This window comes from Rana temporaria, chromosome 2, assembly GCF_905171775.1.
Source record: "Rana temporaria chromosome 2, aRanTem1.1, whole genome shotgun sequence".
Taxonomy (NCBI): Eukaryota; Metazoa; Chordata; class Amphibia; order Anura; family Ranidae; genus Rana; species Rana temporaria.
The window spans coordinates 506138073-506210161 of record NC_053490.1 but is presented as its reverse complement, the minus strand read 5'-3'; the positions used below and the strand labels follow the sequence as shown (position 1 = coordinate 506210161).

General features: G+C 45.2%; 3 protein-coding genes across 7 annotated transcripts; 2 read left to right on the top strand and 1 right to left on the bottom strand.

Annotated features, from left to right (window-relative positions):
- The first annotated feature begins 24387 nt into the window (after positions 1-24387).
- LOC120928370 (potassium voltage-gated channel subfamily E member 2-like) lies at positions 24388-24729 on the top strand. The gene has a single exon (XM_040339468.1). The coding sequence runs from the start codon at positions 24388-24390 to the stop codon at positions 24727-24729; it is 342 nt and encodes a 113-aa protein (XP_040195402.1).
- Positions 24730-37825: 13096 nt separating this feature from the next.
- On the top strand, positions 37826-45545 carry LOC120928700 (potassium voltage-gated channel subfamily E member 2-like). Of its 4 annotated transcripts, XM_040339695.1 has the most exons (4): positions 37899-37921; positions 42637-42723; positions 42859-42917; positions 45034-45545. In XM_040339695.1, exon 4 carries the CDS (start codon positions 45045-45047, stop codon positions 45396-45398), a length of 354 nt encoding a protein of 117 aa, XP_040195629.1. In that variant the 5' UTR covers positions 37899-37921; positions 42637-42723; positions 42859-42917; positions 45034-45044; the 3' UTR covers positions 45399-45545. The 4 variants fall into 4 exon arrangements, with proteins under 4 accessions (XP_040195627.1, XP_040195628.1, XP_040195629.1 ...); XM_040339694.1 differs by lacking the exon at positions 42637-42723 and having other exon boundaries at positions 37860-37921; XM_040339696.1 differs by lacking the exon at positions 42859-42917.
- A 14037-nt stretch (positions 45546-59582) lies between these two features.
- On the bottom strand, positions 59583-68194 carry LOC120928699. 2 transcript variants are annotated; one of them, XM_040339690.1, is made up of 2 exons: positions 68029-68194; positions 59583-60346 (listed from the first exon to the last, which is right to left on the bottom strand). In XM_040339690.1, the coding sequence occupies exons 1-2, from the start codon at positions 68164-68166 to the stop codon at positions 59834-59836; spliced, it is 651 nt and encodes a 216-aa protein (XP_040195624.1). In that variant the 5' UTR covers positions 68167-68194; the 3' UTR covers positions 59583-59833. The 2 variants fall into 2 exon arrangements, with proteins under 2 accessions (XP_040195624.1, XP_040195625.1); XM_040339691.1 differs by lacking the exon at positions 68029-68194 and adding an exon at positions 67866-67939.
- Positions 68195-72089: the final 3895 nt, after the last annotated feature.

Sequence of the window (72089 nt, the reverse complement as noted above, 5' to 3'; positions counted from 1 at the left end):
GAGATCTGATATGTTTTCAAAGTGTTCCTTTTTTTGAGCAGTGTATATATACATATATTAGTGGTTCATAATGATCCTATTCCTGTTTCCTTTCTGCTTAAACTATACTCTAATGGAATTTTACTACTCGGCTGCCCGTCACCCTAACATTTGTGGGCTGAGGCACTGTAGATGATTGAATTGGTGCTTTTTTTCTACTGATCCGTGGTCTCATCTCTGACAAACGATGAAAGTTCTGAGCTGAATTCTAAATGAGTGTGACATATGTTTCAAAACAAGCTCCCTTCGTCACCCTTCCCCTGAGGACTTTCAGAAATAGTCTGCCTGCGACATGGCAGTACATTTCCACTCTCCAAAAACGTAATTCTCTCTACGAAAATCTTCATTGCTTCAAAGTCATTTTTTTTATCTCCTTCTCTGTATCGAATCTGAAATAAGAACTCCTCTGAGCCTGCTCTGTACATACTTTTGGAAGCAGTGACACCGTCACTTACTGCATACCGTGTACACCAAATGAAACCACTGTGCCGTCAGTATGGGCTTAGTCACACTTAGGCTCAGGGCTCAAGTCCTGCGGGAACGCGTGGGAACGGAGTTCCTGCACTTTTTTCACAGCAGGAATGCAGTTCCCTTTGCAGGACTAGAGCAGCCGAGCCGCCCGAGGCAATCCTTCACTAAGCGGCGATGCCAGAGCTCGAGTCACTGTCAGGGGCAGGCGAACCTTAGTAATCCTTTGTTACTGGCCGCTTCCTGTATATGGATTCATCAGGTAGTGTGCGGGTATTCCGTCACTTCCTCGATGCCGCAATGTCTCCTGGGAGCTTTTGTCATTGTTCCCAGGAGACATTGCGGAGGTCTGCCGCGAGTTATCGCGGGATTTAGAAAGAACTTGCTTCTTTTTGGTGGGGGAGTGGATCTTGGGTGGGAGTTCCCACACTTTTTTCCCCAGGACTTGACCCCTGCTTAGGCCGCTTTTACACTGGGGCAAGTTTTAGCGGCGCTTTACCAATCACTTTAGCAGGGCTATTTGACCGTTAGCGGGGCACGTTTAACCCCCGCTCAGGGCTGGTGCAAGGGTATTTGACACCCTAGGGAAAATCTCATTTTGCCACCCCCCATTGGCCCCACCCCCTTTCCCCTTCCCATGTAAATCCCACCTTTTTAATGAAGCGCCCATCAAATGCAGCCTCACCAGCATCAATCAAATGCAGCCTCACCAGCATCCATCAAATGCAGCCTCACCAGCACCCATCATTGCAGCCTCACCAGTGCCCATCAAATGTAGCCCACCAGCGTCCATCAAATGCAGCCTCACCAGCGTCCATCAAATGCAGCCTACCAATGCCCATCAATGAATGTTTGCTTGCTTCCATTAATTCGGGAGTTCGGACACAGACACTGTCCTCCACCGCCGCTGTGCCTCTGACACTATGTGCGAACAGAGCGGCGGCTGCCTGCAGATGCTGAGACTTAGTTGCTTGCTGCAGAGAGAAGAGAGTAGGAACACCAGTGGCCGGGCGACCTGGGCAGCACGGCGCCCTTGGCGACTGCCTAGTTTGGCTAGGGGTAGCACCGGCCCTGACCCCGCTTTTAACCCCGCTAGTGGCCGATGAAAGGGGTTAAATGCACCTGTGTAGCTCCGCTGCTGAAGCGCTTTGCAGGCGCTTCGGCAGCGGTGCCCATTCATTTCAATGGGCAGGAGCAGTGGAGGAGCGGTGTATACATCACTCCTTCACCGCTCCAAAGATGCTGCTTGCAGGACTTTTTTTTAACGTCCTGCCAGCGCATCGCCTCAGTGTGAAAACCCTCGGGCTTTCACACTGAGACTGCAGGGGAGGCGAATTTCAGGCATTTACAGGCGCTATTTTTATCCCAAAAGCGCCTGAAAGACGCCCCAGTGTGAAAGGGGTCTTAAAGTGTTACTAAACCCACAACCATAGCTCCCAACTGTCCCTAATTTGGAGCAATGTCCCTCTGTCCCTCATTCCTCCTCATTTGTCTATCATTTTGGTTTGATCTATATAGATGTATATAAAATGCACTTTTTATTTATCAAAAAGTGTTTTCCAGGCCTAAACCTTTCATCTGATTTCTAAATTGCTGCATTCATAAATTCCAAAAGCCAATATAAAGGAATAATAGTGGTAAAAAAAGCTTTTGTGGGTTTAACCAATCTTGTTTTTTTATACAATTCTCCTTTAAGGGGGCGTAACAAGGGGTGTGCCCTATGCCTGCATACTTTTGCTGGTAGGTGTCCCTCATTACCTTCTCAAAAAGTTGGGAGGTATGCTACAACAGTAAAATCAGTCTGTATATGCAGTAAAGCATGCTTGTTATACTCACTGTGGAACCTAAGGCCCCGTACACACGAGGGGATCTCCGCTGGAAACAGTCCGCCGGACCGTTTCCAGCGGAGATTCCTCCTCCGGATTTGGATCCGATGGCGTGTACTCACCATCGGATCAAAATCCGCGCAGAATTAATCCGCGGTGACGTGTCGCGCCGTCGCCGCGATGATGACGCGGCGACTTGCGCGACGCTGGAAGGTAAGTACTTCCACGCATGCGTCGAATCATTACCACGCATGCGAGGGAGGGGAGTGGACGGATTGATCCGGTGAGTCTGTACAGACCACCGGATCAATCCGCTGGACCCGATTCAAGCGGATACATTTCTTAGCATGCTAAGAAATTTATATCCGCTTGAAATGGATCGGGCCGAGGAATCTCCGCGGATAAATATCTGCTAGGCCGTACAGACGACCGGATTTGTCCGCTGGAACTGATCCACGGATCAATTCCAGCGGATAGATCTGGTGGTGTGTACGAGGCCTAAGGGTTCCACAGTGAATCCTTACTATTGTGTGTAAAGGCTGTCTCTCTGGTCCTCCTCTTCTTCCACTGTCTCCAAAAAATAACCTGATATTTACAGAGCCAGGGGACAAGCTGCACATGCTCAGTTTAGTGTGTATTGCCAGATATTTTTTTTCCCTTGGGAGGGTGCATGTGATCACCACAGGGCCAATCAGCACTGTCCAAAGTACCAGGGGAGAATGAAAACCCCTCCTACAAGCTTTACTAGGAACTGATAGAAGTCACAAGACTGCTATATACAGCTGATGAGAAAAGGTATCAGTTTATATTTACTAAAATAATTGCATTTCCATGTTCTGTGTGCTGTGGGAAAGCAGATACAGGCTGTCCCCGGGTTACAAACATCCGACTTACAAACAGAGGGAGACAACAGAAAGTGAGAACAAAATTACCTCTAGGATGGGAAATTCACTCGTGTAAGAGTTATTATGGGAAAAAGATGTCTCCACTGATGCGTTATCACCAATTCATGTTTCCACAACAACCAAACATTTTCAAACTCCAATTGTCACAGAAAGTGAGATGAAATCTTCTGAACAGGGGTACAGACAGCAAAACAAATGTTACAGAGGCGTTGATATCCAAAAAACATATGTAGCGGCCTGCTACTTTTTAGCCGGTGCTGCTTTAAATTTAGAGGGTAGTCTGAGAGTTAGTTGACTATATGATTTTTCACAAAATTTGGGCCTCTATTCCAGCCATAGCTGTACTGTGAGTGACCACTATCGTTGTCTGGGGTGCCGTTACCACCCCACGCCAAGGGTGGCAGCAGTCAGGTCAAGGTGTTTTGGGTGTTCCCTTTGGCAGCCAATCAGTGGGAGTTGATCATCCCGCTGTGCATGCTGGGGAGGAGTACGTCATTGGTCCGGGGTCGTCGATCCTGGGTCTGTCGTCCCGCCCTCCTGGCACCCCCCCCCCTCCTGGCTGAGGGTGTGTGTTCAAGTGTTCCTGGCTCCGGGACCACGTTGGTCCGGAGTTGTGATCTACTAAGTAGGCCCGGTAGTCAGCATGGTATAAGGTAGCAGTCCCTATGTGTGTGTGGGATAGTTTATTCTTTATCTCCCTAAAAACATTTTTATTGGACTGAACAGTGCACTATTGAAACTAGGGTTGTCCCGATACCGATACTAGTATCGGTATCGGGACCGATTCCGAGTAATTGCGGGAGTACTCGTACTCCCGCAAATACCCCCGATACCGAAATAGAATACTCCCCCCTCCCTCTGCCGCCGCCGCCATTACGCCGCATCCCGCCGCCGTTACGCCGCATCCCCGCTGCTGGCTGGATATGGGGGGAGACATGGCTGGATATGGGGGACATGGCTGGATATGGGGGACATGGCTGGATATGGGGGGGAGACATGGCTGCATATGGGGGGACATGGCTGGATATGGGGGGAGACATGGCTGCATATGGGGGACATGGCTGGATATGGGGGGGAGACATGGCTGCATATGGGGGGACATGGCTGCATGGGGGGGGGACATGGCTGCATATGGGGGGGGAGACATGGCTGCATATGGGGGACATGGCTGGATATGGGGGGAGACATGGCTGCATGGGGGGGGACATGGCTGGATATGGGGGGGACATGGCTGCATATGGGGGGACATGGCTGGATATGGGGGGAGACATGGCTGGATATGGGGGGAGACATGGCTGCATTTGTGGGGGGACATGGCTGCATTTGTGGGGGGACATGGCTGCATTTGTGGGGGGACATGGCTGCATTTGGGGACACATTTAAAAAAAAGTATCGGTATTCGGTATCGGCGAGTACTTGAAAAAAAGTATCGGTACTCGTACTCAGTTCTAAAAAAGTGGTATCGGGACAACCCTAATTGAAACTATTTAAAGAAAGATTAAGCTGCCCCTGATTTACCACCATAAGAAAAAAAAAGCACGCTTGCGCAATTGGGAGGTGAAAGAAACCGGCTGCGATTCTGCGTATGCATGGTGGATTACTGTGTAGGTGCATCAATGCCTCCAGCTTCTGGTAGATGGGCAATATGGCAATCAGTGGCATTTTTGTGCATGAATGTAAATCTGTTATGTGTAGTTAGACTTTTTGGAAATCTGATAAACCCTAATAAATAAAACCATTGTAGACTACCATTGATACAGTCCAGACTTGCTTTAACAAAAAATGTGGAACTGGATCCAGAAGGGCAGGGGGTTATGCCAGCTGTATAATTGTGAATAAGTGAGAAGATAACTGAACATGGCAAAATCCACAAGGTTTAGGTCAAGTGACACTTTACAATTTTATTTTGGCCAAATGGCAAAAGTTTATTTTTTTCCCCAATGCATGACATTAGATAGCAATTGATAAAAATCAGTTTGCCACCCGAGAAGTAGAAAACTCACAAACTGCACATTGAACACATTCCATTTCCAGCACAAAGTCTTAGCAGAACTCTAATCTCCCTTTCTTTGTGCATAGCTGGGGGGATCAAAATGTAATATTGAAATCTGGGTTTAAGAATTCTTTCTTAGAGATAATAAAACATTCATTCACATCTAAAAATGGTAACACATAACATGTTGACAAAATGTAATTCAGCCTTCTACTTACAAACGGGTTTCTCAGGACCGCTGATTATTTTTTTCCCATTTTAAATATTAATTCAATTCGATCTACAGTACTTCTTAAAGTGGTATTGAACTCCAATTTTAAACTTTGCCCTATTGGTAAGTTAATTGTAGCGCCCCCTTACTTTCAGAAAGGGCACTACGCTAAAGTTAGTGGGAGAATGAGAGAGATAAGTTGCTCTCATTCTTAATTTTGTTAAATTTGGCTGTCGCCAAATCTGGATTGTTCTGTGGGTCAGCCTGCGTTCTAGGGATGCAGTTCCATCTCTGGGCGGCGGGTGGCGCCAGAGAGGTCCGGGCAGAGCCGCTTCTTCTCAGCAGCCAATTGGAGGAGTTTTCCCTCGCGGGGCATGCTGGGGAGGAGTATTTCTGTGGCGGAGGCCATTGCTCATGGTTCTTTGCGGGTTCCTGGTTCCAGGTGCGGCACCCACCTTTAGGGTGTGCGCACATGGTGGGCCCCACCACTATGGCCTACCTGGCCTGGGGTCGTTCGCTACGCGGAGTTCCTGACTCTGGGCCCTCCTGGCCTGGAGCAACTGATGCTACCAAGGGGCCCCAGTGACTTACTGGGTCCCCCTTCTATTGAAGAGATCCCAAGCTGTATGCTGTTCGGTAATGGATCGGCTTGAGGAGAACCCGGAGGCAGGTTATCCAAAAGGGCTTGAACGAACCATCTGGGATCTGGTGATCGGGACATTGACATGTACACTCACACTGTCAACCGGTGACCCTAATGTTATTTACTGGGGGGATTTGCTCAACCATTCAGCTTAACCAAGTACTAGGCCTGTGGCAGAGGCCCCAACATTTACTTAGAGCCAAGTCTGTGGCAGAGACTTGTTCCTCCCAGCAACCTTAACTGGCACTCCGGCTGCCAGGTCTGTGGCAGAGGTCTGTCCGGGGGCACTTCACCCACTCTGGCTGGAGTGGCGACTCATTGATGCAACTTACAGAATAGCAGGATTGCTTTTCTCTATCCAAAGCCTGATACTGCAAAGTTCCTTTATTTCATCAACCTTTCCTGTCTACCTCAAGTTGATGTTGGTCGTGTTGAGCCAAGAAATAAAGCATTCAGAAAACCTTATCTACGAATTGGAGATTCGCTTATTGCTCTGCTCACTACCTTCACCCCTAGACACTACATAGAGGTAACTTAATATGCCAATCCCAAATCAACCAGCGGCTCCTGAGGGGGTAGCGCTACATTATTATAAGTCCTGCCCGTGCCTCGGAAATGGTCTAAACTTGCGCAGTTTAGTAGATATTCATAGCTCCCAACTGTCCATGATTTCGAGGGACTGTCCCTGATTTGGAGCAAAGTCTCTCTATCTCTCTTTCCTCCTCATGTGTCCCTCATTTTGGTCTGATCTATATATATTTGTATATAAAATACACTACTGATCTTTCAAAAAGTGTTTCCCAGTGCTAAACCTTTCATCCAATTTCTAAATTGCTGCATTTGTACATTTCAAAAGCGAGTCAAAAGGAATAGTAGCGGTAAAAATAACACTTGTGGGTTCAACTAATAATTTTTGGGGTAAAAATATCCTTCAGGGGGGCATGGCAAGGGGTGTGTCCTATGCCTACATACTTTTGCTAATAGGTGTCCCTCGTTCCAATCTCAGAAAGTTGGGAGGTATGGATATTCACATTGGCTCCAGCCAATGAAGTCACTGGCGCATACCCAGTACGCTCTGCATTCAAGGCACAGCAACTTTTGTGATTGCAGAGGGCACCATGACAGGGACCAGCTATTCAAAAGTCTAGGGAGCACAAACCCAGAAGGAAGACTAGGCGAAGATGATATGTCCAGGTGCGGTGACAGCTCAGCACCGGAGGGATTTGAAGAGCAAATCTGTCATAATGTGTTAGTATGTTGTGCATACCAGCACATTATAGCGAAAAACCTGCTGGGGGCCGGGTCAAAAAAAAAATTCGAGCGTTTTTGATACTGCATTAAAGTAGACCTGTACTCAAAAAGTGAAGATTATGCTATGCAAGACTCCTGTTCAGGCCTCCAACTGATCAGATCCTCCCATGCCAGCCCGGATGTCCAAAGGTAATGGAGATTCCTCTCTTATGCCACGTACATGGTCTGACTTTTGACCGGGCAAAACTGTCGGAATTTCCGACGGAAAAATAGAGAACGTGCTCTCTAAGTCTGTCGGAAATTCAGACGGAAAAAAAAGGGGCATACACACGGTTGGAATATTCCGACCGTGTGTACGCAACTTTACGCTTCCTCTCCTTCCTTTCCTCAGCTCCCAGCTTGGAGCAGAGCCCCCAGTCCCAGGGTTCCTTTCCAGGCCACACAACAGAAACCTCAGCACTCCAACTTCCACCCGACTCCATAGCCAGTCAGGCTCCACCATATTTAAGGGCTGACCCAGCCACCCTGCCAGGCCCTCTGCCTGGGAATTGGCCAGATTTGCTAATTTATGCAGATGGGGACCTTCTGGCTTCTGCCCACTAACTTCCAGAAGCTTCTCCAAGCTTCTAGATCCAGGAAGAGGTACCAGAGCCCTTCCCTCTAGAGCCATCCAGCCTGACCTGCAGTAAAGCAACCAAATTACAGAGTCATACCAGATACATTTACCTACACTAGTTGTACACGAGAGGGCGCTACAGTCTATTGCGTTTAGTGATGTTGGGCATCATTCAACCTGGAAGAAATAAATCTTGTGGTGAAAAAGAGGTACTGCCAAGGACAGCTCCAGAGCCCTAATTAGAGCTTTAAGAAGACTCTTGTAGTAGCACAATTATGTTTGGCCCTTTAAGTATATATTTAATCTAAATCGTAGATTTTTCACAAAATTAAAAGTCAGAGAACTAGCCCCATAAACTCCAAAAAAATTTATGTTGTTTGAATATAAAACACACATTAGCCTACTGTTCATTAATAAAATCCCACAGCTAATAATAGCAGGCGAACATATGACCGACCTTATGGCATTGCTCATGTGAAGTCTTCAAAGAGCTGAAGATGATTCCTCTTTCATATGACTTGTAATACAGAATTGCACTGCCTGTTTATGAGATGGGAATAGATTAGAAGAGAGATGTACGTGTGTTAAAAATAACTAAATAATGACTCAGTAAAATATTAGCTATTTTGGTGCAGAAATCCAATTAATCATTGTTGTTTAACCTTAGCTGACTAAAGACTAGTGATCAACCCACCAGCGGCAGGATTGCTATGCAGGACACAGTGGGACAGTCAGACACCCACCTGCCATCCTGTGTCACTCCCTCACCAACTGGATGAGCCAGGCATTGCAACCACGGAAGACTTGCTCATTGAGGCATGTGAGTGTTTTCACTGCACATTTTCGTTATCACTGCTGTGACATGGGTCTGTTGTAAAAGACGATAACTCACAAAAATAGTAATAACTCAATACAACCTAAAGTAGAATTCCAGGTACTGCAGCGTGCATTTGTAGAACCCTCTAGTGCAGTGGTTCTCAACCTGGGGTCGGGACCCCCTTGGGGGTCAAATGAGGATTTGTTAGGGGTCCCCAAAACCTGGGCTGTTCCTGAAGCCTGCAGCCGCCCACTCAGCCTCTTCACAGCTGTCCATTCAGTTCATGGCATAGCTGGGAGGCAGGGACTAGAGGTCAGCTGACTGGTGAGGAATGTAAAGTGGGAGGGGCTGGAGGAGACCCTATCTGCTGATTTCAGCATAGGTGTCACTGCTACGAGAAATCACAAAGTCGGAGACACAGTGAGTAACACTACCTGTGATTAGAGTTGCCTTTAAAAGTCCCCACTACAGTTCTCAGATCAGCGGATGGTCTTGATCAAGAGCACCTAAGTTGGATGATCCCAACTCCCCGCCAGCACTGCCACTGATCCCAACTCCCCGCCAGCACTGCCACTGATCCCAACTCCCGCCAGCACTGCCAATGATTCCATACTCCCCACCAGGAAGTAAGAGAAGGAATAAAAATAGAGAATACATGAAAGGGAGAGAAAAAGAGGAGGAGGAACAAAGAAAAAGGGAGAGAAAGAATAAGAGAAAGAACAAGAAAGACATCTAGAGAGGGATGGGGATAACAAACAAGAAATTAGGATAGAGAGAGATAAAAGGGAAAGAAAGGAGAACAAAGAGAAAGAGTGATACATCCTAAAATGTACTATAAGGGGTTTCATTACTGTACAAGTGGAAGGGACTCAAATTAGGGACGCAAATTACTTTTCTTACCTTGGGTGCCGACAACCCACGATAGGAAAATAATTTTACCTTTAGGGGTCTCCACAACTTCGGAAATTTTATCAAGGGGTCACGGCACTAGGAAGGTTGAGAACCACTGCTCTAGTGTGCTAGAAGTGATAGTGTTGTGTTTTAGTAGAGTAGGTAAAATTCCAGGATTGGCTGGCAGCAAAGCCTGGGTATATTTTGATCTGGGTTGGGAGTAACTCAGAGCAGGGCTGGGTGACTCACAGGCAGCATCATGAAGACTTCCACGTCTTTCCAAAATGTTCTGGTGTCTTCTGGAACAGAAGGAGAGGAGGGGTGGAGCTGCCTGAGGTATTCTGAGGAGCCCTGACCAATCCCCAACTTGGATTGACTGGGGGCAGGTCTCCTTAAATACCAAGGGGGTCAGTCCAACTGGGGAGGAGTAGTTCGGGAGAGAGCTGGAGAGCTAGGCTGTCGAGGCCTTGGAAGGAGCTCCCAAGTCTGGGGGGGGGGATCTTGGGCCTGGGATTGGGTGCGGACAGGGCCCTCTAAGCAAATGTAAAGGTGTCCTGGACAGGAGGCACAGGAGGTCCAAGAGAGGACAGCAGGAGAGAGCACTGCTGGGCAAGTCTCCAAGGGGAAATGCAAATGTAAAGGTGTCCTGGACAGGAGGCACAGGAGGTCCAAGAGAGGACAGCAGGAGAGAGCACTGCTGGGCAAGTCTCCAAGGGGAAACAACAGGTTGCAGCCAAGAGAACTAGTAAGTGACACACAGTCAGGAGAGGACTGGGAGGCACACCTGAGAGGACTGGGAGAGTGCAGTCTGGGATGGGATGGGTGCAGAGCCAGTGGAGTGGACTGTGGTGACACAGGCAGTAGACAGAGGCAGCTGCAGCCAGGAGGGCTGGCAGGGCCTGAAGATGTGGTACTGGGCTCAATAGCCACGTGGACAGCTAGCACTGGGACTACCTACAATTTTGCTACACTAAAGGGGCCAGCAGTCCATGCCTGCAAAGGACATTCACCTTAGGCCTGGCTAAGTCAGTGTCAGACCTACAAATCAGTGCTAGCTGGTCCGGGAAGTGCAAGCAAGTGATGTGCTGGAGGTGTTGAGGAGAGATAGTCTGTAAGCAAGTTATGTGCTGGAGTTGAAGGCTGGAGTTGAATATACCGGCGGTGTATATAGTTGGTCCCATATATTTCCTGCAATCAGTTGGGCATCTCATGAATATCGCACCCCAAAATCGCAAAAAGTAATACAAAAAGTACTTTTTAAAATCGGTGAGGCGCAGCAAATGCAGCATCGCACCGATTAGGACCGTGCCATTGCCGGCAATTCCCGCCAATTTGATATGCGATTTGACATGTCATATCACATGTCAAAATGCACCAATGTTACCTAAACTTTTTTTTATAGATGACACTATAAAAGCCTTTACAGGTTACCAGTGTAGAGTCAAAGGGGTTGTAAAGTCTAAAACATTTTTTACTTAATACATTCCTTGCATTAAGGTAAACAATTTTTATTTGTCAGCTTGCCCCCTCAGCCCCACTTTACTCCCCTGACACATCATTCGATCCAGCGCCACCCACATCTGCAGATCTTATCTCCCCTCACTCCCGGTTCTCGCTGGCTTTGCTGGGGCACAGGGAGCCATTGGCTCCCCCGCTGCCAATCAAAGCCAATGGCGAGGGAGCGGGGGGTGGGGCTGAGTCCCACTGTCTCTGTCAATGGACGAAGCAGAGGGACTGCAGTGCAAGCACGCATGAGTGTCTCATGGGGGAACTGGGCAGAGAGGAAGGGCTAGTACCTGCCGGTGGGGGACCTGAAAAGAGGAGGTTCCCGCCCATTCTGTGCGATTGCATTGCACAGAGTAGGTAAGAATAGACATGTCTGTTATATATATATTTTTTAAATGTTTACCTTTATAACCCCTTTAATCGTGAATGATGGCCCTAGTGTTATTGCTCTCACTGTGACATGCGCACCGATACCTCACATGTGTGTTACAAGTGCTGTTTACTTACACGTGCGGGATCTAGGCCATTGCATTCTTTTGTATACGTGGGGGGAACTGGCGTGCTTTTATTTATTTTTATTATTTTTTATTTACATTTATTAAAGCTTATTTTTTTACACTTTTAATCTATTTATTTCGCTTCATTGCTATCACAAGGGCATCCTATCAACAAGCCCCCCTGTGATAGCTTTGGGGAGCCGCAGCAATAGTACTCCCCCCTCCACTGCCTTTGTAGCACACAGGGGATTGGTCGGGGGGAGGGAGCAGTAATAATGCGGGTAAGCTGCAGTTTTATTTCCCCCCCCCCCCCCAAACACAAGTTTGGACAACTTGATGCTTCCTCACTCTACTGAAAAAATGCGCTTTTGTCTGTGGATCCGCAAAGATTTTCCCTTGCATGGCCACCAGCTGATGAGATCTGGTTTTCCATTGCGTCCTTTTCCTAATCAAACTCTGCTGCACCAAGTAAAGTAAGCTTGTGAATAATCATAAGTGGTCGGTTTTTGTAAATACTACATTCACTTCTTACATAGCTTAAATTTAAGTTTTTGCGGACGCTAAGAAAACAATCTTCTGCTTTAATCAACATCAGCTGTGTTTCTCAGTTGGGCCTGTTGAAGAAATTGAACAGATGGCAGGGAATGAAGTGCCATACTGGCAGGTCGGGCTCCATCAGGCAGTCTTGTGTTTGGATGTAGTAATGAGACCCCGCAGCAGAGTGATAAAGTACGTGCCGCTCGCCAAGAGGAAAATTAAACTTAAATCTATTGTGATCTTCTAGTGACACTCTTCCAGGTGCGCCCCAAGAATAATAACATTTAAACAGAAAGCATACTATGGTTTACAAGTAAATCCTCGACAGGTGAAGAGGTTCAACCACAATATGCTCATTACTGAAATGGATAGGCTTAATCAGGAACACATGAGCTATCGCTGGGTTTTATTTCTTGGGGTTCAAAGTAAAAGACCAAGCAAAAGAGCAAGAAAGAGAGAGAGGAAGAGAGAATAAAAGGGAGCGAGCAATAGCGAGTGGGAAAAAGCAAGAGTGAGCAAGCAAGAGATGGTAAAAAAAGTGAGAATGAGAGAAAGGAAGAGCGAGTTAGATCGAGCAAGTGAGCAAGAAAAAAGCATGGGCTACAGAGAGAGAAAGAAAGAAAGAGCAAGTATGAGAGAGCGAGAGAAAGAAAACCTGAAATAGATAGAGATAAGTGAGAGAAAAAGAAAGCGAGAGAAAAGGCGGCAAGACAGCGAGAGAAAGAAAGCGTGAGTGAGAAAGAGAGCGAAAACAAGTGAGAGAAAAGGAGAATCAACATAGAGTGAGATAAAGATAGGGTGGGCAAGATAGAGTGATAAAAAGAAAGAAAAGGGAGAAAAAAGAAAACAAGAGAATAAAAGAGCAAAAAAGCAAGAGAGCGAGAAAGAGATAGAGAGAGAAAAAAGCAAGCGAAGGAAAAAGCAAGAAAGAAAGAGTTATGCCCTGTACACGTGATCAGAATATCCGATTGGATAAAATCCGATGAAATTTTCCCTCGGAACTCCGTTCAAGCTGTCTTGCATACACACTGTCAGACCAAATTCCGTCCATCCAAAACGCGGCGACGTAAAACACTACAATGAGCCGAGAAAAATAAAGTTCAATGCTTCCGAGCATGCATCGACTTGATTCTCAGCATGCGTGGGTTTTTTATCCGTCGGAGTTCCACACAGACGATCGAAAAATTCTGATAGGATTTTTCTAAACTCCGTAGGAAAAAAGTCAGATGGGGCCCACACACGGTTGGAATATCCGATGAAAAAATTCCGTCTGACTTTTTTCATCGGAAATTCCGATCACGTGTACAAGGCATAAGAGAAAGAAAGAGCTAGCAAGAAAGATGAGAGGACGAAAGAGCGAGCAAAAGAGAAAGAAAACAAGCAAGAGAGAGTGAGAGAAAGAAAGAGCGAGCAAGAGAGCACAAGAGAAAGACTGAGCAAGGGAGAGCGAGAGAAGGAAAGAGAGTGTAAGGGAGCGTGAGAGAAAGAGAGAGAAAGCAAGAGAAAAACCAAGCAAGAGAGAGCTAGGGAAAGAAAGAGCGAGCAAAAGAAGGAAAGAGCGAGCAAAAGAAGGAAAAAGGGTGAGCAAGAGAGCAACAAAAACAAGCAGGAGTGTGCAAGAGAAAGCCAGAGCAAGAGAGAGCGAGAGAATGAAAGAGTGTGCACGAGAGCGTGAGAAGGAGCGAGCAATAGTGAGCAAGAGAAAGAAAGAGCAAGCAAGAGAGCGGGAGAACGACAGAGCGAGCAAGTGAGAATGAGAGAACAAAAGAGTGAGCAGAAGGAAGTGAGAAAACGAAATAGCAAGCAAAAGAAAGGGCGAGAGAACAAAAGAGTGAGCAGGAGAGAGTAAGAGAATGGAATAGCGAGCAATGAAGTTTGAGAAAACAAATACATGATCAGAAGAGAGCGAGAGAAATAGAAATAGCAAGCAAGAGAAGGTGAGACAATGAAAGAGCGAGCTATAAGGGCTTAAAAAGAGCAAGAGAAAGAAAGAGCAGGCAAAAGAAAAGAGCAAGTAGAGGGCAAGAGCAAGCAGGAGAAAGAAAGAAAGTCTATTAACCACTTGAGACCCGCGCTATTGACAAAGACGTCAACAGCGCGGCTCTCAAGTGCCAACTGGACATCTTTGGACGTCATTTAAAAGCATTACCCGCGCGCCTCTGGGGGGCGCACAGCGGGTAAACACTGTCCCGGCGCATAGCTGGGTAGCTGATGCGTGTACCTGGCGGCCGCGATGTCCGCCGGGTACACGCGATCGTCGGGAACACAGCAGGGATGTGGAGCTCTGTGTGTAAACACAGAGCTCCACGTGCTGTCAGAGGAGAGGAGACCGATCTGTGTCTCTTGTACATAGGGACACAGCATCAGTCACCTCCCCCAGTCACCCCCCACACAGTTAGAACACACCTAGGATACACATTTAACCCCTTCCTCACCCCCTAGTGTTAACCCCTTCCCTGCCAGTCACATTTATACAGTAATTAGTGCATTTTTATAGCACTGATCGCTGTATAAATGTGAATGGCGCCAAATTTGTGTCAAAAGTGTCCGATACGTCCGTCGCAATATCGCAGTACCAATAAAAATCGCAGATCGCCGCCATTACTAGTAAAAAAAAAAAAACATAAAAAAAAAATCATAATTCTGTCCCCCCGCTATAACTTTTGCGCAAACCAGACGCTTATTGCGATTATTTTTTTTTTTTTTTACGAAAGATACGTATCGGCCTTAACTGAGAAAAAAAATTGGGATATTTATTATAGCAACAAGTAAAAAATATATATATTTTTTTAAAATTGTCGCTCTTTTTTTGTTTATAGCGCAAAAAATAAAAACCGCAGAGGTGATCAAATACCACCGAAAGAATGCTCTATTTGTGGGGAAAAAAGGACGTCAATTTTGTTTGGGAGCCACGTCACACGAATGTCAGTTAAAGCGAAGCAGTGCCGTAAGCTGAAATTTGAGTCGTATAAGTGTGAAAGGGGCCTAAAGGTGGCTGAATACAAATGCACCCAACACTTTTCAGATATTTATTTGTAAAAAAAAAAAATTTAAAAATATTTATCATTTTCCTTACACTTTACAATTATGTGCCCCTATGTGTTGGTCTATCACATAAAATCCAAATAAAGTACATTTACATTTTTGGTTTTAACATGAGAAAATATGGAGATTCACAGCTGCAGTTGCGAGGTCTAAGCACTAACCGGTATTCCCCAGAGATCCTGTTGGCAGAAATTGGTTTTGCTGTGTGTTAATACCAGTTTGCAGTCCTCAGGATCGCCCCAGCTTAAAGTGGAGTTTCCATCCCAAATTTTTTTTTTTCATTATTGTGCTCATTATTGTGCTCATTAGACCTAAAAATGAAAAAAAAAATGTTTTACTCATCTGGAAATGCCTGTTGCTATGCGGTCCCGCGAAATCTGCCTTTGGAATCACCTAGGATTCTGACATCATCTCCCTCTAATGCTCCTGGGAAATGTGTGTCATCATTTCCCAGGATGCAGTGCGCTACCCAATTATCACTCCCCATCCAAGACTTCCAGGAAGTAAGTGCTTGTAGGCTTCACAATGCCCACAAGCAAAATGACAACGGTGTGGAAATAGTTTTATAAACTATCTTTTCTTAATAACTATGCGGAGCGGCGGCAGATTGTAAAATAGTAAGTGTGACGGTATTAGAATGATATCCCCGTCAAAGTCTTCCCTTCTTCCCATAAAGATAATCACCCAATATTCCACAAGGGGGAATATTCCTGGAGTCGCCCCAATAAGCCACACATGCCAAGCTTACTGCTGGAACAAGACAGACTTTAATGGTTTTCTTCTCAGCTTTTTATACAGTCCAAGACATTCAAGCAACAATGAAATCTCCACCCCCCCTAATCACACACTAAGGCTAATTACTAAAACATTCTAGACAGGTCGGCACCGACCGACAATTATCATGTCTAATCACTGCACATTCCTTAAACAGCATAACAACAAACCACCTTCACACACTGAGTTTCCTAGGCAGACGTTTCGTCCCTGCATGCAGCTTGACACCTATTAACACCTCTGAGCATCAAAACGTTTTTAGACAGCGTTATCACACAATTAAAGGCCTTTCAAAAGCTAGCCTTATTTAACATATGAACAGTCTTTACAGAGAGAGATGAGTCACACATGAAAATACCTGTTACCTCTAACCCACAGCATTAAAATAGCAGGGAGAATTAAACTGAGACATATAGGCAATTGCATCACAGTAAGTGACCGGATTTATATTATAAAAACGCATGGTGAAAGGACATACATTTAAAAAATGCTAATTGTGGTTGGAACCCCGCTTTAAGTCTGCATCCAATCATGTCACCAGTAACTTGTTACTGCAATCCTCATACACAGATCACTCTCAGTTGCCAGGGAACTATTTATTAACTCTATACAAAGACAGTACAGAAAAGGGATAATGTTCCCTAGCACACTGCGAAAATGGTTCAAGAATGGTTTGACACAACAACAAGTTTGTGTTACTGGCGTCCAGATCTTAATCCAAATCGAGAATCTGTGGGATATGCTGGAAAAACAAGTCTGATTCATGGAGGCCCCACATCATAACTTACAGGATTGAAAGGATCTGCTACTGATGGATTGGAGCCAGATATCACAACATACCTTCAGAGGTCGAATGAAGTCCATGCCTCAATGGGTCAGGGCTGTTTTGGCGGGAGCAAAGGGTACCTACTCTAGGGTGACCAGACATCCCCGGTTTCCAGGGACAGTCCCCAGATTGAGGACACTGTCCCCAGAGCCAGTCTGTCCCCGGATTTGTCCCCGGATTGCAGTGGCATGGAGAGGGGCATCTGGTACACTCGCCCGGCCCGGGTGTAACATTTGGGGGGGCACTCTTGTATTCCAGCCTGTCCCCCATGATCCCTCTGGTGCCGGCGGCCCATGTGTGTGTGAGGGGAGGGGTGGTGCAGAGTGTATGGCAGCTATTGCAGAAGCTCTTGGCAGAGCATACTAAGGAGCGGCTGGGTGTCGGTAACAGTACCTGGTGCTCGGGAGAGTTTGTTGTCCAGGGAAGAAAGTCTGTAGAAATTGCAATGTCCACACAAGATGTAAAACCTTCAACTGTATGTTTTTTTTTTGCTGCATAAAACTTGTGAAGGAAGTAGAGAGTATAGAGAGAAGGGGAAGGTTCAGGTACGCGGTACAGAATGCACAAAAAGTATTCACAGTTCCAGTTTTCACCACTCCTGAGTGGGTATTGCTCACCCGCATAGACCCCTCTCACATGGCCCAGAAGCCGGGATGATGCACGGACAGTATAGAAACAGTCTCTGCCACAGACCATCTGAGAACACAGGATAGATAGTCAGGAATCCTCTGCTACAGGATTTCAGTCCCAAACTTCCTGTTTTACAGCAAAAGAGCCTTTAAGCCAATCCGGCGGACTGTAAGGCAACTTGCATAGTGGATCCCTTTTCTTAACGAGGTCACCAGGCCTATCCCGAGACATCAGCTTGCCTTGCTTGTCTCCTCCAGGCCAGGTCCTCCCCCGGTTTCCTTTGCTAAGAAGCTTCCCCCGCTTAGATGGACAGCTTAGGATCCTTTGTAGAACCATAGGCCCCAGCCAGCATAGCTGGGTCTACCTGATAGGAATCCAGCCTCGGACCAACGTGGTCCCGGGGCTGGAATCACGCATACTCACCTCACGAGGCGAAGGACCCCGAAAAACGGCGTCTGCCCCTTAAGTACCCCCTCCCAGAATGCACAGCGGGGCACCATTCCCACTGGGCTGCTGCCGAGAAGGGTCACTCAACACACTGTGGTTCACCCGAGTTCCAACATGGGCCTGAGGTGGTAATGCCACCTACAGGCAACAAGGGAAAACTTCTACCAAGCACAACCACAGCCAGAACAGAGGCAAATTTACATAGAATTAGCAGAGTCTGAGCCCAACTATGGCTCAGACGCCCTCTAAATTTATAGTAGCGCCCTTGTCGTTGGTAACCTGGCGCTACAATATATATTTTTTTTCCTTTAACCACTTGAGATCCGCGCTATGGTCAAAAGACGTCCACAGCGCGGTTCTCAAGTGCCGAGTGGACGTCTTTAGATGTCCTGTTGTTGTTGTTCCCTGTGCGCGCCGCTGGGGGCGCGCAGCGGGGAAACAACGTGCCCGGTGCATTGTTCGGGAGCCGATGCGCGTGCCTGGCGGCCGTGATGTCCGCCAGACACCCGCGATCGTCGGTGACACAGCAGGATGTGGAGCTCTGTGTGTAAACACAGAGCTCCACGTGCTGTCAGGGAGAGGAGACCGATCTGTGTCCCTTGTACATAGGGACACAGCATCGGTCACCTCCCCCAGTCACCCCCCTCCCCCCACACAGTAAGAACACAATGAGGGAATACATTTAACCCCTTCCTCACCCCCTAGTGTTAACCCCTTCACTGCCAGTCACATTTATACAGTAATTAGTGCATTTTTATAGCACTAATCGCTGTATAAATGTGAATGGTCCCAAAATTGTGTCAAAAGTGTCCGATACGTCCGCCGCAATATCGCAGCCCTGACAAAAAAATTGCAAATCGCCGCCATTAAAAAAAAAAAAAAAAAAATCATAAATCTATCCCCCATTTTGTAGGCGCTATAACTTTTGCGCAAACCAGTCGCTTATTGCGATTTTTTTTTTTTACAAAAATACGTCGAAAAATACGTATCGGCCTTAACTGAGAAAAAAAATAGTTTTTTTAAAAAAAAAATAGGATATTTATTATAGCAACAAGTAAAAAAAATATATATTTTTTTTAAAATTGTCGCTCTTTTTTTGTTTATAGCGCAAAAAATAAAAACCGCAGAGGTGATCAAATACCACCAAAATAAAGCTCTATTTGTGGGAAAAAAAGGACGTCAATTTTGTTTGGGAGCCACGTCGCACGACCGCGCAAATGTCAGTTAAAGCGACGCAGTGCCGGAAGCTGAAATTTCGCCTGGGCACGAAGGGAGTTTATGTGCCCAGTCAGCAAGTGGTTAAACCACATTGATATCAGTACTTACACCAAGCTGACATGTTATATTTAAAAACATATTCACAAGACCGTCAATTTCTTTTGAATTAAAAAATTCACGTCCGTTGGAAGATATGAGGACGTAAATGAAGATCAAAAGAAACGAAATGATCTCATATCAAAACCGAGTCTGAAAAGACCAGTCTAAACTTCATGGACATCCTTCAATGTAAATCTGCTTTCTATAAAGTTGTTTTTCCAGTTTTAAGAACATCATTGCATGAATTTATTGAGCAATCAATACATTTAATGCACATTTCACCCTCTTAGTATTGCTCAAATGATTTATTGCAGCCACTTTAAAGCTCTCTAGAGCTGGGAGATGTTGGATACCTGGTCGCAGTGACTTATTCAAATACCTTCAAGAGTGAGATTAGCCATATGATGTGAGGATTAAATAAAATCTGAGAAATTCCTTTATTTTCAGGCACGTAAGTGCTATTGAGACAACTACACTTCCCCAGCAAGGCAGAGGGAGATCAGACATCGCTGGGCTGTTGACTGGGTAAGTCGTTATATTACGGTAATTAAATGAATGCGGAATTCTGATCCCTTCACTTTATCAGATATTAGAAGTTGTACGCTATATTATTATGGTTAGATAGGGCTCATTCTGGAGAGATTTTACTTGGTTACATATTTTATGGTAACTCCTGCAGGTGCTCAGAAAAATGCCTGCACTCCTATGTTAGCTGGTGCCAGGGCCTTGGCAGTTGGGAATCTACCCACAGTCAAGGCTCCAGGAAATAATTGTAGATTAAACTCACGTTAGATGCCTGTGCTCAAAACAGCTGGCCTGTGCAAAACAAAAAAAAAGCCTTTGTGATTGAAAATGTTTGCTTGTACAAATTAGAAAATAATGCAAGATATTCAAAATAATTCAATGAATAGACCTTATTATTGTAGCGATACCACTGTAGGGGCTGCTAAGTAATGTGGCCCACCTGTCACCCTGCCCAGTCTGGCATTCAAGTCACTCAGAGTCATAGAACAATCCATGTACTTGTTTTTTTTTGTATTTTATTAAGGGGATTGAACTTGGATGGGGTAAAGGAAGTATGGGATGCCCAGTAGAATTTTGTAGCACCTGCTTGGGACAACTATATACACTCGGTTATATACACCTCAGTCTCCACTCCAGCGCAACTATTGCTGCAGACTTTCACTCCTCGTCTCCTCCTGCACTATACTTGCTTAAAGCGGGAGTTCAACCATTTATTAAAAAAAAAAAAATTTCCCCTTAGATTCCTGCTCGTTTTGTCTAGGGGAATCGGCTATTTGTTTTAAAATATGATCCGTACTTACCGTTTCCGAGATGCATCTTCTTCCGTCGCTTCCGGGTATGGGTCTTCGGGAGCGGGCGTTCCTTCTTGATTGACAGTCTTCCGAGAGACTTCCGACGGTCGCATCCATCGCGTCACTCGTAGCCGAAAGAAGCCGAACGTCGGTGTGGCTCTATACTGCGCCTGCGCACCGAAGTTCGGCTTCTTTCGGAAAATCGTGACGTGATGGATGCGACCGTCGGAAGCCTCTCGGAAGACTGTCAATCAAGAAGGAACGCCCATTCCCGCAGCCCATACCCGGAAGCGTCGGATAGGATGCATCTCGTAAACGGGTAAGTACTGCTCATATTTTACAACAAATAGCCGATTCCCCTAGACAAAACGAGCAGGAATCTAAGGCTAAAAAGTGCTCTCCAAGGGTGAACCTCCGCTTTAAGCTTCCAGGCACAGCTAGCACCGCGTGGTTAGGCCTGACACTGGCTCAGCCAGGCCCTAGCAATTGCCTTTTGCAGGCAGGGATCGCGGGCCCCTATAGTGTAGCAAATAGAAAGTTCCTGGTGCTATCTGTCCTAACATGTGGCTACTAAGCCCAGTAACCCATCTTCAGGCCCTGCTAGCCCTCCTGGCTGCAGCTGACCTTGTCCACTGCCCCTGACGCCACAGTCCTCTCCACTGGCTCTGCACCCATTCCAGACTGCATCCTCCAAGTCCTCTCAGGCATGCCTCCCAAGGCCTCCTGACAGTGCTGGTCACTCACCAGCCCTCCTGGCTGAGACCAGTTGTTCCTCCCTCTGGAGACTTGCACGGAAATGCTCTCCCCTGCTGTCCTCTCTTGCTTCTCCTGTGCCTCCTGTCCAGGACACCTCCACTATTTCTTGAAGGGCTCCATCTGCACCTGAGCGCAGGCCCAAGGTCAAACCTCCAAAGCTCTGAACAACTCCAACTCCTCCCTAGCTGGGCTGACCCTGGATATTTAAGGAGGCCTGCCCCCTGCCAATCCAGGTTGAGGATTGGTCAGGGATCCTCAGAATACCCCAGGCAGCTCCACCTCTCCTCCTCTCTTTCTAGAATCTTCTAGAAAGAAGAGGGAGGTCTCAGTGATCCTGTCTGTAAGTCACCAGCTGCTACCCTGAGCCTCCCAGCCCAGACCAAATTAAAACAAACTGCCAGCCAGGCCTGCCTTTATTTACCTAATCTTAAGCAAAAATCCTCAATGTAGCACCTACCTAGAGGATGCTACATTAAAATCTGTAGGCTATCCAAAACACTGAAAAAAAAAATCACTTCTATACGAAACGAACAAACGAACAAAGACTTACCATACCTATAATCAAGCGTATAGCGCAATTTCCATAACTAATGACCTTCTATCAAATTGACCATATCAATATCCCCACAACTTAAAGCGGAGGTCCACACAAAAATTGAACCTTCCGCTTTTCGGAACCCTTCCCCCCTCCGGTGTCACATTTGGCACCTTTCAGGGGGGAGAGGGGGTGCAGATACCTGTGAAATGCAGGTATTTGCAAACACTTCCGGGTATAGACTCCCGCGGGGGTCACACCCCTCCCCCCGCTGTTTTCTGGGAAACACAGGTCCCAGAAGACAGCAGGAACCAGTTAGGACGCACAGCACGACTTGCGCATGCGCAGTAGGGAACTTGGGCAGTGGAGCCGCAACACTTCACTTCCCGATTCCCTCACCGAGGATGGAGGCGGGGGCAGCTGAGAGCCGAGCGATTGCTCAGCTTCGGCTGCCGACATCGCGGGCACCCTGGACAGGTAAGCTGGCTTTTATTTTTTTTTTTTTTTTTTTTAGGCGGACCTCTGCTTTAAAACAGTGTAAACAGTATATAAACATGTAAAACAATGAACCACCAACCAAAAAGGAACTAAACGTGAAACAAGAACCCACCACTTCATAAGATGTGACAATAACCATCCGGTTCTCTAGATATATTTATGTTGAGAAAGTCAGGATGGGACAGAATGTGATGGGGGAGGTGATGTAGGGAATGCACTCAGGCAGCAGTGAGGATTAAAAAGTGAAAATGTGTTGGCTGCAATATTCATTCGCTAATGTCACATAAATGGGTGGACTCGTGGTGCAGTCCTTTAAAAATTAACAAAACACATTGGCCCGGATTCACATACATTGGCGCATATTTATGCCGGCGTAGCGTATCTAATATACGCTACGCCGTCGTAGCGCAGAGAGGCAAGCACCGGATTCACAGAGCACTTGCCTCCCAATCTACGCTGGGTTCCATCGGCGTAAGCCGTCGTAGGTGGAAGTGGGCGTGAGCCATGCTAATGAGGCATGACCCCATGCAAATGATGGGCCGAGTGCCATACAAGTACTTAAAACGAACAGCGCATGCGCCGTCCTGTGGACGTATCCCAGTGTGCATGCTCACAATCACGTCGGAACTACTCCCTAAGATACGACGGATCACTGCCTACGACGTGAACGTAACCTACCCCCAGCCCTATTCACGTACTACGTAAACGACGTAAAATACGACGGCTGTGTTCCCTGGTCCATACCTTTGCATGGGTTGCGCCTCATATATGGGGAATAACTTTACGCCAGACGTACGACTTACGCAAACCGTGTATATTATGCGCCGGGCGCAAGTACGTTCGTGAATCGGCGTATCTCCCTCATTTGCATATGTGCATAGAAAATCAATGCGCCCAGCGTAAATATGCGCCCACGATACACCGGCGTAGGCAAGTTACGTCAGTCGTAGGAAGCCTATTTTTGGGCGTATCTTAGTATGTGGGTTGGCGCATAGATATGACGGCGCACATTTGTACTTACGTCGGCATATCTTGAGATACGTTGGCGTAAGTGCTTTGTGAATCCGGGCCCTTTAAATCCATGCGTCTGGCGCCCGGCATAGAGATTAGGGGCCAGGCGCAATGGATTAGGTGGGTGGTGCCCCTGCGCCCCCAATGGGCAGGCTGCCACTGACAAAAGGTGTGTGGGGGAGGGTCAGAGTTCAGATAAAGTCAATGGGCCAGATTCACGTAGCGCAGCGGATCTATAGATCCGCTCGATCTACGTGAATTAAGATCCGCTCCCGCAAGTTTAGGAGGCAAGTGGCTAATTCACAAACAACTTACCTCCAAACTTGCGACGGCGGATCCTAACTCCCCCGGCGGAATTCAAATTCCGCGGCTAGGGGAGTGTACTTTTTAAATCAGGCGCGTTCCCGCGCCGATTTAAATGCGCAGGCGCTGTCCGGGGAATTTCCCGGCGTGCATTGCTCCCACTGACGTCACTAGTTGCGACGTGAGCGGGACTTGCGACGCGCGTGTTCGTGAATCGGCGTACGCAAACGACGTAGGAAAATTCAAATTCGACGCGGGAACGCCGGCTATACTTAACATTGGCTGCGCCTGATAAAAGAAGGGGTAAGTATACGACGGAAAACCGCTACGTAAATGACGTAAGAACACTGCGACGGGTCCGCGTACGTTCGTGAATTTGCGTATCTCGCTGATTTACATATTATTTATCGTAAATCAGCGGGAACGCCCCCGGCGCCATTTTTAAATTTAAAAAAAGATCCGACAGTGTAACAACACTGTCAGATCTTAGTCCTATCTATGCGTATCTGATTCGATACACCTTCGTATCTCTTTGTGAATCTGGCCCTATAACTGGCTAATTGTTTTTTGACTTGGTAAACTTAGGCCACGTTATCAATGCCTTGACATTTTGAGAAAGACTGGTTCTACTATGTTTTTATTTTTTTATTATTAACATTGAATGACAGAATGATGAGGATGAGATTGGCTTTAACTAACCATTTAATTTTGCAGAAGCTCTTCCTTACTATGTCGGAACTTGGGAACCTCACATTATCAATGGGCACCTTTGTCAAGTTCCTGCTGATCACAGCATTTGATGCTTCCAAGAACACCACCCAACCAGAAGAGAAGACCCAACAGACCATAAACCACGATGATCTTGTGGGAGCCGTCACCTTCATTATGGTCTTCATAGGCATATTTTCCTTCTTCATTGTTGCCGTGTTGGTGATTGCAATCAGATCCAGATCATATGACCAGCTGGGGGAACAGTATCTCAATAACTGCAATTTGGTGGAATCCGACTCAACAATTGAATATTTTCAGGGAGCTAAAAATCTTTGCCATGAAAACAAGACAGTAGAGTGACTCTTTGATCACATTTTCTTCAGCCAAAAGACGAATTTCTAAATAAAAATAATATCAGCATGTTTCTATATTTAAAAAAACTGTCAAAAAAATATTTAGATCACCTTACGGTGTCTACTTTGCAAAAAAAAGTCACTTTGGGGGCTTCGTACTATCTTGTTTTGTTTAACCACTTAAGGACCGGACCAATATGCTGCTAAATGACCCAAGGGGTTTTTACAATTCGGCACTGCGGCGCTTTAACAGACAATTGCGCGGTCGTGCGACGTGGCTTCCAAACAAAATTGGCGTCCTTTTTTCCCCACAAATAGAGCTTTATTTTGGTGGTATTTGATCACCTTTGCGGTTTTTATTTTTTGCGCTATAAACAAAAATAGAGCGACAATTTTGAAAAAAATTCAATATTTTTTACTTTTTGCTATAATAAATATCCCCCAAAAACATATATACATTTTTTTCCCTCAGTTTAGGCCGATACGTATTCTTCTACCTATTTTTGGTAAAAAAAATCGCAATAAGCGTTTATCGATTGGTTTGTGCAAAATTTATAGCGTTTACAAAATAGGGGATAGTTTTACTTTTTTAATTTTTTTTACTACTAATGGCGGCGATCAGCGATTTTTTTCGTGACTGCGACATTATGGCGGACACTTCGGACAATTTTGACATATTTTTGGGACCATTGTCATTTTCACAGCAAAAAATGCATTTAAATTGCATTGTTTATTGTGAAAATGACAGTTGCAGGGGGTTAACCACAGGGGGCGCTGTAGGAGTTAGGGTTCACCTAGTGTGTGTTTACAACTGTAAGGGGGTGTGGCTGTAGGTGTGATGTCATCGATCGAGTCTCCCTATAAAAGGTATCACTCGATCGATGCAGCCGCCACAGTGAAGCACGGGGAAGCCGTGTTTACATACGGCTCTCCCCGTTCTTCAGCTCCGGGGAGCGATCGCGAGGGGGCGGCTAGAAACGAATAGCCGCGCCCCCTCGTCCTGGATAGCTCCTGAGGCCACGGGAACCGCCGCATGTACGGGGGGTCCCGATCGGACCCCCGACCTATGTCTAGGCAGGGACGTACAGGTATGCCAATGTGCCTGTCCGTGCCATTCTGCCGACGTAAATGTACATGCGGCGGTCCGGAAGTGGTTAATCACATTTTATTAGATATAATGTGATTAAACAAAAAAGCATATAAAATAACCTAGACATGCATAGTCATTCTAAGTGAGGATTATTCCCCGAGCATGACTCAGGGTCTTATGCTGCGTATACACGACCGTTTTTCGGGTTGTAAAAAATTAAATTTTTAATGGTCTAGAAAAAAAAAAGTTCGTTAAAACGGCCTTGCCTACACACGATCGTGAAAAAATGCTCTAGCAAAGCGCGGTGACGTACAACACGTACAACGGCACTATAAAGGAGAAGTTTCATTCGGATGGCGCCACCCTTGGGGCTGCTTTTGCTAATTTCCTGAAACTTCCCTCATAAAGTTAGGGTGCGTGTTATACGCCGATAAATACAGTATTTTACAACAGAAAGTAAGGGTAATGCCTCGTACACACGACCGGTTTTCCCATCGGAAAAACTGCGATGAGAGCTTTTGGCTGGGAATTCCGACCATGTGTATGCTCCATCACAGTTTTTCAGACAGGAAAACTGCCAGAAAAAAAAGAGAGCAGGGAAAACCATTCGTCTGTATGCTTTTCCGAAAAAAAATGCACATGTTCGGAAGCATAGAACTTCATTTTGTCGGCTCGTCGTAGTCTTTTACGTCACCGCATTCTTGGCAGACAAAAAAATAAAATGAAAAAGAAAATAAAAAAAAGAAAATAAAGGTCTGGTGTGACCCCGCTAACACCTCCATCCCTATTAGTACACAAAAAGACCCCCTCTGGCGGTGGACGTCTTACTGACTCCTATGCGTCACCGCCCGTACATGACACTGGGGGCGGAGCCTTCGGGCCCTTGTGGGCATATCTTGGACGTTCAGCACGGCTGGAATTTCGTTCCACTACTTGATGGTTGGATAGAGCAGTCACATCTTTAAGAACAAACTGAGACATGATCACAAGAGGTTTAGTGGAGACTGCAGTCAGAAATACCTCCATCCAGACCATGCTGATCCTCCGGATGTTCCCTTGTTGTGGCTTTTGTTTGCTCCGTCTCCTCAGCTCCCGAGCTGGATGCACTACACGGCCGATATCCTGATATCCAGCGTTTGGCAATTCTTTTCAGCCCATGGATACAACATTCATACATCCGCCCCTGAAGAAGCGAGCAGGGTCTCACGAAACTAGTAGGGCTTTATCGATGCTTGTTTTATGCCTGTACATGCTGGTTATTATTGATGTCTGTATTATGTCTACATACTTCTGTTTACATGTATGTACATTTTCTATTTGTTTATTGTTTATGTGCATCCACCGGCCCTGCAACTTTCAAGTTTTACTGTTGCTCATTGATGTACAACAATTGTAATAAATCTTTATATATTTACTTTCACTTGTGTTGTGTACATTGGCTATTATGCCAGGTAACTCACACTCATCGTTGTTGCCACTTCGTTACATAACACTTTGAAAATAATAAATTGATTTTGTCTCATTGTTGGTTGTGAACATTGGCTGAGCCTCTCTCACCTCATTCAAAGTCCCAGGGCTACCCCCTTTTGTCCTCTTGGCAGACAAAAGTTCACCGGACTTTTGTGTGACCGTGTGGATGCAAGGCAGGCTTGAGAGGAATTCCTTCGGGAAAACCATTGGCCCAGATTCAAGAAGCAATTGCGCCTGTGTAACCATAGGTTACACAGCGCAATTGCTTACTTGCCCCGGCGTTACGAATGCTCCTGATTCAGGAACATCGTAACGCCGACTGCAGCCTAAAATCTGCGTGGCATAAGGCTCTTATGCCACGCATATTTTAGGCTGCATTTTTGTGTTGACCGCTAGGGGGCGCTCCCATTGTGCTCAGTGTATAGTATGCAAATTGCATACTAACACCGATTCACAATGTTGCGCGAGCCCTGCGTACGCAAGTTACGTCGTTTCCGTACGGCGTGTTTAGCGTAAGGCTGTCCCTTCTAATAGTAGGGGCAGCCAATGCTAAAGGATACCCGTCGTTCCCGCGTCGCGATATTTGAAATCTACGTCGCTTGCGTAAGTGATTCGTGAATGGCGCTGGACGCCATTCACGTTCACTTTGAAGCAAATGACGTCCTTGCGACGTCATTTGCTGCAATGCACGTCGGGAAAGTTTCCCGACGGAGCATGCGCTCTACGCTTGGCGCGGGAGCGCGCCTAATTTAAATGATTCCCGCCCCCACGGGATCATTTACATTAGGCGCCCTTACGCAGGGCAAGTTTACACAGCGCACACGCAATTTACGGAGCTACTGCTCTGTGAATCGCGGGTAGCGCAGTAAATTTGCGGGGGCGCAGGGCAAAAACGCTGCCCTGCGCTTCCGCAGATAAGGGGCAATTCTCTTTGAATCCAGGCCAATGTTTTTTTTTTTCGACGGGAAAACCGGTTGTGTGTACTTGGCATAACAGTTTTTTTTTTCAAACTCTTTGGTCTTTTTTCCTTTCTATAGCAAAAAATTGAATCCCAAAGGTTATTAAATACCTTTAAAAGAAAGTTCTTTCTGTCTCAAAATACTGAAAAATGGCCTGGTAATGAAGGGGTTGAAACATGTCAGTACTGAGGTCGTTAGGAAACATTGGCTTTGATCAAACGTAAGAGTCGGTTCACATTGCGGCGGCACGACTTCGGGGGTGACTTGGCAAGTCTTCCTGAAGACGACTTCAGAGGCGATTAGCAAAATGACTTCTGTATAGAAGTCAATGCAAATTGCCCCGAGCCGCGCCAAGTCGTACAAGAACCTCTTTCTAAGTCAGAGCGACTTGTGTCGCTCCTATTAGAACGGTTCTGGGGAATAGAATGGGAGGCGACTTGTCTGGCGGCTGAGCCTAGGGCTCTGATAGGCTTTTCCGAGTACAGCCCTCGGGTCCCGGAAGCTTATACAAGGAACGCACTAGGGATGCGCTCCTTGTATAAGACTGACAGGCGTCTCAGCCAATTAGGTTGGCCTATTCTGGCTACCGGTAACCTGATTGGCTGAGACGCCTGTCAGTCATCGAGGGCGGTAGAAGACATCGAGGGACGTGGATGGCTGACTCCGGTAAAGGTAAGTGCCGGGCAGGGGGGGGGGGGAGGGGCAGTTTACAGGGCACAGCGGCGACATCAATGGGCACAGTGGCGACAATAGGCACAGTGGGGACAATGGGCACAGTGGGGACAATTAAAGGGCACAGCGGCGACAATTAAAGGGCACAGCGTGACAGCGGTGACAATTAAAGGGCACAGTGGTGACAATTAAAGGGCACAGTGGTGACAATTGATGGCACAGTGGCTGTGTTTGATGGCATGGCACAGTGGCTGCGTTTGATGGCATGGCACAGTGGTGACAATTGATGGCACAGTGGCTGCGTTTGATGGCATGGCACAGTGGTGACAATTGATGGCACAGTGGCTGCGTTTGATGGCATGGCACAGTGGCTGCGTTTAATGGCATGGCACAGTGGTGCGAATTGATGGCACAGTGGCTGCGTTTGATGGCATGGCACAGTGGTGACAATTGATGGCACAATGGCTGCGTTTGATGGCATGGCACAGTGGTGACAATAGATGGCACAGTGGCTGCATTTGATGGGCACAGTGAGGCTGCAATTTTTTGTTTCGTTTGCGCCCCCTAAACAAATTGGAGCACCAGCCGCCACTGCGTTCACATGCATTTTTATGTCCGCATTTGTCCTGTGAGATCACTTCTTTTTTTGGGGTAGAGATTTTATGTGCAGTGCGTTTGCAAGTGTTTTTTTACATGTTTGCGGTGCCGAAAATTGCAGCATGCTGTACCTTTTTTCCCTGTGCTGCACTGAACTGCAATGGTGTGAACTAAGCCCCTAGAAGAACTTGGATTCTGGACTGTCTGAATGCATTGGAATGTAGTCAACTGCATCTTGTGTGAATGGGCCCTCAGGCCTGATTCACACCTAGGCATTTTTAGTGCTTTTTTAGCATTTTGCAGATTTACACACACATGTCCCTGTTCTGCTTTTCGTGCCTGCGATCACTCGTAGTCGGAGGTCATCGTGACAGCCGGTCACGAGCATCGGCACCCAAGCTGTGTTATCCCGCTTAAAGGGACCGATGTACAGCCACGACGGTCCGTGGGAACGAGCCGATCTGCTGCAGTAAAATTACATCGGCAAGCAAATTTCCCCTAAACAACTCAAAAAACACAATTCACAGTTTTTGATTTATAAATAATTTACCAACAGCAAAATCAGTAACTTTACAACAAAATCAATTACGCCAGTACCACTTTCTCATTGCTAGTTTAAAACCGACTCAATTGCCCCACCAGCTGGCTGCATTGAGTAATTTCGAAATATTCAGATGTAAATTTGCTATGTCCCAGAATAAAAACATTACCAAATAAATAAAACCTAAATGCCATTACTGTACATACATACTATACATATAATGCTAAAACATATGTACAAAACATTCTCTTGGGCTGTTATTAGCCTGAAACAAGTATGGGAGAGGTAGAAGTAGTATAAGGAGCCAGTCTTGTGTGCTGCATCGTGAAAGAAGGATATAGCAGGGTGATAAAGAAATTAGCTCCTCAGCACGCTGCTTCTTCTTTCACTGTACAGTTATAAAGTGTAAATCCTAAGACTGAATTAACAGAAATAATTTTTTTACTTTTTTTGTAGACGTTAAAACAGTTCCCTTATATGTATTTTATCTGTCTATTTAGTTATTTACCTGGAGCTTTAAAGTGGTTGTAAACCCTTACAGACCTACTTGGCCCTACAGATAAGCCTAGATTAACCACTTGCCGACCGGCCACCGCCGTTATACGTCGACAAGTTGGCTCGGCTGGGCGAGAGCACGTAGTATGACGTCCTCTCTCCCAGCCGCCACTAGGGGCGCGCGCGCGCTCGCCCCCGACTCCCGTGCGTGTGCCCGGCGGGCTCGATCGCCGCCGGGCACACGCGATCGCTCGTTACAGAGTGGGGACCGGGAGCTGTGTGTGTAAACACACAGCTCTCGGTCCTGTCAGCAGGGGAAATGCTGATCTTCGGTTCATACAATGTATGAACCGAGGATCAGTGTTTCCCCTAGTGAGGCCACCCCCCCCCCCCCACCAAGAACACACCCAGCCATACTTAACCCCTTCCCCGCCCCCTAGTGTTAACCCCTTCACTGCCAGTGGCATTTTTATAGTAATCTAATGCATTTTTATAGCACTGATCGCTATAAAAATGCCAATGGTCCCACAAATGTGTCAAAAGTGTCCGAAGTGTCCGCCATAATGTCCGAAAAAAAAATCGCTGATCGCCGCCATTACTAGTAAAAAATATATAATAAAAATGACATAAAAATACCCCCTATTTTGTAAACGCTATAACTTTTGCGCAAACCAATCAATAAAGGCTTTTTGCGATTTTTTTTACGAAAAATATGTAGAAGAAAACGTATCGGCCTAAAATGAGGAAAAAAAATGTTTTTTTATATATTTTTGGGGGATATTTATTATAGCAAAAAGTAAAAAATATTCATTTTTTTCAAAATTGTCGCTCTATTTTTGTTTATAGCGCAAAAACTAAAAACCGCAGAGGTGATCAAATACCACCAAAAGAAAGCTCTATTTGTGGGAAAAAAAGGACGCCAATTTTGTTTGGGAGCCACGTCGCACGACCGCGCAATTGTCTGTTAAAGCGACGCAGTCCCGAATCGCAAAAAGTACTCTGGTCTTGGGCAGCAATATGGTTCGGGGGGTAAGTGGTTAAGGCTTACCTGTAGGTGCAAGAAATAACTCCTTAACCTACGTGGTTAAAGGGGTTGTAAAGGTAAACGTTTTTTTACCTTAATGCATCCTATGCATTAAGGTAAAAAAACATCTGACAGCACCGCCCAACATCTGACAGTCCCATGCGCGCTCTCGTCCTCCTGTTTGGTTCCCAGCCTGGCCGTTGATTGGCTAGGCTGGGCGGATTGATAGCAGCGCAGCCATTGGCTGGCGCTGCTGTCAATCACAGCGGATGGTGCGGCGCGCCGGGGGGCGGGACCGAGTGATACAGTCGGCGGCTATGGCCGTCGCTGTATCACGGGAGCGTGCTCGCAAATGCTTTCCACCATGTGAGGGAGCTCGCATGAACGTGAAAAGCTTTTGCGAGGAGGAGCCGAGACAGCCGCCGAGGGACCCCAGAAGACACGGATCGAGGCCACTCTTTGCAAAATGAACTGCACAGCGGAGGTAAGTATAACATGTTTGCTATTTTGAAACCAAAAAAATCTTGCCTTTAGTGTCCCTTTAAGGAGATATTTGCAGAAAAGACTGCACCAATGTTTTTTTGATGTCACAATGTAGAGAACAAGATTTCCTATCATCTGTGCCCAGTCTTGCCACACAGAGTTAACCCAGCTCTGAGCAATCCTCTTTTTATTGTTCAGTGAAATAAAACGTACGCCGCAAGGACGTATTGGATTCGACGTGAACGTAAATGACGTCCAGCCCTATTCGCGAACGACTTACGCAAACGACGTATAATTTTCAAAACTCGGCACGGGAACGACGGCCATACTTAACATTAGCTACGCCTCATATAGCAAGGGTAACTATATGCCGAAAAAAGCCTAATGTAAACGACGTAAAAAATTGCGCCGGCCGAGCGTACGTTTCTGAATCGCTGCATCTACCTAATTAGCATATTCCTCGCGTAAACATACGGAAGCGCCACCTAGCGGCCAGCCTGAAAATGCAGCCTAAGATACGACGGCGTAAGACACTCACACCTGTCGGATCTTAGGGATATCTATGCGTAACTGATTCTCTGAATCAGGCGCATAGATACGACCTCCCGCACTCAGAGATACAACGGCGTATCAGGAGATACGCCGTCGTATCTTGTATCTGAATCTGGCCCAAAGTGTCAATATACATATATATGTACAGTAGCAAGATTCCAGGCCTTCTTTGATCTAATGAGGACCTCCAGGGCCAGGGATAGCTAACATCCTTCTGTATTTGGTGGGTTGTGAGGTATGGTGGGTGTAGAGTAGTTAAAGTTATTGGGCACCAGACACTTCTTGAATGCAAAAGAAAGCTTATAGAGTTCCTTCACTTTCACTACAATCGTTCCTTGTAGTTCTCAAATGCACTGAGCTGCTCCCAGTCTTTCACTAGACCCACCGATTCACTGCCACTGAATCCCTTGAGCTCATCCAATCTTCACGGTGGTATCTTCCTCAAGCGTCACCCCCCCTTCTCTGCTGGGTCCCTAGCTTAAGGTGACCAGATTTTTAAAATGAAATCCGGGGACAGATTTTTTTTAATGGTAAACTTTGCACCCCTCGCCAGACTTTTAGCACTCCCTGAGTCCCTTCCACTAGTACAGTAGTACTGACCAACTTGATTCCTACACCGATCTACCTGACCACTGCACTGACCAACCTTATCCCTACACTGACCTACATGACTCCTACACTATCCACTACACTAACCTACCTGATTCCCACACTGACCACTACACTAACCTTCCTGATTCCTACACTGACCACTACACTGACCTACCTAGTTCCTACACTGACCACTACACTGACCTACCTGAGTTCTATACGGACCACTACACTGACCTACATGACTCCTACACTATCCACTAAAATAAACCTACCTGATTCCCACAATGACCACTACACTAACCTATCCGATTCCTATACTATCCACTACACTAACCCACCTGATTCCCACACTGACTACTACACTTACATACCTAATTCCTACACTGACCACTACACTGACCTACCTAATTCCTACACTGACCACTACACTGACCTACCTGACCACTACACTGACCTACCTGAGTTCTATACTGACCTACCTGAGTTCTATACTGACCACTACACTGACCTACCTGATTCCTGCACTACTCACACCCCCTCCCTACATAAACAGTGTAGATCGGTTGATTTTACTCATCTCTCCATGGCCTCCATGATAATCTATCGGAGCAGGGCTCTCCCCAGCACCGGGTCACTGTTCCCGACACCCAGCCGCTCCTCAGTATCCCCTGCCAAGATCTTCTCCAATAGCTGCCGTATGCGCTGCCTGTGCCCTCCCCTCCGATGTTCTCACACACACACGGGCCACCCGCACCAGAGGGTTCATGGGGGACAGGCTGGACTACAGGTGTCCCTGGGCGGGGGGGGGCAACACAACACACTTGGGGGGCACAGTAATGACTTTGCGCCCCCCAAATGTTGCACCCGGGGCGAGAGTACCAGATGCCCCCCTCCACGCCACTGCAATCCGGGGACCGGAAACCGAGGATGTCTGGTCACCCTACCCTAGCTTGGCACTCTAGATACCTCTCAAGCTTCACCCCACTGGCCTGCTCGGTCTCTGGCTTGACACACAAGGCTGCTCTGCAAGCGTCATCTCCGCTGTCTGGGTCCCTGGCTTGATTCCCACAGAAGTTTCCTGATTCTTCACCATCCCCGGTTGGTGAGAATACTGCTCTGGTACTTGCTTCAGTTACTCAATGTGGTCCCTTGTAATAAGGCGGATGATCCCTTACTGGCAACAGCTTCCTTTCTATCTCCGACCATGACAGGTTTTCCGGCCAGCAGAACCGTCACTTTTGGTTAGACTGCAAGCCGCAATCCCAACCCTACGCTGCTCTCTTGCTTCTGGATAGGCCCTCAGACAGTCTGGCAGTCAGAGGTACCCAGGATAGGCCCAAACTATGGCCTAACAGCCCAGGCAAAACAACACACGTTCACCCAGACAGCTGTCCAGGTGGCACAGAACACTGATCACCTGACTCCACCCGAATAAATAGGCTCTCCGAGTACACACGGTCGGAATTTCCAACAACAAATGTTTGAGAGCTGGTTCTCAATTTTTCAGACAACAAAAGTTCTTGTCAGAAATTCCGATCGTGTGTATCCAAATTTTGATGCAAAAAAATCCTACGCATGCTCGGAATCATTGAACTTAATTTTTCTTGGCTCGCTGTAATGTTGTACGTTACCTTTCTTGGAGATCGGAATTTCTGACAACATTTGTGTGACCATGTGTATGCAACACAAGTTTGAGCGAACAGCCGTCGGAAAAAAATCCACGGTTTTGTTGTTGGAAATTCCGATTGTGTGTACGCGGCATTGCAGGGTGCCTGCTGAAAGAGGCCACTGTCCAGTGGAGGTGCGTCCATTAGGGTGCCATAGGCTCTAATAGACTAAAAAAAAGGTGGACTTGTGGCACAAAGCATTGCGCTCGGAGCCCACCCAGGTGTGTTAGAAAAGCAAATGCATATTTGCTTTAGTTGCACGGGTCTGTTACCCGTCACCCAATTGGCTGAAAGAACAGGCGCTGCGATTGGACACCTATCAGGAAGAAGGGAGGAGATGCATGGAGAACACAGGAGCCACTGTATGACCCGCTGCATGGTCCCACCGCTCACCACCATCCCCCGCATGCCTGACCCGCCACTGAGACATGGTAAGTCCCGGGCAGACAGCGAGTGGGCGGGGAGGGGGGCATATGTCACAGTGGCAGCATTTGATGGGGCACGGAGGAATCCATGGCTGTCACCAGAACTATTGCCCTCATTGGAAGATTTCACCTTCTTTCCTGTTACTGTATAGGGACAATCTGAATTTGGGATTTTCTTTCACTTTCAATGATAAATGGTAAACAAGACAAATAGAGAGGGTGAATCTCCTACACAAGGGGGCACAGACAGCAATAATACTCTCCTCTCCATCCCAAACTAATACATTATATTTATATATATATATATATATATATATATATATATATATATATGTGTGTGTGTAGCGCCAAATGTCTCTTTGGGAGGAAAGGAGGTTTCGCCTTGGTCCACAAAGTTGCAGCCTCATTTGACTATAGACTATAGATATATATAGCTAATATACAAGATATTTTATTTTTTTGTGTGTATGTTTTCAATTTTGTTTTGCAGGTTGTTGACCTTCTATCAACGATGTCGGAGAATGGGGCAGATTAGATAGTTAGGAATGTGTAATGTCATAGTGTTTACTGTAGATATTTGTACAAAATATTGTTTTATCTTTCAAAGTTTTATATGCTTTTTATCTTTCTCTCTTTTACTGTCAAAGCAGGTTCAGGCATTCAGGCTTGAATGCCTTTGTTGGGACACTGGGACAGTGTCTATTTTAGTGGGGGGAGTGTGTAGCGCCTGTGTACTTTCAGTCCAGATGCTATTAGCTCTCATCCAAGTGATTTGTGCAAATTGGGCCTCTGTTCTAGCTGGGCTGTACTGTCGGTTCATTCTGTGTTTCTTGAGATGCCTTTCCACCCCGGGGCGACAGGTGGCAGTAGTGGAGTTCAGTCTGGAGCGCCTCTTGCCAGCAGCCGATTGGGAGGGGTTTTCCCTCGTGGGGCATGCTGGGGGTGGGTACTTCTTGAACAGACGCCATTGGGCGGGGTTCTTGTTCCGGGTGTGGCACCCACCTTCAGGGTGGCCACGCATCACGGGCCCCAGCGATTTGGCCTACCAGGCCGGGGTGCACGTGCTTACGCGGTGTTCTTAGTTCCGGGACCCTGTTGGCCCGGGGCAACTGAAGCTATGGCGGGGCCCCAGTGATTGACCGGGTCCCCAATTTTTCAGAAGAGATCCCAAGCGAGTTGTGCTGTTCGGTGAGGAGTCAGCTTGAGGAGAGCCAGAGAGGCAGGCGATCCAACAGGGCCTCGACAATCCTTCGGGGATCGAGGTGACCGGACACTGAGAGGTTGGATGTTAGCAACCTGTCCGTCGGTGACCAGTTGAGAACTACCTGAGGGAGATTCAGGTACTAAATCCACTAAGGAAGATTTTACTTCACGATCTACGTTCTGGGAAAGGGCCTGTGGCAGAGGTTCCTCCCTGATATTCATTTGCATCAGGTCTGTGGCAGAGACTTGTTCTTCTTCAAGGTTCCGAGTGATACTCTGGCTGCCAGGTCGGTGTGAGTGGCCTGTCCAGGTACACTATACCCCCTCGGCTGAGGGGCGACGAAAGCAAAGTGCTGTTAGAAGCAGGACTGCTTCTGTATTGTTTAAGCCTGAATCTGCTGTTTTTCTCCTCTTCATACATCTCTCCTATCTACCTCAAGTTTATCGTTTACCATGTTGGTATCAATAAAGCACAAGAAAAGACACCTGCTGTTTGGACATTCCGTCATTGCTTCTCTCATCAACTACCCTAGACGTCGGCAGGGCTGGACTGGGACCAAAATTTGGCCCTGGACTTCATCCAGACCGGCCCACTGTAATTCAATAAAATGCTGCCCCGGGTGAGAGAGGGGGGTGAGTGTAAGAAAAAGAGTGAGCGTAAAAGAGAGGGGGTGAGTGTAGGACCCCTTTTTACACTGAGGCGTTTTTTTAGGCGCTTTTGGGCTAAAAATAGCGCCTGTAAAGCGATTGAAAAACGCTTCTGCTGCAGTCCAGGTGTGAAAGCCAGAGTTCTTTCACACTGGGGTGCTGCCAGGGCGTTAGAAAAAGTCCTCCAAGCAGCATCTCTGTTTTAAAAAACGGCCCACTGAGCCATCGGCCCACCGGGAAACTCCCTGTAGTCCCTATGGCCAGTCCATCCCTGGGTCACGTCGGAGCTATAAAGGTAACAGGCCATCCCTATATATATATTATATTTTTTTTGAATGGCTAACAAAGAAAAAATAAGATGTTTTTTGGGTCTAATTTTTTTATTATTACAAACCCAATGTACTGTATGAGGTTACTGCATTTTCCTATTAGTAGTGTTGTATTCTGTTTCCTGAAACATTTTGCGTCTATTGAAAATTTCCTGAGGATGTCCACGTTTATTGTAATATTCAGAAGTAAAGACAGAATGAAACCGTGTAAACAGGAAAATAGGAGGCTATATTGTGCCTTAAAAGTATCCCCAAGGTCATGACTTATGAATATTACATCACATGACCAGAGCAGAAATGTGAAACAATAGAAATTCACACTCTATACTAATATTTGTCCCTACGATAAGATAAAAGGCATGAGGTTTATATAGCAAAGCATACAAGTTCAATGTCTTAGAGGTGGCTGAAGTATGAAATGATCAGGACGCATTAATTCCATCCTTAAGAGTAAGTACGCAAAATTATTTTTTAAATCCTTTATTTATTGTTTGATATATATATATATATATCTTTTTTATTTAGCACTTAATTATGTATTCAGCCAATCATGTGGCAGCAGTGAAGTGCATAAAATCCTGCAGATACATACAGTATCAGCAGCTTTAGTTATTTTTCACACCAGAATAGGAAAAAAGTGACCATGGCATGATTGATGGACCTAGACAATAGTGTTGAGCAGAATATGCCATATTCGATTTCGCGATATATCTCGAATATATATTCGAATATTCGAGATATATTCGCTAAATTCGAATATTCGTGATATTTCATCGAAATTAAATGATTGCGATTTTTCGCTATTGCGAATGCGAAAATAATTGCGATTTTTTGATAACTGCGGTAGGAGCACTCTGATTGGCTCAGAATATTCGTGATATTTTATCGAAATATCGCAACATGCGAATGCGATATTTATTGCGCAATTTCGAGAAATGCTGGAGGAGCGCTCTGATTGGCTCAGAATATTCGTGATATTTTATCGAAATATCGCAACATGCGAATGCGATATTTATTGCGCAATTTCGACAAATGCTGTAGGAGCACTCTGATTGGCTCAGAATATTCGTGATATTTTACAATACAAAATAATTGCGAATATTCGGCAAATGCGGAAGGAGCACTCTGATTGGCTCAGAATATTCTTGATATTTTACAATACAAAATAATTGCGAATATTCGGCAAATGCAGAAGGAGCACTCTGATTGGCTCAGAATATTCTTGATATTTTACAATACAAAATAATTGCGAATATTCGGCAAATGCAGAAGGAGCACTCTGATTGGCTCAGAATATTCTTGATATTTTACAATACAAAATAATTGCGAATATTCGACAAATGCGGAAGGAGCACTCTGATTGGCTCAGAATATTCTTGATATTTTACAATACAAAATAATTGCGAATATTCGGCAAATGCGGAAGGAGCACTCTGATTGGCTCAGAATATTCGTGATATTTTACAATACAAAATAAAAAGTGTTTTGCATTGGTGGTGATTCTTTACTCTATCCATCTGTCACAGCCGTTTGTCAATCAAACACCTTGAAGATTGAACACGTTCATGCTGCATGCTTTGGACTTTTTTTCACTTCACATATCAAAGACATTTTTATGAAAGATTATTTTTCTATTATTGGGACTATATTTCTTTATATATTTGTTTCACTGTGTATTTCACAAGTTATTTGCGCTTGCTTATTTTATAATTTGCCCACATGTCTTGTCACTAGACATATTTTTTATTCTTGTAGAGCGACTCCATTTTCTGTCTTGTATTAATTTATGTTGTATAACATTTTTGAGTTGCTGCTGTATTCTCCCCTTTTTTAAGGTATGCGCAATTTTTTCCTTCTTACAAAAAAAAATAATATCAAACATACAAATATTCATAACATACACATACACAAAGCCCCCCCCTTTTGCATCAGAGACAATCAGAGTTCTCCTACCACAGTTATCGAAAATTCGCAATCATTTTCGCATTCGCAATAGCGAAAAATCGCAATTTTTTTTTTTTCAATTTGGCAACATAAAAGGATCGCCTCAGATTAGCTACTCGGCCCAGGGTCTCTAATCATACCAGCAATGCTTTTAGACGTCGATAGGATGTGATCTGTTTTAAAAATCAAATTGAAAAAATGCGAATATTCGGAATTGCGAATATTCACCGCAAAATTCGAAATATAGCGCGATTTCTCGAATATGCTATATTCGAGTCGAATATTCGCAATGCGAATATTCGTGAGCAACACTACTAGACAAGTGAGTTTTTTGGTCAAATATCTTGTTATTCAAAAACTTTGAGAGTACAGAGATGGGATAGTACTAGAAGGGCAGGTATTAATAGTGCTCCTGTAAATGCTGATGTAGCACCCTGGGGCCGGATTTAGAAAGAGATACGACGGCGTATCTCCTGATACGCCGTCGTATCTCTGAGTTCGGCCGGTCGTATCTATGCGACTGATTCAGAGAATCAGTTACGCATAGATATCCCTAAGATCCGACAGGTGTAAGTGTCTTACACAGTCGGATCTTAGGCTGCAATTCCACGCTGGCCGCTAGGTGGCGCTTCCGTATTTTTACGCGAGGAATATGCAAATGAGTATTTACGCCGATTCAGAAACGAACGACCGCCTGGTGCTTTTTTTTTACGTCGTTTGCGTTCGGCTTTTTCCGGCGTATAGTTACCCCTGCTATATGAAGGGTAGCTAATGTTAAGTATGGCCGTCGTTCCCGCGCCGAGTTTTGAATTTTTTACGTCGTTTGCGTAAGTCGTTTGCGAATACGGCTGGACGCAATTTCCGTTCACGTCGAAACCAATGACGTTTTGCGGCGGATTTTCAAGCATGCGCACTGGGATGTTTTCACGAACGGCGCATGCGCCGTTCAAAAAAAAAACGTTAAATACGCGGGGTCATTCAAAATTTATATAAAACACGCCCCCTACATCCCCATTTGAATTACGCGGCCTTACGCCGCAACACATACGTTACGCCGCCGTAACTAAGGGCGCAAGTTCTTTCTGAATAAAGAACTCGCGCCCAAAGTTAGAGCAACGTAACATATCTCAGATACGTTACGCCGGGCGGACAGATACGCCAATGTATCTGAATCCAGCCCCTGGTGTTTAGACAGGGTTGCTAGTAAATTTAGTTTGCCAGGTGGTAGTTGTCTTGGTTAATTGTTAGTAGGTCCACCGATTCCTCTCTAGTTCTGGACTTGCTGCACCTTCTGTCGCTAGGGGGCGTTATGTTGGTGATATTAAATAGACAAGGGCTTAGCAAGGTCAGGTTATGAATTGATGGGGTGTCTCAGCCAATTGGGTGGAGTCAGGTGATCGGGGTTCTGTGCCACCTGGACAGCTGTCTGGGTGGATGTGTGTTATGCTGCCCTGGGCTGCTAGGACGGAAGCCTAATGCCGCGTACAGACGGTCATTTTTTGTGATAAAAAAAAATGAAGTTTTAAGTGATGAAAAAAAACGACATTTTTGAAACTTAATTTTCAAAAATGATGTAGCATACACACCATCGTTTTTCAAAATGCTCTAGCAAAGCGATGTTACGTTCAGCACGTATGACGGCACTCTGTTCCATTGAAGCTCGCTTCATTACTTGCTTCTGAGCATGTGTGGGTTTAAAAACGTCGTTTTCAACGTCGTTTTGCCCACACACTATCATTTTAATTGACACAAAAAACGACATTTTGAAAAATGACACAAAAAATTCGAGCATGTTCGAATTTTTTTTTGGTCGTTTTTCTGAAGACATAAAACAACGTTTTCCCCACACACTATCATTTTAAATTTTCAAAAACGTCATTTTTTTTCATCACAAAAAATGACCGTCTGTATGCGGCATAAGGCCTATCCCAGGGACATCTGGCTGCTAGGCTTTCTGAGGGCCTATCCAGAAGCAGCGCATTGTTGGGACTGCAGGATTGGAGTCCAACCGAGAGTAACGGTTCAGCCGGTCAGGGAACCAGTTGTGGTTGGAGTTAGAGGGGAAGCTGTCGCCACAAAGGGACCATCCACCTTGATACTGGAGACCACTGTGAGTGAGCTGGAGCCAGTACCAGAGCAGTATTCTCACCAACCGGGGACGGTGAAAAAGTGGGAAAACTTCAGCAAGTGCCAAGCCAGGGACCCAGCGGGGCAGCAGAGGTGACACTTGAGGAGCATCAGTGAGTGCCAAGCCAGGGACCGAGCTTGGAAGCAGGGGTGACGCTTCAGGAAGATAACCAGTTATGTAAGTGGAAGAGCTCTAGAGATCCAGTGGCGGTTGGGTCTGAGAGTCTAATGAGAGATTGGGAGCTTGCTGAGTGAAGACCTACAGTGAGAGACTGTAGAGTGCGAGGAGAACTATTTGTGTTACCAATAGTTAAATACAACTACAGTACTGTTAGTGACTGTTACAAGATTTGTTGCCATAGGAGACAGCGGTCCTACCTATACAGAAGGTGTCGGACACCGCATGAGGAGATCGCTACACTGAGCGAGGCTGCACGTTTGTTTTGTCCAAAGGATTTGTAAGTGCGATCGTATCGCCGTCGTGCTGTTTCTATATTTGGCGCTACATATTGCGCAATGAGGTCTTGTTTTGTCGTTTGTTTTTTCATATGAGCCGTCGTTTTGGTTAAAGCGGGAGTTCACCCAAAAATGAACTTTCTGCAGTTAGATCCAGCATACTGCTGACATCTGCAGTATGCTGGTCTTTTTATTGTTATTTTGGTACTTATCGTTTTAGCTGTATTTCTTCTATCGCTCCGAGCGGGGAATCCTGCAGGGAATGGGCGTTCCCGAAGGCAAGCAAGTTGATTGACGGCCTTCGATAGCACGTCACGGCTTCCGAAAACAGCCGAGGTGACACTTGGCTGTTTACGGCACCTGCGCCTGCCGTGTAGAGCTGACTGCGCAGGCGCCGTAAATTGCCGAGTGTCACTCGTGTGGATTTTCGGAAGCCGTGACGCGCTATCGAAGGCTGTCAATCAACTTGCTTGTCTTCGGGAACGCCTATACCAGGAAGTAATCCCCGCTCGGAGCCATAGAAGAAATACCGCTAAAACGATAAGTACCAAAAAAAAAAGACCAGCATACTGCAGATGTCAGCAGTATGCTGGATCTAACTGCAGAAAGTTGATTTTTGGGTGAACTCCCGCTTTAAGGAAGTGTCGTATGCAAGTGGTCGGGTGAAGCAGGGTGGAAGGAAGACAGTATCACAGGAAATTACCATCACTTCTTACCTAGTTCAGGTGAATGGACTATGATTTGCATATTGTTGCTCTTATCACATTGGCACTTATTGGTGCACTTTTTGGCAGGATTGTCACAGTTCACTCAGTACCTATTTAGGTTCATGAATATAATTTATACTTCATCTTTTTTAGATGTACAGCATTTAGGGGTGATTTCAGCGCATCATTACATCACATCACAGAGACCTAAGGTAACCCTGGAGGAGCTGTAGAGTTATACAGCAGAGACTGGAGTATCTGTACATAGGATGGCAATAAGCCGTACGCTCCATAAAGTTGGGCTTTATGGCAGAGTGGCCAGAAGAAAGCCATTACAAAATGGCATGTTTTGAGTTTGCAAAACTCCCAAAATGTATGGAGGAAGGTGCTCTGCTCTGATGAGACTACAATTTTACTTTTTGGCCATCAAAGAAAACGCTGTCTGGCTCAAACCCAATACATCACATCACCCAAAGAACACCATCCCCACTGTGAAACATGGTGGTGTCAGCATTATACTGTGGGGATGTTTTTCAGCAGTCTGGACTGGGAAACTGGTCAGAGTTGAGGGAAAGATGATTGGTGCTAAATACAGGCATATTCTTGACCAAACCTGTACCTGTGTGTGATTTGGAGGCTAGGACGGAGGTTCCCCTTCCAGCAGGACAATGACCACAAACACACTGCTAAAGCAACAGTGCGGCCCTGGGGCTGGATGTGACCCTTTGCTTGCCTCCATCCAGCCCTTGAAACACTATTCCATCCACAACTGACACGAATAATGTGGCACTATTCCTTCCACCAACACCAGTGATGGGGCAACATTCCTCCCACCAATGTTGGGGTGCTCTCCCTTCCACAGACACCAATGATGGGGCACTATTATTCCCACAGACACCAATGATGGGGTGCTATTCCTCCCAATGATATCAACAATAGGGCACTATTTCTCCCACTGATAGCAACAATAAGGCACTATTCTCCCACTGATAAACAATAGGGCACTATTCCTCCCACGAATACCAACAATAAGGCACTATTCCTTCGACTGATACCAACAATGGGGCACTATTCCTCCCACTGACACCAACAATGGGGCACTATTCCTCCCACTGATACCAACAATAAGGTACTATTCCTCCCACTCATACCAACAATAGGACACTATTCCTCCCACTCATACCAACAATAGGACACTATTCCTCCCACTGATATCAACAATGGGGCACTATTACTCCCACCAATACCTTCAATGGGACACTAGTCCTCCCAGCAAAAACCAATGAAGGGGCATTGTTTACTCCTACTGATGTTGGGGCATTTTCTACTCCAACTGGTCACAGTCTGGCCCCATTAAAATTCTGAAGGACAGTAAACTGGCACTTTATTCAAAATGTTTAGAGACCTCTGGTCTAATTGCGACCAAAGGTGAACCCAATAAACTAATTTATAGGGGAGTATACACAGTATTTATGACAATAAAAAATAAAAACTATGGGCCAGATTCACATACAATTGGACAGGCGCAGCGTATCAGAGATGCGCTACGCCGCCGTATCTTACCTGGCTTAAATTCGAATCCAGGAAGAATTTGCGCCGTAAGTTACGGCGGCGTAGTGTATTTCTGGCGGCGGATTTCAAATTGGGCGGGTTGGGGGCGGGTTTCATTTAAATGAAGCGTGTCCCCGCGCCGAATGAACTGCGCATGCGTCGTCGTGAAATTTACCGACGTGCATTGCGCTAAATGACGCTAGGACGTCATTTTTTTAACTTAGACGTGACTTACGTCCATCCCTATTCACAGACGACTTATGCAAAAAAATAAAATTCTAAATTCGACGTGGGAACGACGGCCATACTTTAACATGGCAAGTCTATCTATAGGCCACAAAATAGCAGGTTTAACTATACGCCGGAAAAAGCCGACTAGAGACGAGGTAAGAGAATGCGACGACCGCGCGTACGTTCGTGGATCGTCTGAAAAAGCTCATTTGCATACCCGATGCGGAAAACGACGCAAACTCCACCCAGAGGACGCCGAAGTATTGCATCTGCGATCCGAAGGCGTACGAAGCCGTATGCCTGTCGGATCGAACCCAGATGCCGTTGTATCTTGGTTTGAGGATTCAAACTAAAGATACGACGCAGGAAATTTAAAAGTACGCTGGCGTATCAGTAGATACGCCGGCGTACTTGCTCTGTGAATCTGCCCCAAAACTTATAAGGGGTGAATTATTTTTCATAGGAACCATATTGAATGCTTTTTCTGTGAACAGTGCTTGGTTGGCTATGGTATAACTATAACACACAACTATTTATGTCCTTCAGAGTCAACAGACATGTACGTAAGTGCAAACTTCACGCAGACCATAGAAAATGCCTTCAAGAAAGTCTTTGAAAATTACATGAACAGCGTGAAGAACAATCAGTCAATAGCTGCAAAACAGCTTAAGAACACATTGGAGGAAGAGAACTTCAACTTCGTCATCCTCTACCTAATGGTGATGATCGGCATGTTCTCCTTCATTATTGTGGCCATCCTGGTGAGCACCACCAGGTCAAAGAGGCACAAAACCACAGATGAGCTTGATCCCTACAGCAGATATATTGAAACTGACTTCAATAAAAAGGGTGTTGGAGTGACACTGGAAAACCCGGCTGCCAGGTCTTACTCCGCTCCACTCTCTCCATAGGCAATGGCTAGACAGATCAGAAGAATCCAAATAATCCTGGCAACAAACAGATGTGGTTAGATGTCAATCGCAGTTTGTTAAAGTGCATCCAACCCCTAACTGGAAGACATTGTGTATGATAATCATCATAAATAATTTCCATGTTCATATTTTGTATTTGCTGCTTTACTCCTGCGGCCATTTTCATGTGGATTTGTTTGAGGGCTGCCTGCAAATCATTCCCCTGGACCGGCTTCCTTATAGTGCCAATGGTGGAGCATGGATGTGCAATGTGGGTTGGCACATCTGCCTATAGTCTCCACCAGGGTGACAAAACAAGAATACAAAGGGGAACTGTATTAATGAGCAAGGCAGACTTAAAGGGTCACTAAAGGCAAACTTTTTTTTTTTTTAAATAACAAACATGTTATACTTACCTCCACTGTTCAGCTCGTTTTGCACAGAGTGTCCCCTAATCCTGTCTTCTGGGGTCCCTCGGCGGCTGTCCCGGCTCCCCCTCGCAAAAGCTCTCTACCTTCATGCGAGCGAGCAAGCATGGTGGAAATCTTTTGCGAGCGCGCTCCCGTGATACAGTGGCGGGCATGGCCGCCGACTGTATCACTCGGCCCCGCCCCCCGGCACGCCGCGTCATCCGCTGTGATCGACAGCAGCGCCAGCCAATGGCTGCGCTGCTATCAATCCGTCCAGCCTAGCCAATCAACGGCCAGGCTGGGAACCGAAGACGATCACATGGACGCACGTGGGACTTTCGAAGGGTCAGGTAAGTAAAACGGGGGTTCGGGGGGGGGGGGCGGTACCGTCGGATGTTTTTTCACCTTAATGCATAGGATGCATTAAGGTGAAAAAACATTTACCTTTACAACCCCTTTAAAAAGATTGAAAATGCTTTTTGAAATAACACCAAGTAAATTTTATGGATTGGGTTTTATTCTACTTTTATGTCACGTACACACGATCGGTTCATCCGATGAAAACGGACCGGTGGATTTTTTCATCAGATATCGGATGAAGCTGACTTTCATCAGTCTTGCCTACACACCATCAGTTAAAAATCCGATCGTGTCAGAACGCGGTGACGTAAAACACTACGACGTGCTGAGAAAAATGAAGTTCAATGCGTCGACTTGATTCTGAGCATGCGTGGATTTTTAACCGATGGACTTTCCCATAGACGATCGTTTTTTTCTATCGTTTTTTTAACCATCGGATAATTTTAAAACAGGTTCTAAGTTTTTTCACCGATGGGGAAAAAAAACGATGGGGCCGATCCTAGGCAGGGTGCACAGGCACATTGCACCCAGGCGCCTGCAGAGGTGGGGGCGCCGAACATCTAACAGATTCTTTAACAGAAGCCCTCTCTGTGTCCATCACAGAGGCCCCTCTCCAGGTCCCGATAAAGTACTTTGCTTCTCTTCCTGTATTTTGTTTATTGTTAAGAGATCATGTAAGGATCCCAGGGTAATGAAGAATTCGTGGGGGAGCATCTCTGTGGTTGAGTCATTGCCATAGAAACATTTGTAAAGGGGAGGAGTTAGTAAAATGACGACGCCCATGTGGGGGCGCCAGAAATATTTCTGCACCCAGGCACCTGTGACCCTAGGATCGGCCCTGCCCACACACGATCGGTTCGTCTGATGAAAACAGTCCATCGGACCGTTTTCATCAGACGAACCGATCGTGTGTACGCGGCATAAGAGATTTAAACTATATACAACAATATTTAGCCTTGTCTGTACCTATATGTGAAGAAAACTAGCCATTGAATACTGATGGTTATATCTTTTTTCCTCCTACCTTTTACATTTCATGGCAAGGCCATAATTATCAGGAATGTGAAAATTAGTTTCTTTAAGTGGAAAAAAAATATCTGTCCACCTAATTTATAATCAATACATGTCATTACTGGGCACTTTTATTCCCTTCCTGTCCAGGCCAAGTGTAATTTTTTCAGCGCTTTTGCACTTCGAATGGCAATTGCACAGTCATGCAAAACTGTACCCAAACAACATTTTTATCATTTTTTCACACAAATAGAGCTTTCTTTAGGTGGTATTTAATCATCACTGGGTTTTAAATTTTTGCTAAACAAATGAATAAACACTGAAAATTTGGAAAAAAAAAATACTTTTTCATAGTTTGTTATAAAATTTGTAAAACAGGTAATTTTTTTCTCCTTCGCTGATGTGCGCTGATAGGCTGCACTCATAGGCACTGATAAGGCTGCACTGATGGGTACTGATGAGGTGGCACTGATAGTCTGCACTACTAGGCACCGGTAAGGCTGCACTGATGGGCACCAATAAGCGGGACTGATGGGCACAGGTAGGTCGGCACTGAATGATACTGATGAGGAGGCACTGATGGATACAGATTGGCAGCACTGATGGGTACACATTGGCAGCACTCGTGGGCACAGATTGGGACTGCAATGATAATCAGGACACTGCCCTGATTATGAGTGTACATGTGCTTTTACAGAAGCTGGTTATCCTCTTCTCCTCCCTCATGCTGCCAGTGTGAGAAAAGGAGTGCCAATAACCGGCTTCTGTTTACATCTATGACCAGCTGTGATTGGACACAGCTGATCACGTGGTAAAGAGCCGCTGATTGGCTCTTTATCTCAATCTGTGATCAGCAGTGTCCTCCAGACACCGCTATCACAAAGCACGCAGCCCGCGCACGCTGGGAGAGCGATCACAGGATGCCTTCCGAGAACTAGCCTGCTGCGCTGTAGCCGTCATTTTGCTATAGCGCAGTCGGCAAATGGTTAAAGTGGAAAATTAAGTCCTGCTAGATCACTTTTTGCAGGTATAGCTATGTAAAACATTATAATTAAGTGCCTATACTGTTTAAAATCCAGTAATACACTGTCTCACCCTGCTATGCACATGCTCAGTTGCCCTGTACTGAAAATGTAGCAGCTGATTTGCAGGATTTATTGCTGTTCAGGGCTCTGAGCTTTAGCAAAATGGCAAGGAGCAACGCTGGAGGAAATTTACAGCACAGAAATGTTGGTAGCATAATTAATAATGTGGAATGTATGTTCCTTGCTAAAGAATATTATTTGTTATCAAGTTGTTATGGGTACAATTCTGCTTTAAGTGGAGGTTCACCCAAAAAATCTATTTTTAACATTAGATTGGGCCTAATTACGGGAAGCACAATCGGGTGTTTTGTTTAAAATCAATGCAGTACTTACCTTTTTAGAAATAGATGTTCTCCGTGGCTTCCGGGTACGGGCTGCGGGACTGGGAGTTCCTATTTGATTGACAGCCTTCCGACCGTCGCATACAGCGCAAAGTAGCCGAACGTCGGTGCGCAGGCGCTGTATAGAGCCGCACCGACGTTCGGCAACTCGTGACGCGCTGTATGCGACCGTCGGAAGGCTGTCAATCAAATAGGAACGCCCAGTCCCGAAGACCATACCCGGAAGCGGCGGGAGAACATCTATCTCGAAAACGGTAAGTACTGCTTCGATTTTAAACAAAACACCCGATTGTGCTTCCCGTAATTAGGCCCAATCTAATGTTAAACATTTGTTTTCGGGTGAACTCCCGCTTTAAGCATTTGTGGCTCTCTGAATGTACAACAGTCCATTGCACCTGCCTCTGGCACCCAAAGTGAAGATGCCAAAGCACCCCTTGTCCCCAATCTGCAATGAATTGACCTTGCACTCCGCACATGTACACTGACCAGGCCAGAGAGGTGACACCCACTATCTACCAGTCCTAGCAAAGAAAACCAAGCTGGATGGGGATGAGGGTGCGTGTGGAAGGGGGGTGCAATTTAGTCATAATCAAAATATTAAAGCAGAGCCAGAGTTTTGCTAACATTATTGTAACCAATGTTTCTATTTCTTATTAAGAATACAAAGTGAGATTTACAGGGCCTTGAAAAAGTATTCATACCCATTGAAATTTTCCAAATTTTGTCATGTTACAACCAAAAGCGTGAATGTATTTTATTGGGATTTTATGTGATAGACCAACACAAAGTGGCACATAATTGTGAAGTGGAAGGAAAATGATAAATGGTTTTCCGCAGTTTTTACTAATAAATGTGAAAAGTGTGGGGTACATTTGTATTCAGCCCAACCCCCCCCCCCCCCCCCCCATGTCAATACTTTGTAGAACCGACTTTCCCTGCAATTACAAATGCAAGTCTTTTTGGGGATTTCTCTACCAGCTTTGCACATCTAGAGAGGGACATTTCTGCCCATTCTTCTCTGCAAAATATCTCAAGCTCTGTCAGATCGGATGGAGAGCGTCTGTGAACAACAATTATCAAGTCTTTCCACCGATTCTCAATTGGATTTAATTCTGGACCTTGACTAAGCCATTCTAACATGATTATGCTTTGATCTAAACCATTCCATTGTAGCTCTGGCTGTATGTTTAGGGTCGTTTTTCTGATGGAAGGTGAACCTCCCCCCCAGTCTCAAGTCTTTTCCAGACTCCAACAGGTTTTTCTTCTAAAGCCCCATACACACGGTCACACTTTTTGCCAACCAACTTCAAAATCTGCAAGTTTTCTAATTTGTCTGACCGTGTGTACGCTCCATCGGACCAACTTTTTCTGGTTTCATCCGACAAAAAGTTGGGTCTGCAAACGGACCAACTTTTCGGCAACAAAAGTCCGATGGTGCCTTGTCTGACTGTGTGTACAGCAATCCAACCAACTTTTGGACAAAGTGCAAATACGCATGCTCAGAACCAATGTTAAAAGCAACAAACAATAGCAGAAGTTAACCAAAGGGTGGTGGTAAAGAGCAGAAAATAGCAAAAAAAACATGTGATGTTAGGAAAGTTTTAGAAAAGTTTGCAGAAAAGTCTGACTGTGTGTATGCTATGGGTGTGGCCGGACAAATCAATTAGGAAAAAAATCCAAGGGAAATTTTGTTGGATGTCTGACTGTGTGTATGAGCCTTAAGATTGCCCTGTATTTTGTTCCATCCATCTTCCCATCAACTCTGACGATGTCCCTGCTGAAGAAAAGCATCCCCACAACATCATGCTGCCACCACCATGTTTCACGATGGAGATGGTGTGTTCAGAGTGATGTGTAGTGTTAGGCCCCATACACACGAGAGGATTTATCCGCGAATACGGTCCAGCGGACCGTTTCCGCGGATAAATCCTCTCGAGGATTTCAGCGGATTTCCATGCGATGGAGTGTACTCACCATCGCATTGAAATCCACGCCGAAATCCTCCGGCGATGACGTGTCGCGCCGTCGCCGCGATTATGACGCGGCGACGTGTGCGACACTGTCATATAAGGAATTCCACGCATGCGTCGAATCATTACGACGCATGCGGGGGATCCCTTCGGACTGATGGATCCGGTGAGTCTATACAGACCAGCGGATCCATCCGTTGGGATGGATTCCAGCAGATGGATTTGTTCTGCATGTCAGCAAATATCCGATCTGCTGGAATCCATCCCAGGGGAGATATATCCGCGGAAACAGATCCGCTGGAGTGTACACACCATAGAATCTATCCGCTGAAACCCATTTGCTGGGATTTTTCAGCGGATGGATTCTATCGTGTGTATGGGGCCTTAGTTTTCCGCCACACATAGGGCCAGATCCACAGTGAGAGTACGCCGGCGTATCTACTGATACGCCGGCGTACTTTCAAATTTCCTGCATCGCTTCTTTAGTATGAATCGTCAAACCAAGATACAACGGCATCTGGGTTTGATCCGACATGCGTACGGCTTCATACGCCTTCGGATCGTAGATGCAATACTTCGGCGTCCGCTGGGTGGAGTTTGCGTAGTTTTCCGCCTCGGGTATGCTAATTAGCTATTTCCGACGATCCACGAACGTACGCGCGGCTGTCGCATTCTCTTACTTCGTCTCTAGTCGGCCTTTTCTGGCGTATAGTTAAAGCTGGTATTTTGCGGCGTATAGATAGACTTGCCATGTTAAGTATGGCCGTCGTTCCCGCGTCGAAATTTGAATTTTTATTTTTTTGCGTAAGTCGTCCGTGAATAGGGATGGACGTAATTCACGTCTAAGTTAAAAAAATGACGTTGTTGCGACGTCATTTCGCGCAATGCACAGCAGGAAATTTCGAAACGGAGCATGCGCAGTTCATTCGGCGCAGGGATGCGCTTCATTTTAATGAACCACGCCCCCTAATCGCCGATTTGAATTCCGCCACCAAAGATACACTACGCCGCCGTAACTTACGGCGCAAATTCGTTGTGGATTTGAAACAAAGCCAAGTAAGTTACGGCGGCGTAGCGTATCTTAGATACGCTGCGCCGGTGCCGATCTATGTGGATCTGGCCCATAGCGTTTTGCTTTTAGACGAAAAAGTTAAATTTTGATCTTATCTGACCAGAGCACCTTCTTCCACATGTTTGCTGTGTCCCCCACATGGCTTCTCGCAAACTACAAACTGGACTTCAGAAGGCTTCTGCACAAGTCCTCGTGCAAATGCTCGGTATCGGCACCGATACCAATACTAGTATCGGTGCAACCCTACAAATTAGGTGACTTCTGAAGGCAATTGGTTCCACAAGATTTTAGTTAGGAGCATCACAGTAAAGGGGGCTGAATACAAATGCACGCCACGCTTTTCTGATATTTATTTATAAAAAAAAATTGAAAACCATTTATCATTTTCCTTCCACTTCACAATTATGTTCCACTTTGTGTTGATCTATCACATAAAATCCCAATAAAATACATTTACGCTTTTGGTTGCAACATAATAAAAATGTGGAAAAATTCAAGGGGTATGAATACTTTTCAACCCACTGTAACTCACCAAAATGGCAAATTTTATTTTGTTATTTACTTTTATTAAAAGACGGTAGCATTATGTATTTGGTACAAAACATTTTTTGATTCAGCACCATAAAAACAAACAAATGGGAATAAAAAAAATAAATAAAAAAAAATGTACATACAAACAGTACAAATAAATCCAGCATAAATAGCTGAGAAAAAATAAATAAAAATAAAATGGTTAACATTTGTTTACTGTATAAGGCTGAATAATGGATTAAAATATTGTTTAAAGGCCAAGGGCCAGATTCACAGTCCGGCGGCGCAGCGTAACGTAACCCGTTTACGTTACACCGCCGCAAATTTTCCGATTTAGTGCCCGATCCACAAAGCACTTACCTGGAAATGTGCGGCGGTGTATCGTAAACAGGTCCGGGGCAAGGCGGCCCAATTCAAATGGGGCGGGTACCATTTAAATTAGGCGCGCTCCCGCGCCGGACGAACTGCGCATGCTCCCGTCGCAAATTTCCCGACATGATTTAGGCGAAATTACGACGCGCCAACGTTTTGTGAATCGCGACGTGAAAAAAAGACTTGCGGCGGGAAAAAGAAAAAAATGTAAAAAAAATTCAAAAGCGACGCGGGAAAGACGGGCATACTTTAACATGGTGGAGTACTTTTACACAATGTTAATGGTGCCCTATCTTTGCGACGGAAATCTAACACTCGTGACGACTTAACGACGGGAAAAATCTTCGTGGAGTGCCGTAACTCCTAATTTGCATACCCGACGCAAACTCCCCCCAGCGGCGGCCGCGGTATTGCATCCTAAGATCCGACAGTGTAAAACAATTACACCTGTCGGATCTTCTGGCTATCTATGCGTAACTGATTCTATGAATCAGTCGCATAGATAGAACAACAGATACGCCGTCGTATCTGCTCTGTGAATCTGGCCCCAAGTTCCTTTTTTGAAAAAATAAATAAAATAAAAACGCACATATCTCTGCAGAAAAAAAAAATGTGCATTCATTATTTTTTGCCAAAGTAGCCTAAAAGGCATTGCAGTGCGTTCTAAAAAATAAAAAAAATAAAAATAGTGCTACTTTTTCCACAATCCAGTGCTTTTTGCAGCCTATTAAAATGCATGGACTGCAAAACCGGACCACACAGTACCACAAAGGAAATGTGCTCATTCCATTGGGAATCGGCCCTGAGCACTTGACAACAACTGTAAATTCTGGGAGCCATGGACTCCCATGGCCCAGGGATTGTCAGTGCTCCCTCCTCTCCCCTGCAGCAGCCACTCACTGCCTTGGGGGAGCCAGAGCTGTGGGCTCACATGACTGGAGCAGATTGAATATAGATATATAAGTAAACATATCTTTTTCATACAGATTATGCAGGATAGGTAGGTGGGGGTTGGGGGGTTGCGGAACATTTCCAAGAATAGTTATAGTTAGGATTTTCTTCCACTTTAAGTCTATTTCTAAAACATTTGCATTCCTATTAGTTCAGGTTGTTGAACCTGCTACCATGTACTTTTTTCTGGCCAAAAACAAAATGTTTTACTCTTCAGAATGAACGTTCTTTTATTATGGACAGTAGTAAATGCCACATTATGGCCACTAGCCACGAGCTGAGCATCAAATGAAATACATACGTCCATGCAGCTGGGCATGGTAGCCAATCAGTATTTAAAGTGTTACTAGACCCAGAACCTGCATTCACTATAACTGGTCTCTAACAGTACACAGAACATAGAAATGCAATCATTTTATACCTTTTCTCATCAGCAGTATTTAGCAGCCTTGTGACTTCTATTAGTTCCTGTGAAAGCTTGTAGGAGGAGTTTCCATTCTGCTCTGATCCTCTGTCTGGAAAATGCTTATTGGCCCTGTACTAATCACATGCATCCTCCCCCCAAAAAAATCTCTAGCAATACACACCAAACTGAGCATGTGCAGCCTGTCCCCTGGCTCTGTAAATATCAGGTTATTTTTTGGAGACAGGGGAAGAAGGGGATGATCAGAGAGACAGTATCAAACAGCCTTTATACACAAAGGACTAAGCCCTTAGGTTGCACAGTGAGTATAACAAGCATGCTTTACTGCATATACAGACTGATTTTACTGTTGTAGGTTTAGTAACACTTTAACTTTAGCTTGTTCAGTATGCTTTTGCAATAAAACCTGGAAGCGGATTGGTTTCTATGCAGACCTGCACCAGATTTTGCACTCTCCAGTTTTAGCAAATAATCCCCATGTAACAAATTTAGAGAACGCTTGAGGGAATTAACCCCTTCCCGACCGCCGCATGTACATATACGTCGGCAGAATGGTACGTACAGGCACATTGGCGTACCTGTACGTCCCTGCCTTTCCGCGGGTCGGGGGTCCGATCGGGACCCCCCCCGCGACATGCGGCGGTCGGGTTCCCGCGGGGAGCGATCCGGGACAACGGCGCGGCTATTTGTTTATAGCCGCTCCGTTGCGATCGCTCCCCGGAGCTGAAGAACGGGGAAAGCCATATGTAAACACGGCTTCCCCGTGCTTCACTATGGCGGCGCATCGATCGAGTGATCCCTTTTATTAGGGAGACTCGATCGATGACACCCACACCCCCCTACAGCTGTAAACACACACTAAGTGAACCCTAAATGTTACAGCGCCCCCTGTGTTTAACTCCCAAACTGCAACTGTCATTTTCACAATAAACAATGCAATTTAAATGCATTTTTTGCTGTGAAAATGACAATGGTCCCAAAAATGTGTCAAAATTGTCCGAAGTGTCCGCCATAATGTCGCAGTCACGAAAAAAAATCGCTGATCGCCGCCATTAGTAGTAAAAAAAAATAAAAAAATAAAAATGCAATAAAACTATCCCCTATTTTGTAAACGCTATAAATTTTGCGCAAACCAACCGATAAACGATTATTGCGATTTTTTTTTACCAAAAATAGGTAGAAGAATACGTATCGGCCTAAACTGAGGAAACATTTTTTTTTATATATGTGTTTTTGGGGGATATTTATTATAGCAAAAAGTAAAAAATATTGCATTTTTTTCAAAATTGTCGCTCTATTTTTGTTTATAGCGCAAAAACTAAAAACCGCAGATGTGATCAAATACCACCAAAATAAAGCTCTATTTGTGGGGAAAAAAGGACGACAATTTTGTTTGGGACCGCGCAATTGTCTGTTAAAGCGACGCAGTCCCGAACTGTAAAAACACCTTGGGTCTTTAGGCAGCATATTGGGCCGGTCCTTAAGTGGTTAATCAAATAAATGTAACCTAATGGTTAAATTCAAATTTACTGTTCAAATGGCTATGCAATTTTTTTGTGTCAGCATTACTTTTGCATTAGAAGGTATATTCTAATAAATGTATATTCAATATGACTGGATTACTTAGGCAAACACACATAAATCAATGACCTTTACTTTTTATCTAGTTTCTTTGTTCATATCTGATGTGTTTTACATGGCTGATCTGCATTTTGACGTCTTTTCCTTTTACCTTTTTATTTTTTATAAACTGAAAATGGTATCTTATCTGCTACCAACAAAGCAAACACAAAAGGCCAGCGCAGTATTAAGCATAATGCATGTGGGTAACCTTGAACTAATTAAATTCTTTGAAGCAAAATGACACTTCTCTAAAAACCAATTAAAAGGAACAAGGCTGATGTAAGGAAATGCAAAATAGGACATGTGGGAAAAATTATAAAAGGCATAAGCAGGCTTTTTTAAAGCAGTATTAAACTCAAAACCAAAAATGTATTATAGTGCAGCTTATTAATTATGAGATGTGGTGGCTGCATTCGTTTTCTTTCTTGCTTGCTTTTTCCCCTCAGTTATCACATGGTTATCTGCTCAGTTACACACCTCCTATATTAGGGAGACACAACTCTGGATGAATGAAAACAGGAGGCAAAGCAGACAGCAGCAGTGTCAGTCTGGGGGGGGGGGGGGGGGGGGGGGGGTCATGTTAAATGCATCAGCAGATTTAAATACACGAAACAAAGGCAAACTCCAGTTCACATTTTATAAGCAGTTACTACAAACAGTTTAAGTGGTGACGTTTTTTTTTACCTTTATGCATTTTTTACCTCAAACAGCACCCCCCCACACCCCCCCCAATCCCATACTTACCTAAGCTCCCTCTTAATCCAGCAAAGTGCACAAGAGCATTGGCCCTCTGGGAACTCTCCCTCCCCATTGGCTGAGACTGAGGCTCTTCTCTAATCCCCCAAAGTCCGTCAAACATTGGAAGCTGCCCTCTCAGAATGTTTTTCCCTAAACGAGGACTCAGTGGTTTGGGAAGCCCACAAGGTGCGCTTTGAGCAAGATAGGAGCACGTTTGAAGCGGAAAAAGGACAATCCAGGATGACACCCTACTTGCCCGACTTCGTTGCCTTGAGAGCACTCAAAAAGCCAGTATTGCCCATTCGTTACATTGCGAGCTACTTAAGACCCATGAAGAACTGAACATCCTCCTTTTTCATAAAACAAAAAATGGCATGGTCTCATCGTACTATGTACGAATTTTCAAACAAACCCGACATCTTCCTAGTGAGGGCGCTCTGTAGACCTCATACCCATATCCCACATATCACCTCATCTTCGGGGCAAAAACTCTCTACATCGGATGCTATGGCTGATGAATTTAACTCCTCCTTCAGTGGTTCATACAACCTAGACCCAACACCTTCCCCAGAAGCCTCTTCTTATGGCTTTCGTTCAACAATGGCTTTCTTCTTGTCACTCTTCCATAAAGGGCAGATTTGTGGAGAGCACGACTAATAGTTGTCCTGTGGACAGATTCTCCCACCTGAGCTGTGGATCTCTGCAGCTCCTCCAGAATTACCATGGGCCTCTTGGCTGCTTCTCTGATTAATGCTCTCCTTGCCCGGCCTGTCAGTTTAGGTGGACGGCCTTGTCTTGGTAGGTTTGCAGTTGTGCCATACTCTTTCCATTTTTGGATCATGGATTGGACAGTGCTCCGTGAGATGTTCATAGCCAACCCTGCTTTAAACTTCTCCACAACTTTATCCCTGACCTGTCTGGTGTGTTCATTGGCCTTCATGATGCGGTTTGTTCACTAAAGGTTCTCTAACAAACCTCTGAAGGCTTCACAGAACCACTGTGTTTATACTAAGGTTAAATTACACACAGATGGACTCTATTTACTAATTAGGTGACTTCTGAAGGCAATTGGTTACACTAAATTTTAGTTACAGGTATCAGAATAAAGGGGGCAAAATACAAATGCACACCACACTTTTCAAATATGCATTTGTAAATAAATAAAAAAAAAATAGAAAACCATTTATCTCCCACTTCACAATTATGTGCCACTTCGTGTTGGTCTATCACATAAAATCCCAATAAAATACATTTACGGTTGTAAAAGGACAAAATTTCAAAGGGTTTGAATACTTTTTCAAGGCACTGTATATACACTCATTGCACACAGATCTTCAGACTCAGCTGGGACACTTTTAGTGACTCTGGAGAAGCCAGTTTAAAGAAAATGCCCTTTACAGGCAGGGACTCTGGGACCCTTTGGTAGTATAGCAAAGTTCAGTGTCCTGTGGCTACTGATCTCAGCACCACCTCTTCAGGCACTGCCAGCCCACCCGGCTGCAATTGCCTCTCTCACTAGCCCTCCTGGCTACTGCCCACAGTTCTCCCAGACTGTACACTCACCAGCCCACCCAGCTGACCTCTCCTGGACATGCCGACCTGCTCCTACTTTCCTCACACTTGCTCCCATGCTTCCAGGAAGGATATCCCCCGTGTGTTGTAGAGGGTTCCTCTAGCACCTGAGCCACAGGCCTGAGGTCACCCCCCCCCCCACACACAGACTAGGGGCACCCTCAAGGGCCAGTGGCAGCCTTCTCAGCACTCCTTCTCCATCTTCCACCCGACTGCTTTGCTGGCATGACTCAAGAGTATTTAAGAGGTCCCCGACCACCTGCCAGCCCACCCGCTGGGGTCCTTAATAATTGTGTATATTTATATATTTTTTTTAATACAAGGTGTTCTCTGATTGGACAAGGTGGAGAGGCAGGGTGGTAATGTCATGATCTCCACCTCATCCAATCAGAGATATGCAATAAAAAAAGAATACCTAGAGTTCAGAATGAAATAATGAGGCTAATAAAGGGCTGGTTTTGGCATAAAACAAGTCTAGTATCGTTGAAATGAGCTTTGCTAACCCTCAGGAGCCTTTAAAAGTACATTGCACCTTTAACCACTTAAGACCCGGACCTTTAGGCAGCTAAAGGACCCGGCCAGGTTTTGTGATTCGGCACGGCGTCGCTTTAACAGACAATTGCACGGTCATGCGACGTGGCTCCCAAACAAAATTGGCGTCCTTTTTTTCCCCACAAATAGAGCTTTCTTTTGGTGGTATTTGATCACCTCTGCGATTTTTATTTTTTGCGCTATAAACAAAAATAGAGCGACAATTTTGAAAAAAAAAATCAATATTTTTTACTTTTTGCTATAATAAATATCCCTCAAAAATATATATAAAAAAACATTTTTTTCCTCAGTTTAGGCCGATACGTATTCTTCTACCTATTTTTGGTAAAAAAAAAAAAAATAAAAAAAAAAAAAAAAAAATCGCAATAAGCGTTTATCGGTTGGTTTGCGCAAAATTTATGGCGTTTACAAAATAGGGGATAGTTTTATTGCATTTTTATTAATTTTTTTTTTTTTTTTTTTTTTTACACACTACCAATGGCGGCGATCAGCGATTTTTTTCGTGACTGCGACATTATGGCAGACACTTCGGACAATTTTGACACATTTTTGGGACCATTGTCATTTTCACAGCAAAAAAATGCATTTAAAAAATGCATTGTTTACTGAGAAAATGACAATTGCAGTTTGGGAGTTAACCACAAGGGGGCGCTGATGGGGTTATGTATGACCTAATATGTGTTTACAACTGTAGGGGGGTGTGGCTGTAGGTGTGACGTCATCGATTGTGTATCCCTATAAAAGAGATCACACGATCGATGACGCCGCCACAGTGAAGAACAGGGAAGCTGTGTTTACACACGGCTCTCCCCGTTCTTCAGCTCCGGGGACCGATCGCGGGACTCCAGCGGCGATCGGGTCCGCAAGTCCCGCAGCTTCGGACCGGGTCGCGGGCGCGTGCCCGTGACCCACGGCTGGGTACTAGCACAGGACGTTCCTGTACGTGCATGTGCCCAGCCATGCCATTCTGCCGACGTAAATGTGCAGGAGGCGGTCCTTAAGTGGTTAATAGCCAAAATAAAAATTGCCTTTCAAATTACCTAAAATTGCCAAAAGTGAAATTTAATTTAAATCTCCTAAATGTAAAAAAAATTCAGATGAAGTAAAGAGATGATAGATATTCTTTCCTTCAAAAAACACTTTTTATTTGTCAACACAAAGTGTTCAAAAACAAACAATAAAAAAAATAAAATGTCTACTGTGCCCAATTCCCTAATGTTTTTACCCTTTTGAAACACCGGAAATATTTGTACCGTGGTTGACTGTGAATATGCGTGTTTTGAATTACAATCAGTTTAGGATATAGTGAAGAACTTCCATGAACTAAAGATTTTTGTGGTTATGATCTAGTACAAACATTTGTGGCAATACCAATTGTGTCTCTCATCCGTGTGTAGTAACATCCCGTGACAAACGTGAATAATCACACGAGGGACTTTGCGCTTCCGTCCGGACTGGAGAAGAGGCACCGAGCCCCATAGTATAGCCGCTCTCTGTCATGCTTGGACAGTCCATAACACTGGTTTCCACTACAAGAAACTGGAGAACCTATAAGTGACATGCTCAGCGTCTGACCCAGGCATGGCGAGTTCGGTGGCGTGGCTGTGACATCTCTTTTGGTGTAGACCGCAGACACACGTCTTTGGATGGTAATCTTGTACGTGGTGGGCAATTCACACATGGACATCGCATATTCACTGTCATCTGGCCGGTTCTCCACCATCGTAATTTTGGTCAGAAGCGATTTCAGCACAACCAAGATCCCGATAAACCCAAGGATGAAAAGACTATGCCCAACACTCAGCGTCGGTCCATATTCATGGGTGGTTCTATTAAGGAAGTTGTGAGGATATTGGGTTATACATCCTACAGAGGAGGTCTTGCCTTGTGTTTTATTGGACCATTCCATTAGGTTGTAATCAAGATTCACATTTTCCTAGGGAAGAAAAAAAAATACTTGGGTGGAACTTCGATTCTGAATGGCACCACAAAATACCTTGCTGAGGAACATGTATTGCAGTGAAATATAGTGGAATCTTGGATTATGAGCATAATCCATTCCAGAATGCTTGTAATCCAAAGCACTCACATATCAAAGCGAGTTTCCCCATAGAAGTCAATGGAAACGAAGATAATTTGTTCCGCATTGACTTCTATGGCATGCAATACTGCATGTGGCCAGAGGTGGGGTGTGCCAGAGAGCCTCAGAAATACTCAGGGACAGCTCGGCTGAACTCGGAAAGGCTCAGAAAGACTCTGGAATGGAGTATCTCCAAACAGCTCCGAGTGTCACCCGCGCCCCCGCACCTCTGGCCAAATGAGGTACTGCACACCCCATTAGCTTGAATTCTGCTTGTTTTGCGAGATAACACAAAAAAAATAAAAAAATAAAGTTGCTTGTCTTTCAAACCACTCGTTAACCGTGTTACTCGTAAACCAAGGTTCCACTGTATATACAGTGCCAAAAATGCTACATGGACCTGTTTTGTGAGAACAAGTTATTTAGCAGTTTATATTTACTAAAATTATTGCATTTTCATGTTCTGTGTACTGTGGGAGACCAGATATAGTGACCGCAGGGTTCTGGGTTTAGTAACCCTTTAATGGCATCCAAGTCTTAGTCTGTAGGGTTCAATATTGAGTTGGCCCCGCCCTTTGCTGCTATAACAGTTTCAACTCTTCTGGAAAGGCTCCACAAGGTTTAGGAGTGTCTATGGGAATGTTTGACCATTCTTCCAGAAGAGCATTTGTGGAGCCAGGCACTGATGTGGACAAGAAGGCCTGGCTCGTAGTCTTCGCTTTAACTCATTCCAGAGGTGTTCCATCGGGTTGAGGTCAGGACAGTCAGGTTCCTCCACCCCAAACTCGTTCATCCGTGTCTTTATGGACTTTGCTTCGTGTACTGGTGCGCTGTCATGTTGGAACAGGAAGGGACCATCCCCAAACTGTTCCTCTTAGTTGGGAACATGAAATTGTCCAATATGTCTTGGCATGCCGACGCCTTAAGAGTTCTCTTCACTAGAACCAAGGAGCCAACCCCTGAAAAACAACCCCACATTATAATCCCTCCTCCACTTAACTTTGTGGGAACAGTTTGGAGATGGCCCCCCATTCTGTTTCAACTGCGCACCAGTGTACCAAGCAAGGTCCATAAAAGACATGGACGAGCGAGTTTTGGGTGGAGGAACTTGACTGACCTGACCTCAACTCGATAGAACACCTTTTCATCCCTGAATGCAATTCTCATCCAACATTAGTGCCTGACCTCACAAATGTGCTTCTGAAAGAATGGTCAAACATTCCCATAGACACTCCTAAACCTTGTGGACAGCCTTCCCAGAAGAGTGGAAGCCTTCCCAAAAGGGTTGGCCATAAACACGTGCAGTTTGCTTCGTTCCGAATTTAAATTCAGACGAGTTTTAGTTAGCGGAAATTCTAATGTATTCGAATTACAATAGTACCGAAATGTAAACAAATACGGAAAAATACTGAATACGAAAACTTGAATCGATTTGAATCGTTTTCGAATTTGAAACATTTTAGAATTTCCAAAGAAAATAAAATAGAAAAATAGAATAGAACAGAAAATAAAAAAAAAAAAAAAAAAAAAAGGGAAACAAATAGAATATAATCAAATAGAATAAAAATTTTTATTGAATAGAAAGAATATAACCATCTTCTGAAATTCAAATTTCAAGTAGAATCAATTTGAATAGAATATAAAAGAATAGATTAGAATAGGAAGATGGTTATATTCTTTTTATTCTATGTTTTTTATACGATCTCTAATCCAATCTTAATATATTGGTTGGTTTGCTCAAAAGTTATAGCGCCTACAAAATAGGTTATTGATTTATGGCATTAATATTATTATTTTTTTTTTTACTAGTAATGACAGCAATCAGCGATTTTTTATCAGGACTGCGACATTGTGGTGGACAGAGCGGACACTTGATACTTTTTTGAAACCATTGACATTTATACAGCAATCAGTGCTATAAACAGCCATTGATATGATTGCTGTATAAATGTCACTGGCAGGGAAGGGGTTAACACGAGGGGTTAATTGTATTCCCTGCCACGGTGTTCTAACTGTGGGGGATGGGACTGACTGGGGGGGGGGGGGAGACTGATCAGTGTTTCTATATACTAGGAACACACTATCTGTCTCCTCTCCCCTGACAGGATGTGGATCTGTGCGTTTATACACACAGATCCACATTCCTGTTCTGTCACGAGTGATCACGGGTGCCTGGCGGACATCGCGGGCGTGCATATCGTCTCCTTAGGGATGTGGCAGGCACGCGCGCGTGCAGGATGGGAGATCCCATCATATGATGCCCTCCCAGGATGGGAGATCCCATCTGTGGGTGTCATGACTAAATGCGGGATGTGGAGTGGTTGATTCTGATACGACCAACAATTTCCACTTAGGCCCCTTTCACACAGGTGCAGGATGTGCGGTGGCGGTATAGCGGCGCTATACCGTCGGAATTGCCGCAGAATTGCGGGGGTATTAACGAAAAAGGGTTAATACCACCCGCAATGCGCCTCTGCAGATAATACCACGGTGTCCCTTGTTTTCAATGGGAAGGAGCGGTATACACACACTGCTCCAAAGATGCTGCTTGCAGGAGATTTTTTTTCTCCCGCCAACGCATCGCCTCAGTGTGAAAGCTTTCATATTGAGAATGCTGGGGCAGGAGTATTTCAGGCGTTATTTATGCGCTATTTTTAGCGCTAAAATGCCTGAAATACGCCTCAGTGTGAAAGGGGCCTCAGGGTCCTTTCACAGTGATCAGTTTTTAAATCGATTTTTCCGTTTAAAAAAAGTGGAGGAGAAATGCATCCCTTTAAACCCTAGGGAACTCTTCACATCGGTCAATTGCTTTTTTTTTTTTAAAGTTGTGCTTGCTGCATTTTTTGGTGCTTTTTTTTTTTTTTTTTTTTAAAAGCCACATGAAAAATGCAGCTTCCTATTTAATTGAATAGAAAATGTGTCAAAAATGCACTGCGTTTTCATTTTTGGTGCATTTTTTTTTTAGTCATATCCATGCATCAGAGGTGCATCCTGGGAGTCAGGCAACCAGAAAATGCACCGGAAAACAGAATTTATTTCCAATGGAGCTGTGTAAAAACAGCCAAAGCCTCGAACACACGATACGATTGTTGGCCAACCGAGCATCAGATTTCTGTCTTAAGGGCGTGTGCCTGGATTTTGTCTTGCATATTAACTTTACACAATTTTCGTGCTACAAACACGAACGTAGTGACGTACTACAAGGAATTTCAGCTCTTGAGCGCCACCCTTTGGGTTTTCTGCTAATTTTGTTTTTGGGCAACATGGATTCCGAGCATGCGTGTTTGTACTTTTGTGTGACGGACTTGTGTACCGACCATACGAAAATCTGACAACCGACTGTTGTCCGCTGAAATTTACTAGCCTGTCATCCAACATTTGTTGGCCAAAAATTGAACAATCGTCAGGAGCGTACTAACGGTAAGATTTTAGGACAAGAGTCTGTCAACAGACAATCCCCTGCCAACAATTGGATGGTGTGTACAAGGCTTTAAGGCCCCAATCATACCTGTGCATTTTAGATGTAGTGTGTAAAAAAAAAAAAGAGAAGCCCTGCATACAAGTGAATAGCTGTACTTCGTATCGCATGAATGCATGTCCCCCCCCCCCCCCCCCATGCTTTTGTGCTACACACATAGGGCAGCCTTTTCATTTGGATAGTCTACCCTACAAGCACCAAAGAAGCTCCTGCACCCTTTCAAGCATTGAACTGGCTGAATTTGGGCTTCCATTATTTACAATAATGATACCGCAAGAGAAAAAGCTTGTTTTTTGCATGCATCGTTTCTGCGCATGTTCAAACACTTAGATGGAGGTGGAGCCTTATGCCCCGTGCACATTGGGTGTTTAGCCTGGGACTTTGCCATATAGCTGCAGGTGCCAAGAACGGGTGTCCATTCCAGCCCCAGAGCCGGCAGACTGTCAAATTCTATGAGATTCTGACAGCTTCTGCATTGCACCTAGCGATTCAAGCATTTAGACCCCTTTCACACTGGGGCGTTTTTCAGGCTCTTTAGCGCTAAAAATAGTGGGCCAGATTCACGTAGAATCGCGGCGGCGTAACGTATCGTATATACGTTGCACCGCCACAAGTTTTCATCGCAAGTGCCTGATTCACCAAGCACTTCCTCCGGCGTAAGCCCGCGTAATTCAAAGGGGCGCGTGCAATTTAAATTAGGCGCGCTCCCACGCCAGACCTACTGCGCATGCTCCGTTTTGAAATTCCCGCCGTGCTTTGCGCGAAGTGACGTCATTTTTTGGAACGGCGCCGTGCGTAGCGTACTTTCGTATTCCCGGATGTCTTACGCAAGAAATTTTTTTTTTTTTAAATTCGACGCGGGAACGACGGCCATACTTTAACATGGGCTGTGTAAAGTTAGGGCAGGTAAAGCGACGACTAACTTTGCGACGGGAAACTAGACTAGCAACGACGTAACAAACGCGAAAAACTGTCGTGGATCGCCGTAAACCTCATTTGCATACCAGACGCTGGAATACGACGCAAACTCCACCCAGCGGCGGCCGAGGTATTGCATCCTAAGATCCGACGGTGTAAAACAATTACACCTGTCGGATCTTAGGGCTATCTATGCGTAACTGATTCTATGAATCAGTCGCATAGATACTCAGAGAGATACGACGGCGTTTCAGAGAAACGCCGTCGTATCTCTTCTGTGAATCTGGCCCAGTGTCTGTAAAATCGCCTGAAAGAAGCCGCATCTGCAATCCCAGTGTGAAAGCCTGAGTGCTCTCACACTGGGGCGCTGCGCTGGCAGAGCGTCAAAAAAAGACCTGCAAGGAGCTTCTTTGCAGCGCTTTAGGAGCAGTGAATACACCGCTCCTAAAGCTCCCCTTTCCGTTGAAATCAATGGAAAGTGCCTTGGCAGCGGTGCCTTTAACCCTTTATTTACAGTAGCAAGGGTTAAATGCGCTCCGCTAGCACTTGAAAAACGCTGCTAGTTTTTTTTTTACCAGTGTTTTTTGGGCGCTGACAGTGTGAAAGGGCTATGAAGAAAAATTAGTAGCGTTTATTAACAAGCCACAGTGGACAAACGCAAATAGGAATGGTTGACGCGTTTCAGCCTATAAGGCCTTAGTCATAACCCTGTGTGAAAGTGTAAAAGGCCTCACCTCGGGCTTTCACAATGGGATTGCAGATGAGGTTTCTTTCAGGCGCTTTTTTTAAGCACCAAAGCGCCTGAAAAACACCCCAGTGTGAAGGGCTCCATTCACACCAATGCGTTTTTGGTGCATTTTGCAGAAAAGCAGGGAAATTGTTTAACATGGTTTCCTATGGAACATGTTCACATCAATGCTTTTTTGTGCCTCTGCGTTTTTGGAAAGGGTCAGGGACTTTTTTTTCCTGCAAAAAGCAGCGTTTTGCATGGAATAGAATTCAATGGACCCGCATCCAAAACGCAAGTACTGCGTTTTTACGTTTTTTTATTTTTACCTGTTTATAGCTGGTTGTTAAAGGGAATGTAAAACAATTAAAATTGATGGCGCAAAAAAAAAAAACGCAAATCGCTGTAAAACCGCACGTCAAAAAACGCAGCAAGCACCGCAAAAAGCACTGCAAAAACGCTCAAAAGCAACATGCATAGGTGTGAATCGAGCCTTAGAGCAGTACACACCCAGAGACGAATGACCAGGATACAGGCTTACTGCCCTAACTGTTCATATAGTTAGGTGCACCGTCCAGCCGTAGCAGTTGGCAGGCTCCAATGCAGACAGGCTGCCAGCAGTAGAGCTGGAGAGAATACCTGTGCCCTCCACCTGCAGCAAAACCCTAGAGCCTCATGTACCAGGGCTAAATGTCCTAGTCTGCACAGGGCCTAATACTTTGGAAATACTGTCACAAAAAAAAAAAAAAAACAGGGAACCTGCAAGCTGCATCCTTTTTCTGGATAAGTGATTTTTAAAATGTACAGTTATAGGGTCACTAATGGAAAAAAAAAAAAAATTGCCTAAAATTAATGTCTGCAAGACAGACAAAATAGTGTAATAATTCTGTTAAAAAACGAGTAAATACCTATTAAATTCCTTCATCTATATCACCTCCGGCGTTCTAGTTTCTGTTCTCTCATTCACTTCCTGGTTTGCGGCGCTCGTTCATGTAAGAACTACATTTCCCAGTATGAATTGCGGCACGCCCAGTAATTCACAGCTCCTTGAAGTCTCTAACACGTAGAGAGCGTAATGCCGCACAGATGTAGTTCCCAGGAGGGGGCGAGCACGTTACTCACCACCGCAGTAAAGCCTCCCGTCACGGTGGTGAGTAACAATCAGACAAGTAGGAAGTGAACAGAACAGAGAAGAAATAGAGCAACTTCTGAGCAAAAACGAACAATGAGGAAGTGAAAAGAGGAATGTCTGCAGGTAAAGGATGCTTATTATGAAAAACAAATGTTTTCCTTTACAACCCCTTTAAATCAGAATGGCAGCCATGCAACTGGCATTTTCAGGAAAAAAAAAAATCAGTAACCTCTATTTTCCTTTCAGCACAGGGTCCTTCATATAGGCCTGGTTCATACCTATGCATTTTTTTGTGCCTTTTGAGTTTTGCAGAATCACACTACAGTCCATTTAACACGGTTTCCGATGGGTCATGTTCACATCTGTGCATTTTATGGAAAGGGCCAGGGACTTTTTTTTTCTGGTTTTTGGTTCCCCATAGACTTCAATGGATCAAAAACATGTACATACCTCCCAACTTTTTGAGATGGGAATGAGGGACACCTATTAGCAAATATATGTAGGCATATGACATACCCTCATACCCCCTTAAAAAGGAAAAAAATAAAATTTAAATATATAAATTTAACAAACATTTTATACACACACTCCCAAGTGTTTTTTTTACCACTACTAGGTGCTTTAGGCTGGGTTCACACTACTACACTACTTTCATCCTACTTTGCTCTGTGTTCAATGTTTCCCTATGAGAGCGTCTTGTAGCGTCCTACACAAGTCCGTCCGACTTTGAAAATGCTCCCTGTACTACTTTTGGTCCTACATTGATCCTACTTCAGGCCCATTGAATATCATTGAAGTCGGACCAAAGTAGTATCCTGTTCATGAAAGTAGGATGGATGTAGGACCAATGTAGGATAAATGTAGGACCAATGTAGCAGAGCAAAGTAGGATGAAAGTAGTGTAGTAGTGTGAAAACAGCCTTATACTGGGTTTTGGTATTTATAAATGCAACAATTTAGAAATTGGATGAAAGGTTTAGCACTGGGAAACACTTTTTGAAAGCTAAAAAGTGCATTTTATATACAACTATATAGATCAGAGCAAAATGAGGGACATTGCTGCAAATCAGGGACAGTTGGGGGGTATGCATGTATTGAAAAAACACAAAAAAAAAATGCACCTGGACTATGCAAACTGCAACCTGCATAGGTGTGAAGCAGGCCTTAACATCCACACACCCATCTACACCTGCACAGCCAACAAGCCCAATCCTGGAAATGTATCCTATATGTGGATAATATGGTGCTCATGGACAAAGCCAGAGAAACGGTAGCGAAACCCACCTGAGGCTGATCAGAGTCAGGAGATATGCCTAGCAGGGTTGATTCTCTCAAAACAATAAAAATAAACATTATTTGGAACATACGTGGAAGACTATTGCACAGAAGAGGTAATTGTGTCCTCCATACACGTGTGGCCATGTCAGCACTAGAGCAATAGACGGCCCAGTCCTACCTCTACAAGGTGGATCTCTCCTCCCTCCCATGATGCTCTTAGCCATACCTCCCAACTTTCTGAGATGAGAATGAGGGACACCTATCAGCAAAAGTATGCAGGCATAGGACACACCCCTTGCCACGCCCCCTTAAAGGATAGTTGTAAAAAAACAAGATTGGTGCTTTTTTTTTTACCAATTCTATTCCTTTTGTATTGGCTTTTGGAGATTACAGCAATTTAACCACTTGCCGACAGGGCCGATCCGCCCTATAGGCTCACTATGCAAGCTGCTTAGGGCCCCACAAAGCTGCAGAGGGCCCCCCAAATTACTAGAGGCCCCCACCTGGTGAGAAGTCATTCAACTCGCTGGCTGCATGGGAGAAGCACCCCCCCCCGCTTCTCACTTTATGTAAGATGTCATTGCCGAGAGCAGACAGAACACCCCCTCCCCCGCTTTAATGTGACATGCCACTGTCGGCCGCAAACCCCCCCCCCCCCCCGCCCTGCTTCTCAACTTTCATGTGACATGCAGGGGTGGACTGACAACTCATGGGGCCCCCGGGCAATAGGAGATTATGGGGCCCCCAGGCAATAGGATATTATGGGGCCCCCAGGCAATAGGAGATTATGGGCCCCCCAGGCAATAGATTATGGGGCCACACAGTATACATACACACAGAATACACACACACACACTGAAAAGATACTGGAGAGGCAGGGTAGCAATAATCTTGGGATTTTTAGACAAAAAGAATGTCGGTAAGGGACATTTCAGGGACAGATGTAAAAAAAAACACACATTTTTAAATACTGTCCCTGGTTTTACTGAGGCTGGCAACCCTGATGGGGCCCCCTAGTGGCATGGGGCCCTCGGGCAGTGCCCGAGTGACCAAATGGTCAGTCCGCCCCTGGTGACATGTAATTTTGCCTAGGGCCCCAGGGAGGTCAGGATCGGCACTGCTTGCCGATATACGTCGGCAGAATGGTATGGGCGGGCAAATGGGCATACCTGTTCTGTCTAGTGACATACTGCTCCCTGTGATCGGGAATAAAGATGAGCTCCGACGTGTTCGCATAGAACACGTGCAGAGCCCGCCAGGAAGTGAGCACGGCGCTGTGCTAATCACAGCCAGGGAGACATTGTCCCGATGCTCGGCTGCAGGAATCGTGAAATGTCTCCCTGGCTGTTATTAGCGCAGCGCCGTGCACACCTCCTGGCGGGCTCTGCACGTGTTCAATGCGAACAAGCCAGAGCTCATCCTTAATCGGGAACAGTGATCACTGATGTGTCACTGGTAGCTCCTCCCCCTAACAGTTAGAATCACTCCCTAGGACACACTTAACCCCTTCAGTACCACCTAGTGGTTAACCCCACTGCCAATGTCATTTTTACAGAATCAGTGCATTTGTATAGCACTGATCGCTGTATAAAAGACAATGGTCCCAAAAATCCATCAAAAATGTCCGATGTGTCCGCCATAAAGTCGCAGTCACGATAAAAATCGCAGATCGCCACCATTACTAGTAAAGAAAAACGAAAATAATAAAAAATGCCAAAAAACTATCCCCTATTTTGTAGACGCTATAACTTTTGCACAAACAAATCAATATACGCTAATTGCATGTTTTTTTTTTTTACCACAAATACATGGAAGAATACGTAAACTGAGCAAAAATTTGCTTTTTAACCACTTGCCTACTGGGCACTTTCACCCCCTTCCTGCCCAAGCCATTTTTCAGCTTTCAGCGCTTTGAATGACAATTGTGCGGTCATGCAACACTGTACCCAAAATACATTTTTTATCATTTTTTCCCCCACAAATAGAGCTTTCTATTGGTGCCTTTTTGATCACCTCTGCGGTGGAGAAGAGGTTAAAAATTGGGGATATTTATTATTGCAAAAAGTACAAAATATAACTTTTTTTTTATTTTTATTGTCGCTCTATTTTTGTTTATAGCGCAAAAAATAAAAACCGCAGAGGTGATCAAATGCCACCAAAAGAAAACTCTATTGATGGGGGAAAAAAAAGACAAACATTTTGTTTGGGAGCCACGTCGCACGACCATGCAATTGTCAGTTAAATCGACGCAGTGCCGAATCGCAAAAAGTCACCCGGTCATTTGGCAGCCAAATGGTCCGGGGCTGAAGTGGATAAAAATCAGATGAAAGGTTTAGCACTGGAAAACACGTTTTGATAGCTAAAAAGTGCATTTTATATACATCTATATAGATCAGACCAAAATGAGGGACAAATAAGGAGGAAAGAGGGACAGAGGGACATTGCTACAAATCAGGGACAGTTGGGAGCTATGTTTTAGGCAAAGTGAAAATCCCAAGCCAAATAGATACAAAACACTTTTTTTTTTTTTAAGTCTAGCAATAATAAAGTTCAAATGTTTGTAGAAATATGTATACAGACCGGAGGACGCTACGAAAGGTACAATTTGCTGTTATGATAAAGATGGAAATTTCTATTTTATCTTCAAATTGTGCTCTGCCTCTCTAGAAGTACATCATGCAGCACAACGCCATTCCAGTTTGTATTCTCTTGTGCTGGTTTAGGCTAGAAGGGCTCATTGACACCATTAGGTAGATTCAGAGAGATTGTAGAAACTTTGCGGCGGCGTAGCTTAGCGTGTTTAGGCTACGCCGCCGTAAGTTAGCGAGGCAAGTACTTGATTCTCAAAGTACTTGCCTGCTAAGTTACGGCGGCGTAGCCTAAAGCGGGCGGGCGTAAGGGCGCCTAATTCAAATTCGTCTGAGGGGGCATGTTTTATGGTAATGAGGCTTGACCCGACGTGATTGGCCTTTTTTTTCGAACTGTGCATGCGCCGGGCGCCTACATTTCCCAGTATGCATTGCGGCTACGTCCGCCGCACGGGCCTATTGATTTCAACGTGGACGTAAACAACGTAAATCCCTATTCACGGACGACTTACGCAAACGACGTAAAATTTTCGAATTTCGACGCGGGAACGGCGGCCATACTTAACATTACTATTCCATCTATTAGATGGAATAACTTCAGGCGTCCTATCTCTTACGTAAACGGCGTAAATGTACTGCGTCGGCCGGGCGTACGTTCGTGAATAGGCGTATGTACTAATTTACATATTCTACGCCGACCGCAATGGAAGCGCCACCTAGCGGCCACCCTTAATATTGCAACTTAAGATAGGACGGCGCAAGCCCGTCGTATCTTAGATATGTTTAAGCATATCTATGTTTGAGAATACACTTAAACATAGGTCGGCGTCGAGTAGGCGTATCTACTGATAAGTCGGCCTAACTCTACCTGAATCTAGCTACAGGTGTGCTGGGACTGCACTAGGCCGCCTTGCATGGTCTAAGCCAGTGGTTCTCAACCTGGGGGTCGGGACCCCCTCGGGGGTCAAATGATGATTTGCCAGGGGTCCCCAAATCCTGGGCTGTTCCTAAAGCCCACAACGCTCTCCCAGCCTTTTGACTGATCAGAACTCTCCCCAGCATTGCCACTCATCCCAATTCCCCGCCATCACTGCCACTCATCCCACCCCCCCCCCCCACCAAGGAGCAAGAGAAGTAATAAAAATAGAGAATACATGGAATATAGAGGAAAAGAGCGGGATGAAAGAAAGAAGAAGGGAGAAAAAGGAGAACAAAGAGAAAGAGTTGTACATCCTAAAACGTACCATAGGGGTTTTAATACTGTATGAGTGGAAGGGATTCAGGGAGTGCAACATGTCCGTGGGTTTGGGGGTGCAAATTACTTGTCTTGCCTTGGGTGCTGACAACCCACGCTACAAAAATAACTTTACTGTTGGGGGTCCCCACAACTTGGAAAATTTTATCAAGGGGTCACGGCACTAGAAGGTTGAGAACCACTGGTCTAAGCTCATTACAAGGCAAAAAAAGGCTTAGGACTTA

Excerpts from the sequence above, each read along its gene's own strand:
- LOC120928370 (XM_040339468.1), top strand. The coding sequence starts at position 24,388 with ATGTCGGAACTTGGGAACCTCACATTATCAATGGGCACCTTTGTCAAG.
- LOC120928700 (XM_040339693.1), top strand. The coding sequence starts at position 45,045 with ATGTACGTAAGTGCAAACTTCACGCAGACCATAGAAAATGCCTTCAAG.
- LOC120928699 (XM_040339690.1), bottom strand. The coding sequence starts at position 68,166 with ATGGCCACACGTGTATGGAGGACACAATTACCTCTTCTGTGCAATAGT. Across the intron at positions 60,347-68,028 it reads CTGACTCTGATCAGCCTCAG|GAAAATGTGAATCTTGATTA; the intron begins GTGGGTTTCGCT and ends TTTCTTCCCTAG.